At 33.5% G+C, this 66,468-nt stretch overlaps 4 protein-coding genes and 2 long non-coding RNA genes across 7 annotated transcripts in view; 2 read left to right on the plus strand and 4 right to left on the minus strand.

Moving 5' to 3' along the window:
- Positions 1-311: 311 nt before the first annotated feature.
- LOC141481223 (uncharacterized) lies at positions 312-5,525 on the plus strand. The gene is made up of 3 exons (XM_074172426.1): positions 312-2,687; positions 2,820-3,897; positions 5,341-5,525. Exons 1-3 carry the CDS (start codon positions 312-314, stop codon positions 5,523-5,525), a joined length of 3,639 nt encoding a protein of 1,212 aa, XP_074028527.1.
- A 5,912-nt stretch (positions 5,526-11,437) lies between these two features.
- LOC111511816 (FUS RNA binding protein cabeza) lies at positions 11,438-28,465 on the minus strand. The gene is made up of 9 exons (XM_023167833.2): positions 28,305-28,465; positions 27,963-28,151; positions 23,183-23,305; positions 21,916-21,973; positions 20,222-20,259; positions 15,108-15,220; positions 14,596-14,893; positions 13,512-13,821; positions 11,438-11,702 (listed from the first exon to the last, which is right to left on the minus strand). The coding sequence occupies exons 1-9, from the start codon at positions 28,312-28,314 to the stop codon at positions 11,642-11,644; spliced, it is 1,200 nt and encodes a 399-aa protein (XP_023023601.2). The 5' UTR covers positions 28,315-28,465; the 3' UTR covers positions 11,438-11,641.
- Positions 28,466-38,220: 9,755 nt separating this feature from the next.
- BI-1 (Bax Inhibitor-1) lies at positions 38,221-41,053 on the minus strand. Of its 2 annotated transcripts, none has more exons than XM_074172374.1 (3): positions 40,764-41,053; positions 40,064-40,708; positions 38,221-38,463 (listed from the first exon to the last, which is right to left on the minus strand). In XM_074172374.1, the coding sequence occupies exons 1-3, from the start codon at positions 40,811-40,813 to the stop codon at positions 38,421-38,423; spliced, it is 738 nt and encodes a 245-aa protein (XP_074028475.1). In that variant the 5' UTR covers positions 40,814-41,053; the 3' UTR covers positions 38,221-38,420. The 2 variants fall into 2 exon arrangements, with proteins under 2 accessions (XP_074028475.1, XP_023023598.1); XM_023167830.2 differs by having other exon boundaries at positions 40,078-40,708; positions 40,764-41,047.
- Positions 41,054-44,897: 3,844 nt separating this feature from the next.
- Positions 44,898-46,542, minus strand: LOC141481189 (uncharacterized). The gene is made up of 2 exons (XR_012464797.1): positions 45,999-46,542; positions 44,898-45,847 (listed from the first exon to the last, which is right to left on the minus strand). It is a non-coding gene; the product is annotated as an uncharacterized lncRNA (long non-coding RNA).
- Positions 46,543-57,818: 11,276 nt separating this feature from the next.
- Positions 57,819-58,664, minus strand: LOC111511817 (uncharacterized). The gene is made up of 2 exons (XR_002722987.2): positions 58,181-58,664; positions 57,819-57,995 (listed from the first exon to the last, which is right to left on the minus strand). It is a non-coding gene; the product is annotated as an uncharacterized lncRNA (long non-coding RNA).
- Positions 58,665-60,123: 1,459 nt separating this feature from the next.
- Positions 60,124-66,468, plus strand: part of LOC111511818 (pre-rRNA 2'-O-ribose RNA methyltransferase FTSJ3) — a 14,303-nt gene continuing 7,958 nt past the window's right edge. The window contains exons 1-3 of the mRNA XM_023167834.2: positions 60,124-60,511; positions 60,563-61,320; positions 65,653-66,295. Coding sequence (XP_023023602.2) covers positions 60,445-60,511; positions 60,563-61,320; positions 65,653-66,295 — 1,468 coding nt within the window. The 5' untranslated portion in view covers positions 60,124-60,444. The remainder of the gene's footprint in view (positions 60,512-60,562; positions 61,321-65,652; positions 66,296-66,468) is intronic.

Raw genomic sequence — 66,468 nt, forward strand, 5'->3', positions numbered from 1 at the left:
AGTTTCTCAACATTTAGATTTGTAGTTTCAAACTTTGCAATAATATAAATTTTGAATGCAACCTAAATTTTTCTCGCGAAATAGCTAGATATATTTGATTTATTATTGTTTGCAACTTTGCATTTCTTCATAAACATTTATCTTTTTTTTTGCTTTCCAACCTCACAGTTCAGAAAACCATCGTTTCTGAGAGTTGGCTGACGTTTTTTCGCGCATTTTTTTGTACTGGTGTTTTGGTTCAGATCCTTGTTATTTCAAGGTCCGGCATTGAATTATTTGTTTTGAAATCAGATTCATTTGATTTAACTATAATGAATTCAAATGATAAGCTTGCTCGTACACGAGCATTGCGTTCTATTGCTCTTAGTCATTTTAAATTGATTGAAGAATCGTCAAAAAATGTTGATGACGAGGAACATAAAAATAAGTTCAAAGTCAGCTTCCGGAAGTTGAAAAAGGTAACCAAAGATTTTGAGAAACATCATAATATGCTTATTACTTTGATTGCCAATGAAGCGGATGAGTTGATTACGGAAAATAAAATATTCGACGATTTCACTAGGAGATGTGATGAGGTGGAAACTATTTATTTTGAATTGTTTGAACTCCCTACCGAAGAACAATCTGAGACAACGCTTCCTTCTGCCTCAAATAGTACTCTGATGCATTCTAATGACGTTTGTTGTTTGCCAAAATTGAAGTTGAAAACATTTTCCGGTGACATGACAGAATTTCCTGCGTTTCATCAAATGTTTATGTCCTCTGTTCATGTCAATCGTTCAATTTCTAACGTAGAAAAATTCAATTACTTGATATCTGTTTTGAGTGGTGCGGCACTGGAATTGATTGACGACATTCCAGTTACATCGGCTAATTATCAATCAGCTTATAATCTTCTCCTAGAACGATACAACAATAAACGGGAACAAGCTTTTACTCACTGGAGTAGAATAGAAGCCTGTCAAGCTTTGCGTACTGAAGATGCAACTTCTTTACGAAACTTAATTTTCACTTTCAAAAAAAATATTTCTGTTTTGAGAATTATGGGTTTAGAAACAGATAAATGGGATTTCATTTTATCGTATATGTTGCTAAATCGTTTAGATTCACATACTCGTAAATGTTTTGAACAAAAACATGCCTCGAATGCTATTCCCAAATATGATGATATTCAATCATTTTTGGAAAAACAGTGTATTGCTTTGGAATCTGCAGCTGAAACTTCTAGTAAGCTGTTGAATTTACCAAAAAATAATAATAAATGCATTACTTCTAGTTCATCCTGCAAAAGAAACAGTTTCAATTCAGCTCAAAATAAATCAGCTTTCCTTGTTCAATCTCACAAACAGTATAAGTGTTTTTTGTGCTCAGATGATCATATTATTTTTCATTGTCCAATTTTCAAATCGAAAGGTCCTAAACAGAGATTTGATATCGCTAAACAAAATAAAGCATGCATAAATCGTTTGGCCACTTCTCACAACACTTTGCAGTGTTCCTCTACTGGACGATGTAAAGTTTGTAAAAAATCACATCACACCTTATTGCATTTTGAAAATAAATTAAATACAGATTTGAATCAGAATTCGAATTCTCCTGATCCGTCAGGTTCTCGTGCAAACAATGAGGAAATTCCTCAACTTTCTCGAGTTGGGATGTTACTCAACTCTAATTATGAGGTACTATTATCTACAGCGATGCTCAAAATTAAAGATAATTTCGATCAGTGGCTAACTGTTCGTGCCGTGCTTGATTGTGGAGCGCAATCTTCATTTATTAGTAGATCTTTAGCCAATAAATTGGGTTTAAAAAAGTCTAAAATATCCATGTCATTACAGGGGTTGGGAGAAATGTATTCATCTTCTCAGTCGGGGGTCAGTTGTACCATTTCATCATTGACGCAACCTGAGTATTGTTGTACTTTGGAATTTATAATTATAGACAAAATTGGTGATGAACTTCCTTCGACTTCATTTTCAAAATATGAGATGCCATTCACAGATCATCTTAAATTAGCTGATCCTGATTTCAATAAAAAATCTCGGATAGATTTATTATTAGGTAATGACATTTTTCCTTATATTTTGAAAGAAGGAAAAGTTTCATTGGGGGAAAATAAACCGGTTTATCTGAATACAGTTTTTGGATGGATTGTTATGGGTAAAGTACCTCAAATATCTGCTAAATGTGATACTATCAAAGTTAATTCATTTTTTACTAAAGTATCAAATCCAACATTGGACAATATATTACAGAAATTTTGGACTTTAGAGGAGGTTCCCGATATTAAGGTCATTTCGTCTGAAGATAGATTTTGTGAAAATTATTTTATCAAAACTACTACTCGCTACCCTGACGGTAAGTATGTAGTTTCCCTGCCCTTCAAATCAACAAATCTGGATTTTGGAAATACCCGAGAGATTGCTTTACGGCGTTTTCTTTCTTTGGAAAAACGTCTATCTCAGGATAAAAAATTATGTCTTTCGTATTCAAATGTTTTGAGTGATTATTTACAAAAAGGTCATCTCATCAAAGTACCACCTCCTCCGGTAACTGAATTGACTGATTATTTTTACATCCCTCATCACGCTGTCATAAAACATGAATCTTCGACCACTCCTCTTAGAGTTGTTTTCGATGCATCTAGTCATTCCGCGAATAAACCATCGTTAAATGATACTTTATATGTGGGTCCAAAGTTACAAAATGACTTGGTCAAATTACTTCTACGTTTTCGGTTACATTTGTATGTATTCACATGTGATATCGAAAAAATGTACTGAATGATTTGGTTAGCAGAAAAACATCGTAAATTTCAGAGAATACTGTGGCGATTTTCACCTTCTGAGCCTATTGCAGATTACCAACTCAATACCGTTACATTTGGAGTTGCTTCTTCACCGTACTTGGCAATACGTACCCTACATCAGCTTGCCAATGACTATTTAGAATATCCTCTGGCTTCAGAAGTTTTAAAGCATTCAATATATATTGATGATATTCTGGATGGTCATAATTCATTAAAAATCTGCAGTACGATGAAAAATGAAATAATTGAATTGTTGCGTAAAGGGGGTTTCGAAGCTCGTAAATGGGCTAGTAATTCTCCAGAACTATTGCATGATTTACCTGAGTCATATAAACAAAATATAGATGTTTGTTTGGATTTGGAAAATAATATAACCAAAATTTTAGGATTACGTTGGAATCCCATCAAAGACTTATTTTTTTATTCTATTACAGCTGATCAAGATAAAATATGTACAAAGCGTAACATTTTATCCGAACTAGCCCGTATATTTGATCCCCTGAGTTTTTTGACTCCAGTAACATTCTTTGCGAAATTGATTATACAACGTCTTTGGTCGATGGGTCTCGGTTGGGATGATCGACCCCCTATTGATGTATCGAACAAGTGGGAAATGTTTAAGGCCGAACTACCTAAACTCCGGGAAATCCAAATACCAAGACAAATTATTACATTTGGTGGGAAAGCATACGAATTAGTCGGATTTTGTGACTCATCTCTTAAGGGATACTGTGGAGTCGTTTACGTTAGAACAACTTTTACCAATCCTGAAGCTAAAACTTATCTCGTGTGTTCAAAGTCCAAGGTTGCACCTTTAAAACCGGTCACAATACCTCGATTGGAACTTTGTGCCGCAGTTCTTTTAGCAAAACTAATGGAGTTTCTTCTAGATACTTTCAAAGACAAGATTCGTTTTGAAAATATTTTTGCCTTTACCGATAGCTCGGTTGCTCTTCAGTGGATCAAAGGTTCACCCCATTGTTGGCAAACATTTGTAAGCAATCGGGTATCTTTTATCCAGGAGCGACTTGCACCTAGTTTATGGTACATTTCTTCGGAATTGAACCCCGCTGATGGTGGTTCACGCGGTATATTTCCAAGTGAAATGATTAATAATACTTTATGGTGGAATGGGCCCCCCTTTCTGGAAAATCCCATTCACACTTGGCCATTGGATAAATTTGTATCCGTGAAATCGGCAGATATTAATAAGGAGAAACGAAACATTGTTTTGAATATTATCGTGGAGAAACATTTCATTGATAATCTTATAGAGAAATTCAACTCATTTTTTAAAATTAAAAGAGTAACTGCACTCGTTTTGCGAGCTATTCATAATTTCAAGAATTACAAATCTCGAAACACTGATTACCTCACCTCTCTTGAGCTATACCATGCGGTTGTTTGCTTAATTCGACATATTCAGTCTATATGCTTTGTTAAAGAGATAGGTTCAATAAGGAATGGTGTCCCACTTTGCAAATCTATTAGGTCATTGAGTCCGTTTATTGACGATAAAGGCTTGCTACGGGTGGGTGGAAGGATTTCTCATTCCGCCGCTTCCTATGATAAAAAATACCCCTTTCTTCTGCCAAATAATTCTAAATTCACCAACTTGCTAATAAATGAGGTTCATATTAATTATTTACATTGTGGCATACAATCCACTCATTTTTTCTTGTCACAAAATTTTTGGATAATTTCTGCAAAAAAGGTTATTCGAAAGGTACTGAGTAAATGTTACATTTGTTGGAAAACTCAACCCAAACCTTTACAGCCTCCAATGGGTAATTTGCCCAAATTCAGAATTTGTCAAGCCAAGACATTTTCCAATGTTGGAATTGATTTCTGTGGTCCCTTTTCTATAAGAGCCTCTCGTTTGCGAGGAGCCAAAATACTAAAATCCTATGTCTGTTTATTCATTTGTTGTGCGACTAAAGCTGTTCATCTTGAACTTGTATCAGATATGTCCTCCGAGGCCTTTCTGGCTGCTTTACGTAGGTTTATTGCCCGAAGAGGCACCTGCTTGAACATATACTCAGATTGTGGTTCTAATTTTATAGGAAGTGAGTCATATTTACGTCAGATATTTGCAAAATCCGCTAGATCTGAGTCCATCTCATGGCATTTCAATCCCCCTTATTCTCCTCATATGGGCGGAATTTGGGAGGCTAACATCAAATCTTTCAAAACTCATCTCAAACGTATCGTTGGCAATCAAATTCTCACATATGAGGAATTCAACACCGTAATCATTCAGATAGAGTCAGTGATTAATTCCAGACCATTGTGTTCTATTAGTACAGACCCTAATGATCTGGCAGTGCTTACACCTGCTCATTTTCTTACATTAGAGCCTCTTTCAGCTTTACCGGATCCTGATGTATCTCATTTGACGATCAATCGTTTAAATAGATGGCAATTATTACAAAGACTTCATCGTGACTTCTGGAAACGATGGCGCCTTGAATACTTACATACTCTACAATAAAGATATAAATGGACTAAACCACTTGAAACTATTACTCCAGGAACCATGGTTGCTATTAAAAATGATAATGCTAATCCTTTAGATTGGCTAATGGGCCGAGTAACTGAATTAACTTTAGGTACTGACGGGGTCCCTCGTGTTGCTATTGTAAAAACTACAAAAGGTCTTATTAAAAGACCTTTAGTTAAATTATGTCCTCTTCCTGATTACGATGACTACTTCTGAAAATACGCTAAGTATTTTCAGGGGGGTGGGAAATGGTTCATTACCAAACATTAAATTTTTATTTCTTTTTTTTTCTTTCATTATTTTTGTTTCACACTTGTAAATATGGTTTAGGGTGCATTTACAATTTATGCGGGCAAATAATTTAAATTGTTGTTTTTCAAGAACCTTACTTTGATGAAATCCTACTACTTATTCCTACTATTCAAATCTACTCATGCCGATCCTGTCCTCTTTTTTTTGTTTTCCTCGAATTTGTCGTTCCGAAATATATTCAAGGAGAGGAGCAGAGAGACGAAAAACCTTCGTCGTCGTCATTGGGTGTAAAAACTGCAATACAATTACGTCGTGGTGCGACGTAATTGTATTGCGACGAAAGTTACATGTGCGATTTTTCCTTGTCTAATAAGGAACTTCCACTCCTACCATACATCCTTCTGCCATACTACATCAAACAAGGTGAGTCAACTTATTCATCTTGCAATTGATTTTGTTATTCGTACTTTTACGCAAAGTTTGAGATCAAAACAAATCTCAGTGGTGAATCTGCGTCCCTATTTCATACACCGCTTAAAAAACGTTCAACGCCCGTATTTTGAAAACTGATGCTGTGCCCACTCTGAACCTCTTATTTAAGAGAAAGCAGAAAGCAGAGCAACAATTGGAAAATTATGAAGGTAGTGTTTCCACATCACTACAATTAAATACTGAAGAGATAGAACAACCTGAACAAACAAACGTAGATAGCACTTGCAGTACTTCAGTTCAGTCGAATGCACAACAAAAAACAGAAAAAGAGAGGTTAGGTTCTTTTATCAATCGAACTTATCGTCACTGTGAATATTGCCTCCAATCGATTTTTTTTCTTTATGCATGGAAATACATTATCCAGAGAAAAAGGTATCTTCAAAACTTTAACGCAAAGAACCATAGAAAATAGAAACCCAATACCATACGATGCATTACATTCTTTGTGCAGAACAAGGACCTATATAAGATTGCGGAAGATTAACAAACAAATAAGTTTCCATAATTTGAAAAACAGGATGGGAAAAAAATAAGTTCATAAATCAACGAAAGAAAACTCGATGAATTACCAAAATAGCTTCTATCTCATTTTGTAGCTCGTTGTCATATGTCTTGTTACTTCAAATAATTAGAATATGGAAAATTTGACCCATGTGCAATTTATCTTTTTTGAAAACAAAAGTACTTCAAAAATATGTATTTTATTACCTAGCCGATTGAATTTGTCAAAAATATTGTCAAAAGTCGGAAATATCATCACAGTATGTATCACCCTCGGTTTCATCATGGGTGAGAAAATGACTCATAATTTCAGTATTGAGTAGACTCAGGAAACAAATATACCTACTTCTGAAAAAATCAACATGTATGTATTTATGCATCAAGACTAATAATTCCATTTTCATGCGAAAATGCCTGGAGATATTCGACCGAATCTCATTCTCCTTCTAATGAATTGTGCGTTGTCCGGCTCCGTGCTTCGCAGTGACGTCACAAGTCAGGACAGAGATGCGCGTCGGCATACCGTTGAGTGTATGGTGCTATTTTCAACGTCAAATTAAAATTATAAATAATGGAGATGGAGTTTCGGGAGTCGGGACTTTTTCATCGGAAATTTCCTCCTCTTTAACGTGTTTTTTACAAAATTGCTTAAATATTAATATTTTTTGAGTTATTAACGAAAAACGAAATACATTTTTTTTTAAATCTTATTTTGTTAATAACAATTGCAATTTTTAACCTGCATCAAAATCCTTCAAAAACATTTTTCTAGAGGTGATTCCGATCGAATGAGCTATCGCTCATATTTTTAGGACCTTTATCTCTATTTTCCATGTTTTTGAACTTGTTGATTAGGACTATTCATTCTGGGATTTTCACTTAACACACAATAGTTTCTTCAGGTATGCCTGTACCATCACACCAAATGTTCGAGCTTTTAACATAGAATGACATATTTTCCATATTAGGATTAAGTACTTTTAAAAACTTTAGTATGTATGAAAAGGTAAATTTTTTCTTGTTTCAAGCTGTGGCTTCTTGAAAAGCTGTTTTCCAAAATATGGGGTTTCAAAAATATATCAATTTCAACAAAATATTGAAAACTAAATTTCAGAATGAAATAAATTTGAGGCAAATTAATATACAGGGTGTCCCTGGACTTCCTCTTTTCCTCTCGGGAATGTATAGATGGGGTCAAAATATCACCAGTACTTCATATAACTTTTTTTCCTAAAAGTCTTCGTAACCAAGTTACGGGCCCTCGAAGTTACAAAATGAAAAATGTTTTTCTTTGATAACTTTTCAAGTGAATATTCAAAATCATCCAAATTTTGGTAATTGACTAAACAAATGAATTCCGTCGATGAGCTTTCATGCAGGAGTCAGTTGTTTTGCTACAAAGTCAGGAACGGACTACCCCCGATGGTCCACACCCCAAAACTTTGAAATGACAGATATTTTTCAATATTTTTCAACAAAATAAGGTTACTTGGACAATTTTATGAATAAAAGTACTCCTGTGGAAAGTCGATCGGAGCAACGAGTCTTGATAAAAATGTAGTTGTACTCGACGACATCAAACCCGCTCGTCTACCATTATTTGAAACCATTATTCTTCACAGCTAAACTGTTGAGGAGTTTCACTGATAATTATAATTTTATGGGAGAAATTCTTTAACACGAATCTAAATTTAGCTGAAAAAACGCACATCGGAAAAAATATTTACTATACTAATAAAAAGCAAACGAATGAACTACAAAAACGGTTGCACATGATCAGGTGAAAAATATCCAGGGAATAATTATGTTCCATTTCTTTCACAGATGTTGACAAAAAAACCTTTTAGAAAGTTTTGATAAAAAATGAGAAACTGGAATGCGATTTTGTTTTGTTGAGTGGTGCGTTGTCATATGACTATCATTGTATTGTCAATATTCTATAGGATATTTTGATTTTTTTTGATATGGCCGAACAGTTTACATTCAATGAATATGCAGATATGCATGTATTTTATCGACGAGCATTTTGTAATGCTGCAGAAGCTCGTCTGTATTCCGAGCATTTTCCCAATCGAACGGTACCGTCAAGAGAAACATTCGAGCGTGTCGATCGCAGCTTGAGGGAGACAGGTATGTAATAATTGATAATTAATTTGAGCACGTTGTTTTATTTCGATATTATTATAGATAGTTTTGCCAAAACGAGGTGGTGAGGGCGCTCCTAGGACTGTACGTACCGTTGTATTGAAGGAAAATATTTTGGAAGCCGTCGCTGATGATCCTTCAATGAGCATCAGAAATCTATCAGAACAGTTCCATACATCCAAGTCCACTATTCATAGAATAATTAGGGAACAACTGCTCCACCCATTTCACATCCAGAAGGTACATGCTATGACACCTCAACATTTTCCAGCACGACTGGAATATGCCAATTGGTTCATGGATAGGCAAAGAGAGGATATGACTTTTATTAATAGAGTTTTATTCACTGATGAAGCAGGTTTCAGTAGAGATGGAGTTATCAACTCTCATAATCTCCATATATGGGCCGAAGAAAATCCCCATGAGATATTGCAAACCAAACACCAACAGAAATTCAACGTGAATGTTTGGGCTGGTATCATAGGAAACCATCTTATAGGACCATTCGTTCTACAGGACCGATTGGATGGAGAACGTTATTTGGAGTTCATTCAGAACGATTTGAATGGACTTTTGGAACATGTTCCATTGCAAACCAGAAGAGATATGTGGTTTATGCATGATGGCGCTTCTCCTCATTTTAGTTTGATTGTGCGTAACCATCTGAACCATATTTTCCACAATAGATGGATTGGTAGAGGTGGGCCATATTCATGGCCATCGCGGTCTCCGGATTTAAATCCATTGGATTTCTTTCTGTGGGGGCATCTAAAAAGCCTTGTTTACGCTGCACCTATTCACACAAGAGATGCATTGTTGAATAGAATAACATTACATTGTGAAGCCATACGAAACGACCCTGGGATGCTATTTCAAGTACAGAGAGGGTGTCTTCGCAGACTAAGAAAATGTATAGAGAGAGAAGGTGGTCATATCGAACAGTTTCTGTAGCGGATTTTTCATTTCTGTTTGCTCTTAAGTTTCGTTAGTTAAACGTGTTTGCATTATAAAAATTCGTTATGAACATTTTACCTATCATTTCCATTTTCCTTAAAAACTAATATTTTCGAATATTGGTAGACATCTCAGGATAAATGTTGTTGAATTAACGTTATCATTATTATTTCTGCTTTGATAATTATTCATTTCAAATAATGGTGGACGAGCGGGTTTGATGTCGTCGAGTGAAACTACATTTTTATCAAGACTCGTTGCTCCGATCGACTTTCCACACGAGTACTTTTATTCATAAAATTGTCCAAGTAACCTTAATTTGTTGAAAAATATCTGTCATTTCAAAGTTTTGGGGTGTGGACCATCAGGGGTAGTCCGTTCCTGACTTTGTAGCAAAACAACTGACTCCTGCATAAAAGCTCATCGAAGGAATTCATTTGTTTAGTCAATTACCAAAATTTGGATGATTTTGAATATTCACTTGAAAAGTTATCAAAGAAAAACATTTTTCATTTTGTAACTTCGAGGGCCCGTTACTTGGTAACGAAGGATTTTAGGAAAAAAAGTTATATGAAGTACTGGTGATATTTTGACCCCATCTATACATTCCCGAGAGGAAAAGAGGAAGTCCAGGGACACCCTGTATATCTTCAAAGTAGCCTTTTCGGGAATACTAACAGTTTGTTCAAGAAGACTCGATATTGACGACGTGATGAATACAAAAAGCCATGAAAGATTTTAAAATTATCACAGCAAATTAATATATAAGAGTCGTCAACTAGATGTATTTGTAATCAACAGTATAGAAAAATGTCGAGTCCAGATTTTCTATAATTTAAAAAATGAGAATTTCTATATATGCCATATTTCTACTGGGTACCCTGTATATTTTCAAAAACACCAATACATTTACATAAAATATTTTTGGAACATCAGAAACTTGTAAAGGAAGTTTGATGACACACTGTTTATAGTACAGGGATGTTTTCAAACAAAGAAAGATCATGTCGATGAAAATTTCACAAATATGTGAATCAGCTACCTTATCACTTGAGCACAAGTAACGGAATGCAAATGGTATACATTTTTGCACAAATTGAGGGGCTGAACTTGTAACCGCCGTGGTCATTCTGTACAACATTGTCTCTCCAGACAGGATACACCTGAAAGCTAAATATTAGCTAGTGTGTGTTTTAATAGAGATGATAATCTTCTCCCATCATATAAATCAAAAGAAACTAATAATTAGGTTCCTCCGAGAGCGGATGGGAGTATAACAAAAAATAAATGCATTTTCTGAAACAGTAATAACACCTAAAGACAAGTTGTATATCAAAAAAATTCCCTATTTACACTGATATCAAACTTTCACACAAAACACTGACACATTGTATGGAGTGTAGGAAGTTTTCAAACGAAAAAATATGTCAATGAAAATTCCACAAAGATGTGTAATCAGGCACAGATTTGTGCCTGATTACACACCTGATCTCACATCACAATGTGAATCGCTACTTTCACATAGGCACCGCTCTCAAAGTGCTGAGGATTTTTCTGTAGTGCTTGTGTTTCATCCTTAATCAACGAACCACCACAAATATAAAGCTGAATATCAATCACATGCATTTAAAAAACTTGTTGCCCTTCAAATTGATTTACCACCCGATCTCCTTTCTAATTCCACTGTCTTGTCCAACTTTACCTCTCTGCATTTCTTGACACATGGCAAATCAATCAAACTGACTGTTAAGTTTCATTGGTCCAAATAAAATTAAACTATAATATAACTTAAGACACTATTTTATTACACATTTATAGAAATTTGATAATGAAATCAACTAATAATAAATTTCAGAAGAAAATTTGCATCTCTGAACTTATATTTTATTCCTGTCTTGAGTAATTACAAACTAAATACAAAAAATAAAAGTCATTCACAAGTTTTAAATAATACAAAAATTGAAAAAAAAACTAAAACGGACGTTTGCCTAATAAGGTCGGGACCTGCCACCACTGTCTCTACCACCGTCTCGACCGCCGCCACCGCCCCTGAAAATGCAAAATATTATAGCATGAAAAAATTCTCAATTCAATCATTGAAACACTTCAAGATACTGAATTCCTAAAGATGTTTCATGAAATCACAGAACACAGAATGAGATATGGCTGAGAGAGATTGGCATACCGCACAAAGGGTATGTTTTATAGTTTACTTTCAAGCTCCATTACTACCTAAATAAAGCAAGTTTGAATATAGTTTTCACTTAAGCACAAGTAATGGAACATAATAAAGGGGTCTCCTAATTGGTATGAATTTTTTGCGCAATTAGGGAGGCGGTACTTATGACAGGCCGTGGTTCATTCTGTGTACTGTAAAACATTGTCTCTCCAGACAGGATACACCTGAAAGCTAAAAGTTAGCTAGTAGTGTGTTTTAATAGAGATGATAATATTCTCCCACCATGTAAATCAAAAGAAACTAATAATTAGGTTTCTCCGAGAGCGGATGGGAGGAATACAAAAATAAAAGCATTTTCTAATATATATGACTCCCACCCCGCAGTATGTAATTGTGGAGTTGCTTTGGGACTTTGTCGGGCAGAGTTTATGACTATAAAATGATGATTTTCAATTGAAGGTAATTCATATACAAATTGAACTGAGCGCTAACGGCAACAATGTTAAATGTTAGAACTAAATTCTTATCGGGGTCATTTTTATTGTCTATGACCCTGGTAAGAATTTAGTTTTAACATTCAACATTGTTGCCGTTAGCTCTCTCAGGTATGCCTGGTATGCTTTAGATGTTTACAAAATTGAACATTTTGTGGTAGGTAAAACAAATTCGTCTATCTAAGAGGAAACTAAGGACATGTTTATTTCGAAAATAAACTTTAAACAGAAAATTATAAACACAGTAATAAATCATTTTGCTGTGAATATAAATATTTTCAAACCTGGACATGTTATAATTCAGGAATTTGTAGGTGAAGAATGTCATGATATCTAGATCATTCGGAATGTTACTGCCATATATTTAAAGAGCCGAATGTATCACCACAGTAAATTGTTTAATTTACAATTGAATGGAAAAAGTGCCACAGTTAGCCAAAAAATACGAAACTTATTTTGTTTAGTAACTGTTAGACTAAGTCGAAATAGCTATGTTTTGTAATATTAAATAAAACATTTCTAATTTTATTTACCAACCCCGTGGAAAAACAGTTAAATTTTCATTTGAATGTTGTACTATTTCTATTATTACTTCCTTCTTGAGCAACTGTTCAGAACCAATATACTTTTACGACAAAATTAACGTGAAAAATTTAAATATATTCAAAATTGTAAACACTATACCTTAAAATAACTTTTCAAAACAAAACGGCGAGTTTCTATCAAAATATATATTCACCAAATTAATTGAACAGCACTAACAATCTCTGTTCGCAACAACGATCTGCATATGACTAACTAACGGCAACAATGTTAAATGTTAGAACTAAATCCTTATCGGGGTCATTTTTATTGTCTATGACCCTGGTAAGAATTTAGTTTTAACATTCAACATTGTTGCCGTTAGCTCTCAGTTCAATTTGCATATTCAGACTATAGTGCACAGGTGTTTGATGGTTTTACTTCAACTTTCTGTGTGAAAATTTCTATATTGCTCACGAGGTATCTGCCACACATACCTACAAATAGGATTTCCTTCTCTACAAAGCATCGCAGAGTCTACTACAGAAAATTCAATAACGAATTCTTGAATGAAAAAATATGAAATGATCAATGTTTATGCTATGCTACTTACAGTTATAGCATTTTATTTGAAAATGTATTATTGAGAATTAGAATACTAACCTTCCACCACGACCACCACCAAATCCACCTCGGTCTCCTCCCCGACCGCCACGACCACCAAAGCCACCGCCTCCACGCCCTCTGAATCCACCGCCACCGCCACGTCTTTCTCTGCTACCATCTCGGTCTCCGCGGCTACCGCCTCCACGTCTATCATCGCTGCCTCCTGCTCCTTCAGGTTTGTCCTCATTGCATCTGTTGCATTGATTTCTCCAGGCAAAGTTTGTGTTGCTACAATCAGGATTGGGACATTTCCAGTCTCCTTCTCGACCCTCCCGATCTCTTCCTCCACCACCACCGCCTCCTCGGCCTGAAATCACAGAAAAAAATAATTATAACTCAATCATCAGTTGTTCCTAAAGTATTACAAAGATGAAATTCAACTGAAACACAAATACTTCAAAGTTGACTTGTAATACCTGTATCAACTTTGTGAAACTTGTTAATACAGTTAAATTTCAGCTGAACAGAATACATGTTATAATTATGGCATCACATTATATGGTGTTTTATGGTTCAATATTATCATAAACTAGTAAATTTTCTATTATACATTAATCCCTTAACAAATTCCAAATTTTCTAATAGGGAATCATGTAATCTTTCATGGTACTACTTTTTTCTTTCGTCAACAAGTTTTGTATAGATTCCTCAAATAATTTCAGCAAATTCCATCACTCCATAATACATTCAGGGTGGACAAAGTCCCCCCCTCTTCTTTCAAACGGCTAGAACAAACTCACAGAAAAAAATTAATACTAAAACTCATAAAAAATCCATTTCCAAATTCATCTGGTCATTTCACTTTTCAAAGTTTCTTAAAGTCTGAATTGACAGAATTTCCTCTTTATTTGCAACAGTCAAATGTCAGTTCAGCTTATGAATTGGGTTCATTTTCCAACTGCTAATAAAGAAATCTGCAGAAAATAACCTCATGAAAAAGACTAGAATTTAGAAACTTTACGAGTTCTCAACAGAAATAAACCTGAATCATTAAAAATGATTTATATATTTTTGGTTAACTACACTGTTACCTTGTAAGAGAAATCTAATGCTCTTTCACATATCTAAAGCAATTTCTCACCTCCGCCATCTCTACCTCTACCCCCACCAAATCCGCCGCCGCCAGCACCACGGCCTCCATCACTTCCACGACCCCCGCGAGGACCACCGCGACCTCCACCGCCACCACTCCAGTTGTCTCTCTTGGTCGCCAGTTGAACTTTGACGGTAGAGCCCCGAAAATCTTTACCATCAAACCAAGAAATCGCCGATTGCGCAGCATCAGCATCGTCATAAGTTACAGTAGCTTCTCCTTTACTTTCACCTGTAGCTTTATCTTTGTACAACCAAACTTTACGCTTTTGTGTCCTTTTGTCCATCTACAATAAATAATTTCGTTTATATACAGAAAATATATAGAAAGACAATTATGAACATTGTCACAGATGGAATAAATTCTATTGTCTTGATTGAACAAAAGAATGAATATATTTCTGTATTTATTTAGCGAAATATCAAAATTGTTTCTTGAATATTGATCAATTCAAGCACAGAGTGCAATTCGCCCGATTTCAAAAGTTTATAAAGACATACCTTGATAATGCCAATTGAGCCAAAATGTTGTGCAATGTCTTCTTCATCGAGATCAGGATTCATTCCAGATACAAAAATTGTATCAACTTGAACAACTAAATTGCCATCTCCTCCTGAAATATAATGGCTACATCAGTATGGAAATTTATGTTGAAGTATACACTAAGATATTGTTGGTCCAGTCTAAATGCAAGACTTTTCAAGTATACATTTATATTTTTGGAATTGAGACACTAGACATAATTATTGAAAAATTGTCAACTTTTTCAAAACTATATTTCCTCAATAATTTTTTCCACTTTTCAATTTAACTTCTGAAATGATCTCACTGAAACAATATTCTCACTTCCAATCAGTACAACCACCTTATAATTTCAACAGCCTTCTTGTTACTTCGGTTTATCTTAGCACATGAAAAAACCTAAGAACACCACTTTTTTTTCTTGTTTTCAATCACTCGATATATATGCACCCAACACGAGTAATTTTTCATTCCAAAAATCGTGTTACTGTTATGTTATTAGTATAATTAATTTTCCAATACGGGGAACTTTGAATTTGGAGAAATCAATATTTGGAAGTATAGATGGAATGGTCAAAATGTTAAATTTGACATACAATTTGAAGTTCCAAGCAAGCTAAAATGTATGTTCAGTAGTGTATATGAATGTATCTGTAGTACAAACATTATTGCAGTATGTCAATTGATCTTTACACATGCATCATCAATTTGTGCACCCGAAAAAAGTTGATAATGTAACGAAAACGAAACGGCTTGGCAACTGCTACAAATCTTTCAAAATAATTGCTTGTATTAATGAAATTCACTTAAAAACAACCAATTTTTTGGTAAATTTTATCAAATTCCTCAACAATGTATCCATCATTTTGCATAATCATTAATTTCATCAGTTAAATAGTCTAGTGATCTAAATGACTTAAATTTGTTAAGGTTTATTTTTGAATTCAATTCAATATGTTAGTCTGAGATAATTTAATCTTGTTACCCAACAAACATTTTTAATTATATTTTATATTCCAACTACGATATCTGGCACTAACTATATGGGGAAACTATAAGTTTCTTAGGGTTCAGTGTTGGGACCGCTATTGTTAGTTCTCTTCGTTAATGATCTACGTGCATAATGGTGTATGCAGAAGATTCCATTATCAAGAGTTATGAGGCAATGATAGATGAGTAATGGCCAGAGTTAATAGGGTTATATTAATAAGGTCGTGATGTGAGTTTTATCTCTCAATTCTTTCTGAACACTTCCACATCAGTATCGATGTCACAAAAAGTTAAATTCATGAACACATCACATCACATGCACATTTTAATTTTAGGTAAAACTGAAAGTTCTTTGGCGATGCGATAGTTTGTCTAACAAATCATTTTTCTATAGAATTGCTTATCAGACCATTTTATCCAATAAAATATGACTCAAATTTAGAAATTGAAAAAAATGGTACATTTAGCCTACACCATGACACCGTGGCGAGTTAAGCAATAACTATACTCTTTCAACCACAACAGAAACTCGAACCAAAGATAGTCAACAACCTCAAACGGCAACACAATTGGGTATCATTACCAATATTTATGTAAATGGAAAGGAATTTGAGATTTGTTAGTTTTCTTGTACAAAATAAAAAGGGTGGACTTTTAAAACACTGGACCCCCGTCCCCGTGCGGAATGAACACAAACCTGAACTTCCAAATTGTATTGCGTACTTTAAAACTTGAGGTATGTTAGATGCACCTCCTTTTGGCGCGCTTTTTAACCAAATTAGCATGATGACGATTCAACTAAAACCTTTATAAATATGAAGACTCGAAAATATGGTTTTCTATATAAACCAAAATACACCAATCATAATTAGACAATTTCTATACATTGTAACGGGTAGTATTAGTAGGGATCGAGATACAAAAACCAACAAAATAGTTAAGTACTAAGAATTCAATCGATGACGCCCATTACCAAAGTGAAGGTTTGTCCCGATCAATACAAGACGCTGTAATTCAGTTGTAATTAGTTTCAGTCATCTCCTGAATGAAAGGCATACGCTGATAGAAAGTTGTCTGGCCCTGGTCAATGGAAAACATTTTATTTAATACTCTTTAGTTGTCTCTAACCACTACATTGCTGAATATTGGAAAGAATGAGACCTAATACCCATTTCTCACCTACAATATTTTTGTATGTCTTTGAAAATGGTATATGTCAACAAGATATTATTGATGGTTTTATCCTCGCAAACATAATTCATTAGTGAGTCAATAACTTCCAATATAACTTCAACACTGAATAATGTTGCGTCTTATATTAAAATATGCTTGGTTTCACACATTTTTCTTGGAATACCACCCAATCTTGACTTTTTATTTGTTCTACACTGAATCGCTACTTCGCAGTTATATTTGATTTTTTCAACTGGAAAATTTTCCGGTTCTATTGCGAAACATACTCTACTTCAACAAAGTAACTCATACTTTCAGGAACTCCCATACTCAGCATTCTTGAAAGTGACGATTGTATTAGCCCATTATTTTAAAATCGCTTTATATGTATGCTTACATTAGAAAATTTGCAACATACCATTATAATTCTACATACTCAACCAGTATTTCTTGTTTATCACTACCGTGTAACTCAGTTTCATCTTTCTCTTGATCGAAACACGTGTCGAGGTGTTAAAAATAACAATATGGTGTTGGGATAAAACTCCAGTTACATTGTATAACTCCATGTTATTGTTTACAATGTTGATTGTCCAAACATTAATTTAAGTAGTCTTCAATTGTGAATCCCTCAATATACATTATTAAACTAGATAATTTATTTATGCTCTACATATAACAATCGGCATGTTATTACCTCCAACCTGTAGAACAGAGTACTGTTAGTGTCATTGCTTTTCGAGTTTGAAAGCCGTGGATTTTTGGAATTTCTTCCTGACGTTTCGCTGGCGCGAGTGGCTAGCTTCTTCAGAGATTTAACCATCATGGCTTGCTATCCGATAAACCATTTTGTCAGAGTACTGTTAATTATTATATAGAGTAGATGTTGAACTTAGCGTTTGTTCAGAATTCGCATTTCTATAGCTATTAATAGATGAAATGTTTTGAAAAATGTTAGTTTCAAATTCAAGAGTATTTTTCATATTGCACACATTCTTTCCAGCAAGTTTCAAGAAAATGTGATAGGATGAATTTCTTTTTTATACTTAGTGATTTTTTCATCTTTTGAATAGGTTTGGACGTGAGTCAGATAGATTAATGAACTTTAAATTAAAAGGTAATATTTTTTGGGAAACATCATTATTATGGGCGAGAAATGCGTGATTATGACTGAAAACTTCGAGAAATTCAACACGATAGATTTCTGTTTAAATCAATACTCTCTTATATTACATTGTGTAACATTCCTGTGGATATCTGTTAGAATTCCGTAACAAATGATTGGATTAAAAACTGAGTAGGAGTTTTTTTCGGTTTCTATCTGGAAGAAACTTCTGTGCATCATCTGCACATCTTTGTAAGTAGTTAATTTTAAACTTACACTTTCATCCTTTCTTTGGAAGTTTCTATAAAGTTGGACGAGTAGTAATGAAGTAATTATTATTCTAGCCTCATGAATTTTTCGACAGGATAAGTGTCTACTAGTTAATGATAAAGTTACCTTTTTTAGTAAAAAATGGTAGTTCAACAAGTATGGCTCAACCAAAGATAATGTGGTATTATTCCAGAAACAAGTTATAATAGTAATATTGACTTGTGATCGCAGCATTGTGGACGAAGAACACATGGGACAAACAATAAATATTTAAAAACTAAATTAGTAGACAAAATTATTATCAATAAGAGCGAGTTTGGAATGATCAATTCCAAAATATTATCAACTACTCATCACCAAAGTTATGAATTAAAAGATCCAGATTGAAGAATTGCTCGTCTAAATAGTTCAATTTCCAGTCAACACCACTTAAAAATGTCAGTTTATTTATTCACACAATTACAGCAAACTACAGTAACTTGGTCTCACGTCCGCTTGCTCCAACTATTATTTGTACTCTATAAACTTGTGAAAAATCAATCCACTCCAAATTTAAACTCTTGCCTGCAGAATGTCATTTAATAAAAATAAAATATTACCAAAACCACCTTAAAGTTAATCTGGTTTTCGCATTTTAACAATAAGGCATCCAATTTTCTAAATTTCCATTGAAAATTTGCCGACGACTTGCCTTTCGATAAAATTGCAACTCCAAAAAATTGGCATCTGGCAGTTTTTAGACAATTGAAGAATTATACCAAGACTACAGAAAGTTTGGATACATTGTCCTCGGCTTCATTCATATGCTAAAAATATACACTATTTTGCACAATTTCAGAATTCATTTTGGTAAACCTTTCTAAACACTAGAATATGATATATTGAACCTTAAAACCTCAATGTGTGATACCAGAAATGGAATGAAATGTATTCAACCCCAAATATTGTTTGAAATCTTATTGCCTCCATATATTTTAACACCAAAACCATAGGAGGCAAGACAATAAAGGTCTGGGGAAAACACATCCAACCTGAGAATAATCAACTCGTATGTTCGATTCAAGGCTGTTGTAATTTGATGAGATTTACACCTGTTAAGAAATTTTTTTGGTTGTCTACAAGACAATTTTGGTTGTCAACAAGACATATTTTTATTGTCCCACCTCATATTTTTTCACATTCCTTTCATCTGTATGTTACAAATTCACAAAATCCTACTATCGAAAATGTGTAAGAAAGAGCTGTTTTGTCATGGAAACTTTCATTTTACTGAATGAACACCAATTATTATAATTATATAAACTAATTTTTCAATTTGGACAAGATTTTAAATAATTTCAATTATTTGGTTTTTGCTCATATCGCGGATCTAAACAAATAACAAAATATACACCAACTGCAATCCAAAAAATTGAAATATTTATCAGACCTATTAATTAATCAGAAGCAAATTATTGTGTATCTACAAATCCAGCTCTTTCTAACAAAAATAATAACCATAATTAAAAAGATGTACAAAAATGCACCATTGTCTATAAGACTGGGTGCTTTTACCTTTATTATAACCACCACCACCACCCCTGCCTCCGCCTCTAAAACAGAAATTCATCATCAGTAGCAGTTCGAAATGGGTGGGTGGAACGGATAAACGCTGTTCAACCAACAAGTCCGAAGATTTGATAACCTGTGTCAAAAACATCTCTTCTCCTAGGAAGTCAGTTCACTTGTATAGTGGTTAACTCTACTATGGTCCAGTTCTACTGTAGATTGTCAATTTGTTAAAGAAGACAGGGAATTGGTTCTTCCCTATTACCTTTTTTAAGTTTTGATATCAATATACCTACTAGCAGAAAATCATTAGAATCAGTTACTGGAAAAACAGTATGTGAAAGCCATCAAAATAAACATCAACCAAAAACTATGGCACAATAATGAATGTAAAAAGTAAACCCCATCAAATATATCCTGATGTCCCTAGTTCTTAGAGTTTCACTAATGTTAGAGAAGTCAGAATTTTTACATAAAATTTTTATCAACAGATATGATACACTACAAAAATGTCTTTATTCCAATTAATGACACAATCATCTACACATTATGAAATCAGTTATGTAAGAAAATGCTGATTTATCAGATCGTAATTTTTTGTTAACGTAAAGCCCAAAAATACAGTGATTATTGATTTCACTATAGTTTTATTGGAAGAACATTCCTTTCGTTTATTTAAATGTAAAATCAAGTAAATATCTGTCAACTACATAGCTAAAGTGCCACTTTAAGTGAAGATGGTTAAGAGGGTGGCAATGTTATTATCCAACCTCTGTTCATTCAAAATGAATCAGATTTTGCATTAAAGGATCATTGTGTATTGTTATGTATTGAATGAGAACCCTAATTTTGATTTTCTGTAGACATACTTTTCTCTTTCAGTGCTTGAGAAAGATAAATGTCCAAAATGAATAAAATATGTTATTTAGGTAATTGTCAATTAAAATGTATTATTCCAATGTGTTTTCTGATTCTGTATACCCTTTCTAAAAAAAACAGTACCTTGCCAACTTAAGACTGTGAAATGTATTTCAAATTATAATTATTTTTTTCCTCAGTTACACTCAAGATAACGTTTGTGATAAGAGTCATTACCACTTAAAAATATATACCTTAGAGGGCATCAACAGAAATTTTACGTAATTAGGTACTTCACCAATATAAACCCAGTTCATGTGAAACCTTAGGCAGATGCAATATTACAAATTTCGTTTTTTCACTCAATCACGTTGTAAAGAACCCACTCCTAACTTGCCTCAGGGATTTCATCTCAAGTCCTTTTATATGGAACCTACTAGTCCTGTACAAAACCTTTTCAAACGACAATGTTTGTGATGTACAACCAAGGTATTCAAATTAAAAACCACCAAAGTAACACCCTTTGTACATCAACTCTGATTTAGTGAATTCAAACCTTTAATAAAACCTCATTTTGGAATTTCATTTCCCATATTATTCACACACCTTATGAAAATTTAACCCAACAGAATAAAAATACATAAATGTCTTAGAATGTGATATACCACCATTTATGCAAGAAATTTGCAAATTCACAACTAGATATTTAAACCAATACCTTCTTTTAAACAATGTGAAAAGGATGTTTCTTAGACCATCTTGTTGAAATCACAATAGTATTCACAAGCCTGACTCAGCACCTCTTGTAACATTTTTTGAGAATAATAATCGAATTAACTCACCCATAACTATCTCTGCGATCTAATTCCCTTCCACCGCCACTGCCCCTATCACGGCCACCTGAAAGAAATAGCTATATAGTGCAAAAAATAGTTACATCATAATTCATTATCGATATCCCATTATTGTATGATCTCATATTAATGAATATTATAGCACCACAAGTGGATAAAGTTGGTACACACGTTTATTTGTATGTCGAACACCTAGACACAGGAAAATGGACGTAACATGAACCGTTTCTCAATTTATGTAATTATTCAGTTCCTTTTGTACACCAGCGGATCCAATAACAGGAAAATTATGCCACTTGGCCATCAGCTGTGCAAAATGTCATGCGGCAGTTAAAAACGAAAAAGAGAAACATTTAATCATTGTCACATCATTGCCCAGCTCAAATTTTAGACATAAAGCTATATTAGATACGGCAATGCTGTTTGTGAATGACAACCCCTATGTGAGGTGTGATGATATAAGTTTAATTATGCATTAATTATCGCGAATGTATGCATCAGTGGTGGTTGATATATCAAGACTTGGAAAATGGAAGTTCAAATACCCTATCAGACATCTGTACTACTATAGACACAAAGATGTGGATGTAGAAACAAAACCTGTAGAATGTACTTAGTGTACCTCCTTTTCAAAGTGTTTAGTTACCCACAAATAAAGCTACTACCTGAAGCAAATATATCAAATGAAAAAAATTAGTTCAAGATGAGAATAAAAAATTGAAAATGTAATTTGAACGCAAAAAAGAAATAATGAAGCAAAAAATTAGGAAAGCAAAATATTAAATAATTTTGTTAAACAAGATGGTAAATGAATTTGTGGTGTACAATAAAAATTATGTATTTACTCTCTAGAGAGTTGAGAGAGTTTATAGTTTAGTTTTTAGTTTAAATTGCAAGGACGTAAAGTTGTAGAATAACAAGTTGACAGCTTTTTTTTTTAATTATCAAATATTTTCAATTAACAGTTATGTCCTAATGCATCATTGATTGAGGGTGGGATATAATGAGTTCATGATTGTGTTCACATTTATTTAAGTTTGTGTTTATATATTTATATGTATGTTGTTTATTTTTATATATCTATTACTAATTTCTTGAATGTTTTGTACATGTTATATAATTTATTTTCACTTTTGATATTTTTTACACTTAGCGAAGTATATAGTAGAGTGTATTCCATTTGAGCTTTCATCAATTTGTTTTTTTGTGATACACACAAACCTGATTAACTTCAATATTATAGTTATATAAATACCTCCATATCCACCGCCGCCGCCACTTCCATAACCACCAGAGTTACCACCATAGCCTCCCCCATTTCCATAGCCTCCACCACCTCCTCCACCACCATATCCACTACCTCCAGATTGGTAGCCACCTGAAAAAAAAAAAAAATACTTAAATCAGATGAGCTGACGGAAATTAACAAATATTATAGAACACAGTTGAGCTGGTGTTGATGGCTAGTTAGCAACATATATGTTATAGAACTAATGAAATGTTCAGCAGAAGTTCTACCCTTTCACTTATTGAAAAAATGGAAGGACTATCATTCGCTGCATTATTATACGACATAGAAGGAGGAGATAAACCACAAAAATAGTTTACATCCATGCCTATGTCGGATCCTGATAACAATTTGAATTTCACTGAAACACTATTTTCAGGCAATTCTGAATGAACAGTTGCCCTTTAACCTGTTCAGATATTATAAGTGTTAATATAAGTTTCATCCGCCCCTCTTATAATTTGTACTCCACTAATATGTACCCACCTACAACCCCTACAAAACAATGATATTTAGAACTGACGTGAATTAGTGCATTAGTGGATTTGAGCAGAATTCCCAATGGTTTTTTGTGTGTATGATAAACAAGAAAAGTGTACAATTTCTGGTAGTAAAGATATTGAAAGGGCATCCTTTTTTGCCAGAATGTAATGAAATACACACTGAAATACATAGTTAAAAAAAATATTCGTAAGTAAATGAATTTATCTCCCAAGTATTCAGTTAACCAATCACGGCAAAGGCTTTAAGAAATGTTCTCTACAGAGAGTAAGTAGTTCATCTTTACATATATCCACCTCCCAAATATATTGGCTTCTCCAAATCTAGTGTACAATATTAGCAACTTGTTATTATTGATGGATGTAGAGAAAAGAGAATTGAAACTTTCATGTTTTTTACCACTTTTATTTGTAACTGACGTTACTGCAGTTTCGTCCTATAAGGACATTTTCAAACTTATACATTGTTAAATGTTCAAGTTTGAAAATGTCCTTACAGGAAGAAACTGCATAGTTACAAATAAAAGTGGTTAAACATGTAAAGTTTCAATTCTCTTCTTCATTGTTATTATTGCCAAAATTTATTCAATACACAAATTACATGTATGTTTGAAAATATATGAATCAAAGAGTGTATATATGAGGTTTTTATGCCTTGAGTTCAAGGAAGTTATATAGGCTATAACATTAAAAATAATTCAGAAAATACAAATAAAAAGAGACAAAAACTCTATATCACAGCATCAATCTCATAGGATTGTTAATACTATGCTATTTGTGAAAGAAACCACTGAATATTGAATTCTTCAATCTCTTTTCGAAAGGCAGGACTCCAAAAAATCTTAGATTATCAGGTAATTAGGTTGTAGAATTTGACGTTTTCATGTGTTATACATAACTGGCTGTTATTTATGTGAGTACATATTTGAATTATGTACATCATAAGTGTTATGTGCATGAGAAATAATTGTAATTCATCCATCATGTTCGTAATTAAGTGAACTGTTGGGTATTGCTATTCTTCCTAAAACCATGTTGACCATGCTACCAAAAACTCTGGATTCAAAAAGTGAAAATGATAGTAATTCATTTAGTTTGTTTTTTATCGTTTTATTTACTGTATATAGATGTTTTCTATTTGTCTTAGACAATAGGACAGAATAATACTAACAAAAGAATGTTGGCAAAATATTTGTTTAGGTTTGAAATATTTTCCATTTACTGAAACCAATCGAATGCTTGTCGATCTTCCGACAGGGGCCAAACCGTACGATTATTTCAGACTTTTGTTGATATCATAGATAGATAGATACTTTATTGGTGTTAATATACTTACAATATTCACACAAGTCAAACAAAGATACAACATAAAATAAGCTTATTAACATTATATTAAAATTACACACTAAAACAATCTTAAATAATTTCACGAAACTGCATTTAAAGGTGAATACAATATAATATAAGGTCATCCTGTAAAAATTCATCTATATTGTAGTAAGCTTTAGATACTAAAAACTCTTTTATTTTACGTTTGAATTCGCTAGTAGTTAATTTTTTTGTTTCCTCGTGAAGTTTATTATAAAATTTCACAGCCCAGTACTTCAGTCCATTTTGGCCTTTTTTAAGGCGACATGTATTAAAGATAATATCTTTTTTATTTCTAGTGTCGTACCTATTCGTGTTTATTTTCAAATGATTCATATCGAGGTATATACGATTTTATATAGAGTAAATTTTCTAATATGTATAATGATGGGAATGTTAAAATACTCAGTGTTATAAAAGATGTTCTACAATCATCTTTATAATGAACTCCATCTATAATTCTAATTGCCTTTCTTTGTAACCTGAAAATTCTATGCCTGATCTGTAGATCAGGGAGCATAAGTGTAAGCCCACAGCACTTAGGCCACATGTGACCCATTGTACATTGTACCCAAGGAGTTGTCCTCCTAGGTCATCGTCCATCCTGTCCTTTCTAGGAAGGTGGACAGGTCACTGGGTGTGACCTCCTTTGTATCGGCAGGTGTAGGCCAAGACTCGCCGAACACACTCTCTTATTGACAATAACTCCGGGCACTCGCTCAGGACATGCCTGACAGTCTCTTCCTCTTCACACATCCTGCTAGTGTGTCCACTAGCCCCATATTGTGGATGTGTTTCCTTAGTTGACAGTGGCCAGTCAGAAATCCTTCTGTTAAGCCTAGATTTTTCCTGGTCATTGCCAGATATTTCTTGAGCACCAGCTTTCCAGGATCGCCCAAGGTGATCCTGGCAAGATTACATCCTTTGATTCCATCCCATCTCCTTAAGGATTGAGCATGGGTGTAACATTTGACTAGTTCAGCAATTTTCGAAGTCATCAGGCCGTAGGTGCCACTGGGTCCTAAAATTCTTAGTCCAGCTGCTTCCTTGGCTAAAGAGTCAGCAATGCAATTACCTTTACTCTTGTCGTGCCCTTTAACCAACCTCAGGATAATTTTATTATCTACCGAGGCTTTGGCTAAATCTTGGTGACACTCTAGTACCAGCCCTGAGGTTGTATGTTGTCTGTTCAAGGCTAATAGGGCTTGTCTACTGTCAGTGCAAATTGTTATATTTTCGCCAGAAATTCCTTTCCTGGTTATTTCTTTTGTGGCGATTGAGATACCAGCCAGTTCTGTTTGGACCACCCTAGTATTTCTTCCCATTCCCCACTTAATTCTTAGGCTTAGTGATCTGGAGTACACTTCACACCCTGAGCCTTCTTACTTTTGTTGATAACTGGTTTTTCGAAAATATAAAAAAACGAATAAATATGCAAAAAACTTGTTTTTGTCAAGAAACAGTAATAAAAGGTCAAGGATAACTAAATGGAAAGATCTAAAACTTCAAGACTACTGGAGGACCAGTCGGCTATTCAATTTCAAATGTTTTGAGGTTTACATGGGCCGGAATAAACTTTTTTTTTTGGAATCCAGAACCAAAACTAGGCCCAGTTATTATTTCAGTAATAAAATGTAGAAACTTCATTATCCTGAAAAGAACCACTCTCTCTAAATGAATCTACGGTTTTGGGGCGAAGTAGACTGTACATCACAAATAAGCAACATATATAATAATATGGGCGGAATAGATCGCCAGGACAAGATGCTGTCCTACTACCGATCTTGAAGAAAAACATTATTGTGGTAATAAAAACTTGCTGTTCATATCCTGACGTTTCCTTTGTTCAATTCTTATATTTTGTAAGTACTCTGGCATAAAAATGACATTCTATGATGGCAGTTCATATAACATGTAGGATAGTATATTGTCTGATATCTGTTTTAAAAATCTGTTTTTTAAAATCTGTTTTTCTGTTAATCAGCTGCCGCCCCCACACGAACGACAACCATGTAGAATAGTATAAGTAAAATGGAAGCGGTTGATGCCACAAAGAGCACACCAAGTAAAAAATGTCGTTTTTGTTTCCTGAAATAAATCCGGAAAACTGTGGTAAGACTTGTCCAGATAAACCAAGATATATGCAGATGACGCCACACGCCTTCATTGGCATATATCCTTGAAAATGCTAATATGCGTAGGACGCCATTAGGCGTCAAGAATCTGATTTTCGCATAACTGATTGTTAGTTTTCACAAAAAACATTAAAAAACACATACATCCCCAAGAACCTCATGTCCCGCGCAGAGGTGAAGGCCTTCATTATTTTACGTAGCGAATGTGTTAAGCATTGAAAATAAGTGGAATGAACAGGTGATATTTTAAGAACCAGTGTTCAATCATACATAATGAGATGTGAGATTTCAACCACTTCATATTTAATAAATAATGATGATGTAGCTTTTCGAAAGAGATAATATTGAAGAAATTAAAAGTTTAGTAGCGAAAAGATGAAATGGAAAGTGAATAGAGGTCCGCAGTACGCGATAGAGAAAAGAATTTTAGAATTTTGCATTAACAGGTTTACTTTCTGAAATAGAATTCTCAAGAAAAAACTTTTTGACTTTAGATTGATAGGTAGGTATATAATCCTCGAGGAAATGATTAAACATTTTTTTGTAAAGATATGGAAAGTTTTTTGTTTTCTTCATCATTTCCTACTTTCCATGTCATTGTTTGAAAATATTTTCACAATTTTTGGCAGGTTAAACTAAATATAAGCGACCCGGCATTTTGAAAATAATTCGACGCTCAGCGAGGGAGCCATTTTCTTTTTCCTTATTTCATTTCGAAAGTTACAAATGATCTTCAAAGCTTACCTCCACCTCCGTAACCGCCACCTTGGTTTCCTCTATTTTGGCCCCAAGAGCCTCCACTTGAACTACCTCCCTGGGGAGCTCCGCCAGTTTGATACCCCCCAGCACCTTGGGAACCGTAGCTTGGGTAAGAAGTAGCCGGTGGAGGCTGAGAATAATCCGCCCCACCAGAGTAGCCCCCGGAACCGTAGCCTAAAACGAAAAGAAAATTAACATTTCAGGATGAATAAATGATTGTTCTAATATATCTATTAAAAAAGATCAAGAACGGACTCCAATAAACCAAAATAAAATTGGAATTTTAAAAAAATTATTCAGATGTCAAATATAATTCAAGATACTTACCATCCGCCATTGTTACAAAAGTATTTCACAAGCACTACGGACAACGAACAATACCTACTCACAGCTCAACGGTAAGTGGAAGAAATAAAACAGGAAATGAACTGCGACTTCCAACGAACGAATTTTATTGATGTGTTGGTTGCCTCGTAACAGTCGTAACGCCGTAGACGCAATGCTGCCAAATCAAAAATGTTGAAAGGAGTAGTAGATTACAGAAGAATACGGAACACGCACTTTTATTCTTTCAAATGAAATACGAAAATAGCCTCGATGAAGAAATAAACTCGATTTGATGTTGAATTAGAATAACTTCCTAAATACTAGAGCTACTCGTGGTTATCATCTGAACATTCATACTACAACCTTATTCACGAATAATAATAAAAAGTACTTGAAATTTCTACCTTTTGATCAACAAAAGTAATAAAAACAATCCTTGGTCAATTATCCCTGATTCATTCACGAAATTCTTTATCTTCTACACAAGGAAAGTTGACACATTGTAAATGAATCAAACTTGAAAGTGTGGTATATGAACGCTCCTATATATTGATTTAAAGGTAAATGTAAAAGATTGAGTTATGATTCATTACTCTTTTGTGTTAGTCTCACTGAAAAAATTGTATATATTCGAAAATAATATGATAGATTTGAAAATAACACTGTAGTTTTTTTTGTTGAAATTCAAGGAAAATTATGAACTTTTTATGACAATTTTGGTGTATAAAAAATTGTAAAATCAACCTTATCATTCATCAGATTGTATATTGAATACTAACAATAGTACTTTCTCAAAACGAACTTTTAGACAAATCAAAGTTTTAACAAAAAAATGAAAGAAAACGTTCATGTAAGGTCACCTATTTCTCCAATTAATCATAAAAAGTTTACTTTCACATTTGTGTAAACGAATACTGATAAATAATCTATTATATCAGTTTAATGTTTTCAACTACGATTTCTCAAGGCAATAATAAATGTTTCCCTAAGTTCAAACGTCGATTTCAACAATAGATTTAAATGTCCGTAGTCCTCTCGAATAGTTGGGAATCAATATCCAACTTCGAGCATTCATTCTTACAATGTATTTGTCAAGTTGTGGGAATTAAGTTTTAGCGCTAGAAATCATGTTCAAATTGTTAGAGTAATAATCTCAAAACGGTAAATTTACGGCGAAACCGGTACATTTGCAGCACTGCGTTGGACGATCGTTAATAAAAACCGCTCCAAACTACAAATTTATTACTTTTCAGGCCCCCACCTCTCTATCCATTGGATTTGGCGGTTATTCGAAATGTCGTCATATCCGAGATTCGTAGCTTCTATTCGGCGCCAAATTTGAAATAATCCACGAAATGTAGCAAATACATTATTTATAATTTCTAGGTTTGGTAGCTCATGAATCCATTCTCTATGTTAAAAACTTGCTTTTGGAACACAAGTATTCATTAAATATCGAACTTATTTTTTATATATAGTCAAAATTAAAGGAAAATTGCTGGTGAATAGGATAGGTTCCGGTGTTATGTCTAACGTTGTATTATAGGGGTGATCTACACTACTCTAAAAAGTAAAAAGACGCCAAAATGGATGGATGGATGCGTTTTTTATTTATATATACTTGTTCTTTGAAATCAAAATGGGAAAATGGTAATGTTATTGAAGTAAAAATTCTATACGCGCGCTTGACTTGGGTAGTAATAAGCTGGTGAATGCGTAATGCGAGAGCGTTACGAAAAGTGTAATCGGGCGTGGCAAACGGAAGTTGAGGAGGTATAAGGTTTGGTGGCTTATGAATCCATTCTCTATGTTAAAAACTTGCTTTTGGAACACAAGTATTCATTAAATATCCAACTTATTTTTTATATATAGTCAAAATTAAAGGAAAATTGCTGGTGAATGGGATAGGTAATCTACACTACTCTAAAAAGTAAAAAGACGCCAAAAATGGATGGATGGCTGCGTTTTCTATTAATATATACTTGTTCTTTGAAATCAAAATGCGAAAATGGTAATGTTATTGAAGTGAAACTTCTATATGCACGCTTGACTTAGGTAGTAGGCTGGTGAATGCGTGACGAGAGCGTTACGAAAAGTGTAATCGGGCGTGGCAAACGGAAGTTGAGAAGGAGGTATAAGTTAGTAAAGATGGAAAGAGAGAGAGAGTTACGTTTCGTATATTACTGTAGGTGCGAGCACACATTTTCAGTTGAGTACGCTGTGAAGAATTAGGAGAAAACTATCATACGTTGCCACCAATTTTAGCAGGATGCAACAATTACATATGTATCTTATACAATCAACCACAGTAATAACTGTTGTATAAGATAAAGAACACACATCGGAAAAGTCTAGGGATATTTTTATAACATACTAAATATCATAAAAATAAATGCATGAGGTCGTTTAATTTCGATTAAATTGGTACACTCGACCACCCTGTAGGGCTTCTTCAAGGTGGCATGCGACAAAATGATGTAGCTCTTGGTTTGGGGGTCTCCCAAAGTGTTATCAGTCGATTGTGGCAGCGTTTCCGTGAAACTGGCAGTCCAGCCGAACAACATCCAGGGCGAGGACGCGCTACAACTGCAGTTCAAGACCGATTTTTGGTCTTAACCGCAAGAATTGGGAATTCTTGTTGTGGAATTGGCCGCGTTGGTAGTGCGCCCGACTCACGATCGGAAGATCGTGAGTTCGATTCCCGCCTCGACCAGATATTTTTCTCGAGAGAATTTATCTGGTTGAAGTTGGAATGATTCTGCAACCGTGTTAGAAATCACACGTTAAAAGGTAAGACCTCGTTAGTCCTTAGCTCGCACAAGTTCTCAACTTTTGAGAGTTGTCGTTCGTATGGGGGCGACAGCTGATTAACGGAAAAACAGATTTGAAACAGAAGACAACCGACAATCACAGCACCTGAGTTGGTTAATGTGTTGCAGCAGATGCACCAGGTAACCGTTGGTCGTGATACTGTCAGAAATCGACTGCATGAAGCAGATCTCCACAACAGAAGGCCACTTAGATGTCCACCTTTGTCGAGAGGCAATCGCGGTAGAAGATTAGAGTGGTGTCAAGAACATCAAAACTGGGATGCAAATGATTGGGCCACAGTTTTGTTTACAGACGAATCCAGATTTGGATTTCATCCAGATTCTCGTCGAGTAAGACTGTGGAGATGACCTGGAAATAATGAACGTTTGAGACACATCCAGGAAGTCCACACATACAGAGGTGGTACAGTAATGCTATGGGGCGGAATCATGATCGGCGGCAGAACCGATCTCGTTTTTCCAAATCGCTCCCTCACAGCTCGACAGTACCTCGACACCATTCTTCTACCTATCGTCCGTCCGTTTGCTGGTGCTGTTGGTGAAAACTTCCACCTAATGCACGATAATGCTCGTCCACATGTCGCGCGTCTAGTGACTGACTGGCTCACCAACGAAGTAGTTGATGTATTGCCATGGCCAGCACAATCACCGGATCTGAATCCCATCGAGCATGTGTGGGACATGCTTCAACGAAGAATTACTCCGCATATGGGGAACATTCACACAACGTTTCAATTGAGAGAGCTTTTAATCGCTGAATGGGCAAATGTACCTCAACAAGACATTGACAATCTCATTTTGTCGATGCACGATAGATGTAGGGCCGTAATAAACCAGCGTGGAGGCCATACTTTGTACTGATTCCAATTTTTTTTGTATTATTATTTTTTTTCGGGGTGCCAAAGAAGAGCCATATTTTTTTTAGTTTTGCTTATTTGCGCACTCAGTATTTTTGACCATTTAATAAATTTTGTTGTAAGTTACATTCGTTTAATAATCACCCGTCAACTTTTTTTCCCTAAAGCGCTCTAAAAAAAATTATATATATATATATATATATATATATATATATATATATATATATATATATATATATATATATATATATATATATATATATATATATATATATATAATTTTTTTTTAATGACGCAACTAGTTTTCCTTTATTTTCAGTATTTTAATATTAATGTAAGTCACAAAAAGGATTTGAAGCTTTATAACTTCTATTTAATTATATGCGAGCGCTTTCGACAGCTGATCGTGCTATCATCATCTAGGCTCTACTAAAAGTAGTTTGAGACGATGATAGCACGACCAGCTTCGAAAGCGCTCGCATATAATTAAATAGAAGTTATAAAACTTCAAATCCTTTTTGTGTGATATATATACAGGGCTACTCAAATTCGTTTCTGTACATGGGGATCTCGTTAACGATAAAAGATAGTGTCGGTTAATTTATGGCCAAGTTGAGTATTTTAGACCTATTCAATGATGTAAAAAAATCGAATATAGCTCTTTTGATTCTGGAGATATACAGGAGAAACCAAAAAATCCCAAATTATTTTTTTGCCTATCTTCTTTATTCGCAGACATATTGAAAATCTGTCCACATTTTGCTATTGGCACTTGATGTGGACTCTCAGAATATATCCATGAATCTTTTATCCAGGGTGTCATCTGACTTGGGCCACCCCCATCTTTGAATTTTAAAATACGGACCTGTATTTTTTGTTGTAGTTTTTGGATCGTAGACGTTCACTTCATACTGAGAAATTAAATTAAATTTTATATTTCGGGATGTTTCGGTAATATTCGATTATAATTGTGTGAATTATTCCCTTTTAAATTACGGCCCTGGAAAATTGGTTGTACCGAAGAGTTTTTTTTCATTTTTAGGTACCTATTCATATTTTCTCATATTTGCATTGCTCTGAGCGTTTTCTACAATGAACTTCGAATAAAAAAACCTTTTATGATTTTCTGAAACATATCTACAACAAAAATATATTATATGTGTTTTGATGAGCATAAAAAGAAATGGTAGCAATAATAACATCTGAAACGAACACTATAATTATATTGAAAATTGAAATGAAGTAAGTAATTTATATACACAAAAAAATTAATTGTGCAATAAATGTTTGAATTGGAGTTCTTCCATTTCGAGACAAATAATGGGACAATAAGTCTGCAAGATCACCAGATCTTACTATTTTGGACTATTTTCTATGGGGGACATTGAAAAATAGGATTTACGCTGGCAGAGAAATAGAAAATGTGGAAGACTCGAGATTGAGGATTTTGAATGATTTCGCAACACTGATGAAAAACCGAGTTTAAAAATGTCTCGAAATGGAAGGACTCCAATTCGAACATTTATTGCGCCAATAATTTTTTTGGGTACCTATATAAATTACTTCATTTTAATTTTCATTACAATTATATAGTGTTCGTTTCGGATGTTATTATTGCTATCATTTTTTTTCTGCTTATTACTGCACATATGCACACATAATATATTTTTGATGTAGATATGTTTCAAATAATCATAAAAGGTTTTCTTATTCGAAGTTCATTGTAGAAAACGCTCAGAGCAATGGAAAAAATATGAATAGGTACCTAAAAAAAACTCTCGAAAAACTCTAAGATACATAGGGAGACGTGAAAGTTGCAATTATGCTTTTATTCAACTCAGACAACCAATTTCCAGGGCCGTAATTTAAAAGGGAATAATTCACACAATTATAATCGAATATTACCGAAACATCCCGAAATATAAAATTTAATTTAATTTTTCAGTATGAAGTGAACGTCTACGATCCAAAAACTACAACAAAAAATACAGGTCCGTATTTAAAAATTCAAAGATGGGGGTGGCCCAAGTCAGATGACACCCTGTATAAAAGATTCATGGATATATTCTGAGAGCCCACATCAAGTGCCAATAGCAAAATGTGGACAGATTTTCAATATGTCTGCGAATAAAGAAGATAGGCAAAAAAATATTTTGGGATTTTTTGGTTTTTTCTGTATATCTCCAGAATCAAAAGAGCTATATTCGATTTCTTTACATCATTGAATAGGTCTCTAAAATACACAACTGTGCCACAATTCTTATCGTTTACGAGATCCCCATGTACAGAAACGAATTTGAATAGCCCTGTATATATATATATATATATATATATATATATATATATATATATATATATATCCATGTGGTTGCATGTGCACAGAGAGAATCTCTCTGTGGTCGAAACTTGTGCAAGCTAAGGATTAACAAGGTCTTGCCTTTTAACGTGTGATTCCCAACACAAACTGACCAAATAAATAAACAAATAATGAACTTTGAAATAATATTTGGTTTGAAGTGGGATTAAAATAGACTTTTCATTCAAGCAGTTGTCGCCTCCTACGAATGGCAATCCGCAAAGTTTGAGGATTGAACATATTGTGCGACCCACTTAAAGCGTGTCTTACAAATCATGCATCATGTGCATAATACGGATCGAACGCACATTCAAAATAACGGTTGTTTCATAAGTGTAACTCAATATCCAACTAGCTATCAACTGAACCAATCCAGTTACATTCATTTATAGAACAAAGTGGAAAACAAGAAAAGAAAAAGTAATTCAGCATAATCAATATTTCCCATTGTAATATTGAATATAATGTCCTATTTGCAGATATTGTTGTTTAATGATAAAGTTAATTTAGTAGGTAGTAGGTAAATTTTCAGCCATACAAATTTTTGAATATATACACCTACCATATATTTCCCCCTTCAGACGTGAAGTTTTTTTTGTTGACTCGATCATCAGGAATAACATATCTCAATCTTGTAGGTGTAAACATTCAATTTTCGGTGATATGATTTTAAAAAGTTTTCACCCCACTTCCACCCCTTCAGACGGCCTGGATAACTATAAAGTGAAGTTCATTTTGTCGAAACGGTCATCAGGAATAACACGTCTCCATTTTTTAGTTATACAGATTCGAATTTTGATACAATTTTTAAAGAATCCACCCCATTTCTACCACCCCAGACGGCCTGGACGTGACGTTTTTCATGTTATGATTTTTTAAATGTTTTCACCTCTTCAGAGGGCTTACAAGTTGTGACTTTTTTTCACTGTAGGTCAACAAGAGTATAAAAGTGAAAAATGGTAGGTGTTCAAAGTCATTAAGTGAAAAAATAATAATTCAATATTTTTCATTAGTATACTTCATAAATAACTTCGCACTCATACATGAAACTCAAGATATTGCAAAAGCTGTGGTTCAATTAACTGAAAAGGAGCTTCACTGGCCACTAATATTGAAGGATTATTGCTTCTCCTCTGCCTCTATTCACTCGATCTGAGATAGATTCTATTGAAACGATATCCAACATGTGTGCTTTTCTCAATCTTTTTCAATCCAACGAAATATTCAACGATAGAGGAGTTACTCTTGATCTAATCTTATCACCAGTAGATCTTACGGTACTGAAGGCTGTCGACATCTTAATTCCTGAAGACTCGTATCATCTTCCACTTGAATGTTATTTGCCACTCAAAATCTCAAACGAATATTCATCTGGTGAAGAATATTACTATGACTTCCTTCTCGCTGACAATACATCGATAAATTCGACCCTTGAAGCAATCGATTGGGATGGTGCATTACATGGAAAGGAGCTTTCTGATATGATTTCAATATTTTACGACATTCTTTATTCTATCATTAAGCTCTTCGTTCCTCAAAAAAATCTGTTAAAGGAGATTTCCATGCTGGCACTCCCCTGAGCTGAAGAAACTACTTTATGAAAAGAAATTATCTCACAAGATCTACAAGAGCACAAGGTGTCCAGAAAGCTACGCAGCATTTAGCGATTTAAGATCAAGATGTAAATCCTTATCCAGGCAACGTTATACAGATTACATCCAACGCACTGAACATTCTATAATTAATAATGTTAAATCTTTTTGGAAATTTGCAAGCAGCAAAAGAGAAAATAACACTATACCTAATACAATGACTTCTGGTAATCGTACTGCTACCAATGGGATCGATATTGCCAACCTTTTTGCTAATCAATTTTCTTCCGTCTATACAAGTCAATCTTTACATCCTTATGATACAAATATTACATCCATGGTCAATGTGTCCAATTATCATATTGAAATCTCTAAAATTTAAGAAAAACTCTCCGAACTTAATATCAACAAAGGCCCCGGTCCTGATGGAATTCCTCCAACTTTTCCTAAATCATTTAGCTTTATTTTAGCTCGACCACTTTTCTATATATTTATTAATTTCCTATCATCTGGCAAATTCCCGGACTATTGGAAAACCTCATATGTCACCCCAATATATAAATCAGGTCGAAAATCCGACGTGTGTAATTATCGTACAATTTCTATTCTTAGCGCAATCCCTAAAGCTTTTGAGAGCATCACTTTTGATTATCTTACTCATGACTGCTCCCCAATTATAGGGACCGAACAATTCGGATTTACATCCAAAAAGTCAGCTGAACTGGGTCTAATTACCTACGTTGATTTTCTGTCTGACGCTCTGTCTAAGGGTTTGCAAGTTGACTCTGTGTACACTGATTTCTCCGAAGCTTTTGACAAAGTTCATCGTGAGCTATTGATCCATAAACTTTGTTTATATGGTGTTGATGGGCAAATATTGCAGTGGCTCAAGAGCTATCTTACGGAAAGAACACAAATTGTTAGAATTAATCATTATTTGGGAAAGAAATCATTATTATTCTCATACCATCGCAGTTACATCGGCTGTTCCACAAGGTTCACATTTGAGACCACTGTTGTTTAACCTTTTTATCAACGATCTAATCAGCTGTTTCCATGAAAGCGAAGCTTTGTTATTTGCCGACGATTTAAAATAATTAAAAGTGAAGCTGATACATTGTGTCTACAAAACGATATAGATTGCTTATCCAACTGGTGTTCGCAAAATGGTATGTGTTTGAATGCATCCAAATGCCAAATTCTTCGCTTTCACCGAACACATCACCCAATCATTTTTGAATATAGTGTAAATAATCGGACCTTGCATTCTGCTACTGAAACCAAAGATCTAGGTGTGATCCTAGACTCCACACTTAGCTATAAATCACACATTTCCACTGTAATTAAAAAATCTATGAAAATGCTTGGCTTTATAAAGAGAACCACTCGTGATTTCATCAACATCACTGCTATTAAATCTCTTTATTTTTCCCTGGTTAGATCTCATCTCAATTATTGCTCCACAGTTTGGTCTCCTCACTACGTTACACAAAAAAAGAAACTCGAGGCCGTACAGCATAATTTCCTGCGATATATTGCCTTCAAGAAACATGTATACTATGACTATACTGCATTGGAATGCATTTTGAACATACCTTCTCTTGAGACTCGCAGAAAACATGGAGATGTAATACTACTATTCAAAATTATCAAAGGACTGAATATCAGTCCCGAGCTTTTCTCCAAAATATCTTTACATGTCCCCAGTCGTTAAACTAGACAGGTGCAAACGTTTTACGTTTCTTTTCACAGATTCAATTATTCATATAACGGCTTTATTCCCAGAACTCTTAGATTGGCTAACTCTTTAAACAACCTTAAAATCTTTAATATATCAGTATCCCGCTTTAAAAACCATATTCTTCACTTAACCATCTAATACTCTCTGCTTATGTTGTTGTATTTGTCTAGTGTTACTTGCCTGTAAGAATTATATTAGTTCATTTTGTTATACATTTTAATTTTTTCTTAATAATTTATTTGCTATCTTACTTCGGAATTATATTATTGTTATAACTTACTTTTAATCCACTGTATTGTATCAAGTACTACATAGCACTGTACTACTTATATCCGAATTGGGCTTGCCCGTGTATATATAAATAAATAAATCTTCAATATAAAAACGTTCATATTTCATTATCCTCTTTTGCATGAATTTTTAGAAATCTACACTGGTGAGAAAAAAATATTAGAATAAAAAAAAAAACAGCTAATTTTGATGAAATTGTGTACCTCTACACAATATGTGTGTAGTCAACTACATTTGGTAAAAACACATTTAACAAAAATAAGTATTTATTTTAAATAACTAGAACACATTCTAAATTTATACAGTCTACAGAATATTGAAGTAATAAAAAAAAATTAAAATCACATAATCATTTATTAGCACTCTATATAGAGGAAAATATTTATTCTGAATCACTTCACCAAAAAAACTCATTCACCCTTCCCAAATTCCTTTTTACCCCCGATGTTCAGTCATTCTCAGTCTCTGCGTTTCTTGCGCGAGTCCTGTTCCTAAAAAAATCCAGAATATATATCATCAGATCCCTACAGGTTCACAAAATACTATATGAATATATAAAGAACAGTACCTTACACTAGAAAAACGATGTGTTTTATAGTGTGCACTGCAAGTTATCACTGAATGAAAAATAGTTATCAACAAACTAAAGATATTATTTTTTGTCTTTCCCAGAATCAAGTATAAAAAACCACAACTAGAGATTCAAATGAATCAATCCTTGCTTCAAAATGGATTTTGATTATTCTTATATATTCTCACAGACTATGAAAAAGCATAATTTTTTTCTTTCTGTTTTATCAAATTATTTTTTTGATATCGTTTGCATAACCCACTACAGCAAGTTTTTGACTACTTTAAAAATATTTTCCAAACAATCCATAAGTAACTAATTCATACCTTGTTTTCGATGGGATAAACAAATAAAATGGTTTAATTATCAGAAAATGACAAATTTGTTAATATTAATGTTAACTTGATATGTGCGATTGATGACTTGTTTACTTTATGGTAATTCATGATCACTTAAATGAAATTAATAAAAAAAACCTTTTGTCTAAATAACACTGTAAATTTTATTTATACGACCGGTTTCGGGTTTGACTCCATTATCAAGTATAAATCTGAAATATCGATTTTATTAGAATTTTCAGGGATGCTGCAAGGACAGGTATTTGAGAGACAGGATGCCAACTTAAAATACCACTCTAAGAATCCTGGGCGTTGTTACACTCATAAATTCAAAAGAGGAGACCTACATAAATCAAGTTGCTCGTTTAGGGGTATATGTTTCTGGTTTTTAATTGATTTGTTAATTTCCATGGCCTCCAACGCAGTCTTATTTCAAAATTTTTACTGGTTTGGCTTGTATATACTGCAGTGAACATGTCTGTTTGGACAAAAAATCTGCAATGAACGAACATCTTCAAGAATCAAACCACAAGATAAATGAAGGTAACCTCAAAATCCTACATATATGTAAAAAAGGGAGAAAAATGAATATGTTGGAGGCCATGGAAATTAATAAATCAATTAAAAACCAGAAACATATACCCCTAAACGGGCAACTTGATTTATGTAAATCTCCTATCTTGAATTTATGAGTTTAACAAAGCCTAGGATTTTTAGAGTGGTATTTTAAGTTGGCATTCTGTCTCTCAAATACCTGTCCTTGTAGCATACCTGAAAATTCTAATAAAATCGATATTTCAAAATTCAGATTTATATTAGATAATTGGGTCAAAACCGAAACCGGTCGTATAAATAAAATTTACCAGTGGTATTTAGACAAAAGTTTTTTTTTTTATTAATTTCATTTAAATGTTAATTTGACATCTTGCCCATTTCTAGTGAAATAATGAAGAAAAAGCTCCATGCAAATTCTGCCTTAAAAATAATTTCAATTAGATAATTAACCCACGAAACATTATGAGTCAATTGTCTGGATTATATATACTTCCTATTTGTTTATAGTCATCGAGTCAAAGTTTGATTTTAAAAACTTTGCCCATATTTCTTTATATCTATGGAATTTTCGGGAAACGGCTAAAAAGGAAAAAAGGAACTTTGGATAAAAAAAGGTTGAAAATATACCTATCTTGAATTACCTTCTGGGTCAAAATGATCAACAGTCTTCTGAAAATTCCAATGAAATCCACAAACAGATCTAAAGAATGTGCTACGAAGTCTCTACTTCCTGCTCTACGTTTCTCAATAATCATTTGTGTGTCAAACAAGACGAATCCACACATGGCCAGAAGTCCCAGATATAACTGTGTCTGGTAAATCCAAACAGCACCAAAAAATAGGTTTGCAAATGAAAGGACCATCAAAGCTGTCAGCATGGACATCAGAGTACCGCCGAGGTACAACCATTTTCCTCTTTCCGATAACATTGCACATATAGAAAAACAGACGAATACTGCAGATGTTGCAAAGAAAGCTGTAACAATTATTGTGGGATTCACAAGTATGACGTGTTCTAGAAGTGGCCCCATGCCGACACCAGTGAGTCCGCTGAATCCTAAGAGATATCCTACTCTTTTGGTCATTGCTTTGCCATTATCATCAGGTGTACTCATCAAAAGGTAGAAACAAACCAAAGCTCCTATTGCGGATATGAATCCAGCTTGCAGTATGTTAGTGAAAAGGTGAACTGATGCTCCAACAGCAGCAGCCATTGTAGACATTGCCAAACACGCATATACATTTTTAAGGTGAGCTCTTACAGGTTGTTCTCTGTAAAATGAAAAATAATATTTAAATTTACTCATGGGAGATTTTTATTTCTTACAGTTTTGCATCAAAAGAATTTAGAAATGTCTGCACAGATGCAGCTGCCATTATGAACTATTTATTTTGATATTCAACTTTTTCACGTTTGGAGACACTTCAATGATATTTCTTCTTTTTCGAATAAAAATTAGCGTTACACTTTTCGTAAAATCGTAACTATCGCCTTCACTTTATTACTGACACTAAAATATACGTGGCATGAAATATGCGTATTAACAAAGGTATTAAGTTAGCTTTGGACCAAGGATAATGAAACACGTCATCCTTTTCAAACGGTGTACAAAAATACTTCTAGATCTTTCTACTGTCGTATCTTTCCCTGATTGGTTGACCATTTGACAAACTTCAAACTTCTTATATAGCTGCATTCGAGTTGACGTTTGGAACGCACTGGGTGTGACCAAAATGATTTTTCTACAACTGTCATTAAAAGTGACATTTTTAATGGTTGTCAAGAGCAAAGAGTAGACAAAAGTATTAAAAGATGTTTACAAAGTAGCGTGTTAAAATACTTTTATCACTAGTGTTAAAATTATTTTTAACACGATTTTTTTCGACCAAATAGCAGTAAACAAAACATAATTATTCAATTTTCAAGGAAGTTTTATTATAAACAATTAAATTATGTTACAAATTATTATGTACATTAAACACCAGCAAGCACTTTAAATGTGATTTTAAATAAAATGCGTGAGCTGTAAACAATACACTCGCATCATAAATAGCTATTTGTTTGAAGGTGGTTGACAATGTTTCGTGGTGTATTTCATCTGTTCGGACTTCCATTGTCTAATACATATAATATAAATTGATTTGATAACCCTAAAAAAAAATCAAAAAGATCAACCAAAAATAACAATTTTATTAAACAAAAAACTGAAATTACAAAGAAATAACATACAACAACAACCAAACGAATAAAAATTGAAATATTAATAACAGTCGAAAAAATTAAAAATAGTATTAACAAAAAATGAAAAAATAAAAATTGAAAGATTTCAAACCAAGTTTTGTCACAACGTTTCGATTGTTAGTATCCACAGTTGTCTTCGGGTCATAACTGATAACCAGTTATCACCCAAACCAAGTTATGTCACAACGTTTCGATTGTTAGTATCCGCAGTCGTCTTCGGGTGATAACTGGTTATCAGTTATCACCCGAAGACAACTGTGGATACTAACAATCGAAACGTTGTGACATAACTTGGTTTTAAATCTTTTAATTTCTTCGTTTTTTATTAATAATAATTTAAATTTTTTTAATTTTTTCAGCTTTTATTATTATTTCAATTTTTATTTGTTTGGTTGTTGTTGTATGTTATTTCTTTGTAATTTCAGTTTTTTGTTTATTAAAATTGTTATTTTCGGTTAATCTTTTTGATTTTTTTCAGGGTTATCAAATCAATTTATATTATATTATAAAAATAGCTATCATAGCATTCCTTTTGTAATTGTGGATGAAAACTGGGCATAGAACGATCGATCGAGCGAGAAGGCTGGGGTTTTGATGACACTTAAATCAATTCAACCAATATCTTGTCCGAGTTACAAAAGAAATGCTTTAATGTCGTTCTGAGTAATCCCCCGAGTGATTCCGTAGTCAAAACAAGTACGGCCAACGACCACAGAAATACTATTTATTTTTGATTTGTGTTGTTGTGATCTCAAAGCCAGGTTATGATGATGTTAGAGTTTTCGGAATTATTCAGAGTTACCTCCAATTTAAGTGCGAAATTCAAATGTATTCTCATTATTGTATATTCGACTATATCAATGTATGTCAAAAAATATAGAGACTTTGAAATTCAGAGAGGTAAAAAAAATCTATGGGGCAAATGAAAAAGTGCATTTGGTATATATTTCCGAAAAGGCAAAAAAAGTCAAACCATCATAGACTTATCACTCGGAGTCGAAATCGACTATGAAGGTAAACGAAAATTGTAATATTCCAGAAAAGGGGGTATGTTCAACTTATGGGGATTAATACTATTTATCGGGGTCCTAAAAAAAATCGCAGATGTTGTGAAACTGCCAGCGGAGCGTGCGTGCTGATTGTGACAGATAAAATATCGAAGCCAAGATGCATATAAACTCATTTTGGTTTTTGTTTCGTCAAAAACTCTTCGACACGAGAAATTAGATTAACCCAACTTTGTACATACCTGTTGCAGCTCGTATTTTGGTTTGAAATATCCAACGTTTCACACATTATATACAGTTATATTTGAAAAGTTAGATATTTCTATTATTATGTTCAAATGTTTTAATAAAAAAACAATTTACATCAGTTCCATTTATTGACATCCTTTTCCCTTGAATAATACCTTGAAAATATTTCAATAATTTAAAAAAAATGTATTCATTAATATTAATTTTCAATTTGTGAAACTCAGATTACTTCGATCTGACGTTTTGGGTCTGATTGACCTAAAATTATTACTGAAAGCTGATAAAGGTTCCCTTTTTCTACGAAAACCCATCTGTTTTGGAAGTCAATATTTAACGAAAAATAATATATCTAACTTATTACAGTAGCAAATAACGGCTGAAGTTGAATATTGTAATCCGAGGCACAGCCGAGGATTATAACAACCAAATCCGTTATTTGCGTATCGGCCGCTGAAAGATTGAATTTCGATTCCGAGGAAATAACAATCCCAACATCGAGTTGTCATGGAACAGAACAATATCACAACAATTTTATGAACAACGTCAAGAAATTATTACCAATGGAATGCGCTTTCTTCTGTATATCTATGAAGCCCTTAAAAAACTTCCTGCTTGGATAAATAAAAAACAAGTGCAATCAGCTTGTCTTCATGCAACTTTAGCGATTGCTCATTAACATCTTTTACGGGTATATTACCAAGTTCAAGTGTGGTTTGGTTATCAGCTGGACCCAAAGGGTTGGAAATTGGTCGACAATACATTAGAACCAGTTCGGACTTTACTCCCACCTGCGCCGGAAAAACTACTGAACACAATTTTTGGCAACTCTAAAAGAGATGTAATGTGGTTGGACTGTCTCAAGGATGTCCAAATTGTCAAGGCCGGTCGTGCTCCAATACTCCAATGTTGAATCACCAACAGTTGAGGATTTGTTTGATATCAACGAGGGGACATGCGATGTATCACTATTAGCAATTTACTTGCACTTAGGATGAAGAAGAAGAACTTGGAGAAGAAGAAGAACATGGAGAAGAAGAACAACAGAACAAGAAGAGGAAAAAAGTATCTAAAAGTTTTTATAGACCATATTAGTTAGGTTAGGGTTTTTCGAGCGCGAAATTCGAATTCAGGTCCATCACGGAAACCTGTCATTTAATTTGACATGTAAATCTTATGGGACAAAAAATTCTTCGACTTTGTCGCCTTTTTTCAGGTATTCAGTCTTATTCCTTAGAACTGATTTTACATAAAAAAGATGAAATGGAGTTTCCTTTACCTGTTTGATACAAAATAATTGAAAAATATGGATAATTTGTCAATATAAAAATGCATTGCGAAATTCATGGAACGCATGTCTTAGATTGAAGAATGGTATATTACTGGCGGGGCAACAAAGTTAGCGGAATATTTAAAATTCACGTGTTAATACCGAAAAAGTTGAGCTGGAAAAATGTTATTTCGAAAATCTGAAAATGGTGCATTGTTTTGTTCCTGGGTGTACCATGGGTATCCAAGCAATTGCAACATGTTTGCAATTCCAAGGAACGAAAAAGAAGCAAAAATATGGATAAAAAATTTATCATGGTTTGTGTTGAAAATTTTATGCAATTACTGATAGATATATCCTCTGCAATGACTCTATTTGTTCATGATTTTTTCCAGTCGGAATGATAGAAAATCTACGGACACAAGCCGTGACTGTAATTGCCATTTCAAGGATGGGTTAAAGATAAATGGTCCTACAATCTTCACTCACAACAGAGAGAAGAGATTTGAAAGTACTGAAAGAGTTCGAAGGGCAGAAAGTGAGGATATGAGAAAAAATGAACCCATTTCACTTACACACACAGATAGTCCCTGAAATAACACATGAAAGGAAAGAAAATGAAGACCATATTGAAACTTCTGCAATGCCTTCTGTGGCAGGGCAAATCTTTTCATACAAACATATTCAAAACTCAGATCTTGCCACTCGATTTAATTGCAGCCCAACAGCCATTACAAATATTTTTTTTCTACTTGGGTTCTTTATACATAAAACACTTCACAGTGAGTTCATGATGAAACTCCCATCGAGATGTAAAATTAAAACATGTCTCCCTAATTCTTTCTCATCATTCACCAACTGCAAGCTTATAATTGACTGTACAGAGGTAAAAATTACAAATCCAAAGGATATGAACATGAAGAAACAAACTTACAGAAATTATAAGCATGCAAATACTTATGAAGTACTAGTGGGAGTTACCTCAAATGGCTTTATAGCATTTGTAAGTAACATGTTTCCTGGTTCAACGTCAGACAAGTAAATATTTTTGATGAGTAAATTGAATAATCATTTAGAACCAGGATGTTTTAAAGCCTGGAGTGACCATTAATGTGTCTCCATTTCTAATGAGCAGTCAGTTCACTGAAAGTGAATCCATGAGGACATTAGAGATAGTAAGAGCCAGAATTCACGTAGAGCGGGCAAATGCTAGGATCAAAAATTTTGAATCTAATTCCTGGTTCAATGAAGACATTTTCGTCTGCAATATTTCAAGTTATATGTTCTCTTGTTAACTTACAAAACCCTTTAGTTGAAAATATTGTAGAGGAAAATGAATGAATTTTCATTTTACTTTTTTTAAAGAAACCATTTAATGTTTAGTTTATACTTTTCCAGAGTTTTTAGTTTTTAATAGAATAACTTTTTTTTATAGATTTATTTTTTATTATCAGAAAGTTGTTTTTTGATTTGTGCAGATTCTACTTTTTTCAGAGTTTTCTTTCTCTAGTCCTACACAATATAGTTTGAATAATTCATATTTGTTATGTGTATTGAAATGAAAGGTGATTTTGGGTTTTTCATATAACTATTTTTCAACTGGCGTCCCCATTGAATTTGTTCCACCCTTTCCAAGTCATAGCTTCCTGAAAATAAAATTCTGTAAGTTTGCTAATCAATATATGGAAAAAAATGTCAATTTTTTTTCCAAAATACTTTCATTGAAATGAATCATTTTATGTACAATATGTGTAGAAGATAGGAATTACAATACTTCTATGAAAAAAATATACTCACTTTTCCCTTAATGATTTTCAATCCTGCATCAAAATTGCACTTCTAAATGTCCAGATGAAAGACTCTGTTCACCTCTCTGTATGTATTTCAAATTGTCACGAAAATAATCATTGATTTCAGATAATTTTATATTTGCCATTGTTACTTCAGATTACAAAGTGATTATTACCACTGGAATAGAAGCTTGTTTGAGTTTAGTTTGGAATATGAAGATTCCTTAAGATTACTATGAATTTATATTTTAATTATTATCTCAGGCAACTGAATTGAATGGATGAACAGTGATTAAGTTTTAGGTTAGTAGTGGAGTGGGAGCGGAATTTGTTGACAGCTGTGACGTTACGTTTACCTGAATTGATCTACGACAATAGAAAATTTCTTGAACATCACTAGTTTCATTTCATTATGAAAAAAATTATAAAAGGGAATTTCAATGATGTTCTGATATTGATACATTAAGAAATCATGAAGGTATCTAGCTCAAGATGTTTAAGAGCTAACATTCATTATGTACTTGTACAATACAATACAATACAATACTTTATTTTTTCTGAGACTTTTTACAAGCATGGAAATCGTCATATACACAGTAAAGATTGGAGATGAAAAATATCAAGTGATAAAATATGGAACATACATAAAAAAAAATTAAATCAATAGTAGATGTAGGAGATAATTATATAAAACAATTGAAAAAATACATAGTACAAACAGTAGAATATTAACAATCAAACAATCGTGATGTCAAGCAGCCAGATCAGTTTGAGAATATTTATCAAGTGAATAAAAGGCATTTTTGTAGAGAATATTTTTAACGCTATTTTTGAAATTAATAGGATTTGAAATTTTCTTAATGAATGTAGGAAGTTTATTAAATATTTTTATAGACATAACATGAGGTCCGTTTGATACAGATGTTAATTTGTGTACAGGAACTATCATATTATAATTTTGCCTGAGAGTATAACCAGCAGCTATGCGGATGGTATCCCTTTGCTGAAACTCATGGTAATGATTCTGTGTTTAGTTCCATATTGCAGTTCAATATTGAATTCAAATCTCCATAAGGTCCCAATGTAAAAATTTTTGAAGTTGAACCTCGCGCCAAAAGTGAAACCCTTACCTAACTAATATGGTCTATAGATAATTTTCTAATATACAATTTTTGAACTAATTTTGTGATAAAACTGAGTGTTTTGCTGAAAATCGCGAAAAACCCATTTTTGTGAGCTTTGACCCCAAGTACATTTTTTCCAATGATCGGATTGTTGAGGCTTTTGAAGATTACATTTATGATAGTGTTTTGAATAATCCAACCAATTTTGATCTGGGTGCGAATTTTTGTACCTTTACTTCTATTTTTTTGGTCTAATTTGACTAGATAAATAGATGAATACGGGAATTACCAACAGTATAGATTGTCCACAAATTATGAAATGACATCCATTGCCCGATAAACTCAGCATTACTTGAAACTTACAGCGGTAATGAAATTTAAAATCTATCTGAATACACACGTACGCGCACTCACGCACGCTTGCAATAGCACACGCCCACAAGTACGTGCATATGCACACACACGTTCGCACACACACGCTCGCACACACACACGCACGCGCGCACACACACACATACACACACACTGCTTTTGTTATGTTGCGAGGACTGTATCATTCACTATGAAGTTTCGATGACCTCATGAAGGAAACACGTTAGACCAATGATTTTTATAGCATGAAAGAAGACATTTTTAAAAGAATGTTTAATACTGGAGTACACTCAAGAATATCTCAAGAGAAAATATTTTGTTTCCCTTAAGAGGCTTCGTAGTGCCCATAGGTTGTGAGGACTGTTTCTCTCTTTTTTGTCATTGTGTGGTGGTTGACATTTTTTGTCTTCGGATGTGAAGAAGCAATGTGGGTGACAAAGTGAAGACGTCAGTAATTTACTGACGAATTTATGAATAAGATTTGCATTTGGTAGTAGTGGAGATAGTATTTTGGAGGTTATCACTTTGTGTATGCATCCCAGGACATTTGGGTAGAGTTATTCGAGGAAAATAATGTACACTCTTCGTATTTTCTCCTGTTTATTCATCTACGTGTTTTTTGGTTTTCTATTTATTGCATGTTAAAAGCCTGTTTCAAAAAATGTTTTTTTTTGCTATCTGCCATAGGTATTAATGCTATGAACTCACTACGAATTATAGAGCTGCCCTCCAAAAGCAACAATGGGCTTGTTTCGCTGTATTGGAAATAGCATTGTTTTAATACCAGGCTGATTGATTTTCTTCTATAGTAAACCTTTAGCTCTAGCGCCTTCGGAGGCTGGAAAAATATAACTTGAATCGAATAGGTATACCCCGTCTGCCTGCTAACCGAAAAAGAAGTAAATCATAGCGGTATTTAGATGTATTAGCTTTCATACCGGTTTTCGGTTTGCTCGTTATTTGAGTAGTATGTAATATCATGTCAGGCATAGAGTGTATATTTTGTATAACTCTCTCAGTAAGCATATATTACCGGGAACATGCACACTCCTTATTACGTAGATTCTCGCAGTTAGTTCTGTAAATTAAAACATTTGGCAATACTGAAATTTTTTCGTCCTCCTTGTGATTAATCAAATTGAAAATTTCATTACAAATAACAATGAATTTGCACTTTCTTTGTAACGCCTCACGTAATCGAATTTTCTATAGGTAAGGTCTTTGTTAAAAAATATTTATATTTCATTTTATAATGATATCAGTGCTTACTTGAAAATACTAGAAAATATTTTTTCAAGTAACATTTCACTGAAGAAATCACCTTTTTTTGTGTACTTTTGTGTGTATTTGAAAGACGAGTAAAATTATTTTCCAAAAGTAAACGGAAAATATTACAAAGAGAGAGTTGAAATTTTTTCAGATGCTCTTACTTGCGAAATATATCTCAAGTCATAATAAATTAATAAAATTCACACTTTGGACTGCTAATTCAAGAGTTTGTGAAATATTGGATAAACTCTTGCATACAATATGAATTTTCAAGAATGCGTAGGGGACCCTGGGGCTGGTTTTAACAGGGGTAAATACTAACAGCGTAATTACATGGAACCTATTCGACTTACCATGTTAGTTCCAACGCACTTTGGGCTTACGAATACGCGCGAACGTGTCTCGACCTGTCAGTTGCCGGCCGAGCGTCACGGGAGCAGGTTGTGTCAGACGCCTCCAATTTCACAGGTAAATGAACTTTTTAACGTGTTTAATTTTTTGCATTACTTTTTAAATATGTATCGTAAAAAATTGGTTTTGGTATTGCATAAATCTGTATTTATTGTATTTTTCATTAATGTTAAAGTTTTAATCGAGAATATAACCGGTAAAAGAAAAACTATAACTTTGTGCAAAATGGGGTCGTGGGGTTGGTTTTAACAAAATGCACGGGGTAGGTTCTAACGCGTTAATATTTGCCCCGCACACCGGGCAGGTTTTAACAGTTGAAAAAATTTAAACGTAGGTAATATTGTTCTTACTGTACTGTACTGCAGTGACGTCTCGTCCAAGAGATTCACCAATATTCTTTAGTCCCGAAGCTGTACGGCCATTGCCAAAAGCGGCCCCCCGCTCTAAGTCTAATCGAGGTCGCAAGCGAAAATGTGCAATCTTAACCGACACTCCGGAAAAAAGTGCTTTAGAAGAAGAAGCTAAGCTAAAGAATAACAAAAAGAAATCTACTGCGAAAGTAAAAGTCAATAAGGAAAAGCAAAGAGTTAAGAAACGTAAAGTGGAAAAAAAAGAGAAGAAGTCCAGTAAACAGCCTAGGGATAGAGTGAAAAAGAAAGTATTACAAGAGAGTTCAGAAGACGACGATGATGAGGATGAAACCATTTGCTTAGGCTGTGGCTCATCATATTCTGAAGATATATCTGGTGTGGACTGGGTTGAATGTATATCCTGTAAACAATGGTCGCATATAACTTGCATAAAAGACGATGCAGTTGCTTATGTTTGCACAAACTGCAACTCAGATTCCGATTACGATGACTAATTTTTATCACTGGTTTGAAGACTGACTAATGAGTAGGTTGAGTAAGACTGATTAGAAAGTTTCACTGTTATAACCAAAGTTGTACCTATGTTGATTTATTAGAGGAGTAATGTTTTGTTATTTTATTTGATAAAGATAGATTTAGTAAGTTTCAAGTTTATTACACATGTTTAAACGGCAAGGAGCCGAATTTCATTTTATTTGGATTTTTAATGATTATTTGATGATCAAACATTATTTTTTGTTCTCTGATTTGAGTAATGCTGATTAAGTGAGTCAGTTTAACTATATAATTTAAGTTTTCTGTTTATTTTATGAACGGTAAGGAACCGCATTTAATTTTATTAGTGTTTCTAATAAACATTGAATATTATTTTGTTGTTTATCTTAACCAAAATCCCATTCCCAACTACATGTTATTTCTTACCCCCGCTGTTAAAACTTTCCCCAGCAGTGTTAAAACCAACCCCAAACCGGGGGTAAGATCTACCAAGTGACTTGTTTGCCAAAACTCGTTTTTTCTCAGATATGGTAATTATTATATACATTTTGTTGTACTTTACGTAAAGCTCATTAAATTTTGCATCATTTACCAAAAAACCATGTTTCTTGCTAAAGTAGTTTACAAAATATTACGCTTAATTCAAAATTTGTTAGAACCAGCCCCCGTCTCCCCTACATGGAATTTTCAAATAAAAATAATTTGAAAGCGACATCGACAGAAATGAAGAACATTTTTTCAGGGATGATTTATATTTGATTAATAAAGTGTTACATGTTTCTTATCCTTTTCTGCTCCAAATTTCGAGCCAACTGAAATAACTAGAAAAAGTTGTCGAAGACACATACAAACCTGAGAAGGGATTCGTTGAAATTAGCAATAGACTTTCTTTACAAGTTAAGGAACTTTGTTCCGGGAAGTAGGATGCTAATGACGATTCTGAACCTCCACCCACCACCCGACCATGAGCTTGAATGATGTCACACGATCTTGAGCCACATGCATGATATATGACTTTGAATACCCTAAACGACTTTGAGCTATGATCTCGTCATATGACCTTAAACACGGAGTTTACCTTGACCATCGACTCTGTCCTCGATACATTAATTTTAACTGGGCCACATCATATGAACTTGAATATATAGAAAATGTAACCTTGAATTCCTCCCTTCCTGATATTTCCTATATAAGTTCGAAGTTTCATGCTTTCACATACAGTTTCGATAACCTATAATATTGGAATAGATGTTGAGCATTTCTTCAGTTTCAAGATGGCAGCAACAAGTATCTAGCAATCCAAACAAAAAACGTTGTCCTCATCATCATCACAATTTTTTTTTGAATAATGGCTAATGTGGGAGAGATATAAAATGTACCTTTAAATGATGAATAATTGAAATATGTTGTATAAATAATATGTATTATAAATAAAATCATCTTGAAACCATATTTCCGTATATATATTTATTTTTATGTTTGAGTTGGGACTTCTCCTAGATCAAGAACAGTCTCATTTTCAGATATGAAAACATCGAAAAAAATATTGGAAATCGCTGCAGATTATAGCATAAAAATCAATTCCCTTACAGTAGTAGAAGTGCTGAGGCAGATTACAAACCAGGTGAAGTCATTAGAGCAAGTTCTAAAACAAGCCTATAAGCCAAAAACGAAAATGTGCGAGATCTGTAGCAGTTTGAGGTTTCATGTAGAAAAGCTGGAACACAGAACACCCTAGGTGTTCTGTGGCTGGAAACTCTGAGTCCTGGAGATTCGTTAGGCCTCTCATCCCCATCAGAAACTACTGATGGAAAACGAGAAACTACGCAAGCAGATCAAAACCATGGAGGAGAAATAGAAAATGGAAGCGGAATATATCCCTGACGCAAAATGCGAAAACTGTGAGAGAGCAAAAAGGGAGATCAGGGAGACAACAACTGAGAAAGGATGGGACATACGGGAACTTTTATGCTGTCCCTGAAGAAGACTGGAACACTAGCATATTAATACATTCATGCATCGAAAATTTGCTGTTCACCAGAAACATAGAGTCCAAAGATGGAAATATAAATGGAATCATAAGGAAGTTTGGAGGCATCACAAGAAGGGAGGTGTAATAGCTACGATGTGTCAGTCTCTGGAATTCCTTGATAATGATGATAATAATTGAGCAAGATACTGTAGTAAATAATAAGTTAGAAAATCTACTTTTCCATTCTCTAGCGAATCTGTTTAAAATCTGTTTTTCCGTTAACCAGATGTCGCACCCTTACGAACGACAACTGTCAAAAGTCGAAACTTGTACGAGCTAAGGACTAACGAGGTCTTCTCTTAACGTATGATTCCTAACACGGGTTGGACGATAGCAAGTTGGGCTTGAACCAGCAACCAACACGGCGGTCGATTTGAGTGAGTGAACAAAGCACCCACATCGAAACCAACCGGCTACTGTTCCCGGCTACCGGAAACACGCTCTTCCAGTACTTGGAGCTCAGAGAGAAGAAGTTGTAGGTGGAAAAAATCCACCACTACGTTATGACTGTAGTCTTTTGAAAAGTTTTCTCTCCTCTGACAAAAATAAGATAGATGGAATTTGTCGAAAACTTCGGTGGAAAAGAAGGAGTGCGTCGTCAGAAAATGAAAGAAAGCGAAACGGCCATAATGTGTCATTCTCTTGGATTTCCAGATTATGAAGGACATATATTCCACACCACCAAACAGATATAGTATCCTATAAAACATTAGCGGGCATCCATGAATGTCCAATGTGATGCATTTCGGTATCAGACTTTTGTAACAGTCAAAAGTCATGGCCATGAAACAGAATGTGAAGGAAGTTATAGTGATATTTGATAGAGAAGATATTCTGGGAGAGGTTATCACTCGCATGCTAATGTAGCTATATATCTGTATATAAATCAGATCAAGATAGAAGCGGCACAGAGATTGGAATAAGAGGAAGAATCAGAAGTACTAGAGACCAAAAAAAGTAAAAAACCGAGAAAAGATGCAATTGCAGATAAATTAAAAAGAACAGACACTATGAAGTAATTATCACTGTTCAAAATGGAGAGAATGAAGCATCTGTTTTGAAATAAGAACTATAAGAGAAGGTACCAGACGCTAGGATAGAGCTGCTCACGAATAAAATTATTATTCACGTTAAAGGCAAGGACGCAACAGTGACCGAGAAAGAGATTGTGCAAGCTGTCTCTGAAATAACGAAAAAAGAACCGGAATTATTTGTAGTAATGTCACTTCGACGAGCCTATGATAACAAATAGAACGCTACCCTCATCATGCATGAGGTGACGCAGAAAAGTTACTAGAAAAAAAAACGGTCGAAATTGGACACCGTGTAGATTTGTGAGAGATAAATTCCATGTTTCAAATGCCGGGAGAACGGACACCTCAAAGAGGACTGTACAGGACCAGACGGGGAACGGCCTATAATAACAAACAGAGGGCTTCCCTCATCATGCATAGTGGTGACGCATAAAAGTTACTAGAAAAAAATGGTCAAAACCGTGCAGATTTGTTGAGAGACAGAGATAAATTCCGTCTTTCAAATGCTGGGAGTACGGACACCTCAAAGATGACTGTACAGGACCAGACCGGAAACGGTACTGTCTGAGATACGCAGACGGTCATAGGGCAGTAGAATGCCATAAGAGGCCCTACTACATATACTGCAAGACGAAAGGACACCAATTGGGTTTCCAAAAATGTCGAATATACACGCGAGGCGGGAAAAAGCGGAGGTATCGAAAAGCGCTCAGCAAAAATGACAATAGTTCTTTAAATCAACATCAAGAAAAGTCGCCTAGCTCATGATCTGGCACTGGCCACTACCAGATAATTCCAAGCAGACATCATAGTCGTAAGCGATTAGGTTAATATTATTCGACACAGGCGAGATTGGATATAAGGAGAGGATTTTAGAACAGCGATAAAAGTAATGAGTACTAGTATGGGTATTAGGAACCATGTCCATGGTCCAGAACACACTTATGTACGAACTGATAGCTGTTATTAATCCGAATATGATGAAATTGAAGACTTAAAAGTCACTATGCAACACTGAATACTTAATGAATACAAACAACACTGAAGCTATCATCGCCGGTGACTTCAATGCTAAATCGCTAGAATAGGCCACGAACAGAAGTGACATAAGGATTCACAAAATGACCGAATGTATTGAGCGAGAAATCCAGAGGGTGCTCGAAAACGAGTCTCTAAGCGACCACGAATACATAATCTTCGATGGGTGTATTATGGATAAGAGAGGACCCAACACTTGAGGTACTCCACACTCAATTATTTCAAGGTTTGATATATTATTAGATTCTGAGGCAGACACATTGTTGTCCGTTTAACAAGTTGGATTCAAAGAGAGAGAGAAAAATACCCCTTATATCATATTTTCATACTTTTGAACCGAAATAGAATGCAACACAGTCATCCACCAAGTTTCACATGAAAAATTACATTTATACTTTATTAGCATATATCCATCAATAGATTTAAAGCCTTGGTCACTCCTGCCACATTTTTTCACTCATAATTCACATTTCGTTTATGCTTTAATATGTAATTTGCTTGATGATTTGATTATTTTTTTTACGATATTCAAGACAAGACTTTGGAAAATTTATAAAATAGTATGTGTTGGTTTTGAATGATTTGTATCGTGTATCATTTTACATACTCCATAACAACACCGTATTGTTGTTCTTTTTCGTACAGATAACATAATTATAATGGAGTATAAAAAATGTTTTTTGATTATTTTGACTTACTACTTTTTTTTCAATATTTTTACAGTTAATATACTTCAATTTACATTTTAATTTTTAAAACATGAGTTGCGGGCTCTTTAACATGGTTGTTTATAAAAAACCGTACGAAAAAGATGGCTGATACTGACGCATGCTCAAAAAAAATTGTGATCAGAAGACCTATTGTATAGCAATGGTCGCAAACACTGTCATAAGAATAATTGACAAGTGACAACTTCCCGCATGATACAAAGATGGATTGATCGATGTAGTAGAGCGATTTGCGCATGCGCAGCTGTTTCATTCTCTGTCTCGATTGAATCTAAGAATCTATCATATCATTTTTCCAGTATCTCACAACAATTACCAAGCACGTTTTCATGCTTATATCTGTAGTTTCATCGATGATAATTGTTCGACGATTAATTGGGTAGTTTTCTTTCTTTTCAATTTGATTTTTTTGGCAATTTCAGAATCAACATATGCACTGCATACAGTCCGGTTTTCCATTTTGAAATTAATAGCTAAAAAAGTGATTTTGGAAGGCTTGGATAATAAACTGATAATTTTACGAATATTGTGATGCCATATTTAAGTATTGTCATCTAATGGTTTTCTTTAAAACCATAAGAGGTACAGGTGCAGACAGAATCAAATTTTCAAGGCAATTTTCATTAAAATCATAATTAACATGAAGAAGTTTTTTAAAAAAATTTACTGTTATTAAAAAATCTCAAAAAAATTTAGCATATTTCAATAAATTAATCTTATAAAATTATTAATCTAAGAAAACGGGTCTATTACGTCAAGTTTCTTCATGATTTTTGTTACTTGAGTACAATGGGAATGTTCCTCCTGACGAAAATCAAGTAGTTTTCATAAAAGAGCTCTAAAACAACTCATTTTAAACTTATCATTCCAACCTTTTTCTTTAAAAAAATTATTTAAATACTTGAAAAAGAGGAATGAAATAATGCATTCAACATTTAAAGGGATTCGTTCCTATTTCACCATTTGGCTATAGCTAATGAAGGACAATGAATCTGTTACCTGTATGAGACAAACAAAGATGACATATTTCAGAGGCGTGCTGTTCTGTTTACTTACGTACTGAGTTCCGAGACATTCTGTGAAATATACAATTTTGTGCACCTAACCTATCTTTCTGTATATAAATAAATAACAAAACAACTGTTGTTTATGTGGCTTGTGGAGGTGATATCGAACTATAATTTATGTTTTGATTTATAAAGATACTTTTCCTTTTTTAAAGTAAAATATCTAGGTACATATAAATTATTTCGACTTGATATATTATATGCGCCTAGCATTCTAGACGCTGTTGACAATATGTGAATTAGAAACAAATCCCTTTAAAAATTAAAACCCAACCTTTGAAACATCATTTTGAATACTTTTTGAAGCGAATTTGAAAAATTCATGAAATAAACTCAACTTTATTTTGTTCAAACTTGCATTTGCTGTAATAACCCAAATTGAGGAACATTCCCCATTGGGACAGACCATCTTATATTTCTTCATAGCTGATTCTTCATTCTGAGGCCCCAACTTCATATAGGACGACTTGAAATCTCTTTTCGGACATATTCTGAAAATCAGTTTCTCATTTACCAAAAATGAAAATCTAGAAGGAACTCAGAAAGATAGGTTATTTATTTATTAGCAAATGTCAAATTGTCAAATGTCATTATTTTACCGCAGTTGGCAACCATGGGGTCGCATCACTTAATAAGGTTAATTGTATAGCAATTCGTACAATTGTATAGCCAGGAGTAGCCCTGGACGGTTAGTCTATATACAAAGCCTGGACGTAACATGAGAAAGGTGACGGTCGTGGCGGTGGCCCCATCAGTGTTGCCACTAGCTGAGGAAGAAATTATCGTGCAGAGCTGCCAAAATTATCGATTCCTTTTGAAAATTATGTTACAATTTTCTTTATTTTGTTGTTTTGGAAAAAAAAACGCCGCACTCGTGTTTATATGAGGTTATTGAACTTATCATATTCTCTGTAACATTTAAATTGTAACATTCGCCGTTTACGCTTTGAGAGGCCAATAATAGTGAATTTACATTATCACTGTACATTCGATTTCTCACATTTGTTTTTATTAAATTCACCTTCGAAAATATCCTCTCGCAGGCGGCATTCGAATGGAAAATTACTAGTAAATCCAATACAAAATTTCTCAATTCTTTAAACATAAACATATTAGATCCATCACAAATTAGGGAAATTTTGGACCGATATTTGTCAATAACTGTTTCATTATTGACATCTGCATTTAACTCCGACTGGCAATACAGTCGCCACTGATTATCGATTTCTTGCATAAGTTCGAGGTTATTTGGGTTTACAATTCTATGTAGTAAGTTCACATCGGTTTTGGCGTTTTATCTTTTTCGAATATCAACATTTTTAACAAAATATTATCATTAAAATCGAACCGTTTTCTTATTTCATTTGCGAGCGTAATTCTGTTTTTCCGTTAACCAGCTGTCGCACCCCTACGAACGACAACCCTCAGAAGTCGAAACTTGTGCGAGCTAAGGATTAACGAGGTCTTACCTTTTAACGTGTGATTCCTAACACGGGTTGGACGATAGCAAGTGAAGATTGATCGTTCAGACTAGGGCTTGAACCACCAACCAACACGGCAGTCAATTCGAGTGAGTGAACAAAGCACCCACGCCGAACCGCTTGGCTACCGACCGACACCGAATGTAAAAATTTTCTTGATCTTTTTGATTCAATTTATTGATGTTTTTCATGATGATATGTTTGTTTTGAATCAATAAACTGACGAGCAGTGAAAGGATCTATTTGAGATAATTCGGTTTTTGACAATATAATGGTCTTGAATAACTTGATGAAATGTCCTTTATAAGTGCTGCAAACTACATCATAAACGTGTGTTATTAAAACAGATTCACTCTGAAAATATTCATTCAATTTAACAAATTTGAATTAAAACCCATTGAAGTAAAAAGAAAAAAAGTTTAATTTCGGATGCTTGTAACCTATGCTCGGTCCATTCTCGTACAAAATATAGTTGAAGAGGGGATTCCATTGTTCAATAATCCTTTCGACCACCATTAGTAATGAGAGTCATCTAGTTTGTGATGGACGCAAAATTTTGTGGAACTTCACATTACAAAATGTCTGAAATTCAGTAAATTGAGTTTGCGCCGCTTAGAGCTATTTTTAAAATAGCCATATATATTTCTGGCCAGATTCTCACAGTGGCGAGGCAAAACTTTACAGGCCTCACTAGCACATAGATGTAATGAATGACAAATGCAATTTCGTACTATAATACCAGGGAAATTTACTTTCAACCTACTCACTATTGAATTTTTGTAACCAAATATAGAGTTACAACCATCATCAGAGCCAAAACCAATTATATTTTCAAATTATACTCTTGCAGACTCAAATAAACTTTCAATTCTGTTATAAATTACTTCTGCTGTTGCACCTGTTTCTGCTTCAGCTGGATTTTCATTTGAAAAACATTGGTCCAAATTGAAAAATTTCGTGGTTATTTCAATTTTTGTTACCAAAGTACCGTACACACACACAAATATTTTTCACTACACCTATGTCTGTGGATTCATCTATCAAAATGCTAAATTTTTCCACTTTCAGTTCTTCAACTAGTTTAACAAAATGTGAATTTGCCAAAACATGTTTGATAACTCCTGTCACCTTCGTTCTTTCCATCTGCATTCCTTGCGCAATTTTTGAATCCGGAAACGCGTCTTTCAATAAAGGAATCAAATGATCACAAAATGTCATCGGCAAGTTGTGTTCCGCTAATAGCGCAGCAATTTTTATTTCTGCCCTACATACCTGATCCTTAATTTCGTCTCTTTTAGATATCATGGCAGTAATTTTTGGTTGATTCTCTGCAATTTTCTTTACGTTTTTTAATGTTTCACTCCCTTGCTATGATTTTTCAAAACAGTTATATCTGCTTGAAATTCTGTATCACAAACAATACATTTTGCATGAGAAGATTTTTCTCAAAAATACGTAGGTATAATACACGAATATTTCAACAATAGAACAGATCTTACCTTCTCCAGATTTTAACCATCCTTTGAAATCAGGAATACTTTCCCATTCACCCCTATATTTTTGAGACCTATTCTCGTTTGACTCAATTTTGAGGAAAAAATATGTTACAATTCGATAATTATGTTACAAGTGGCAACACTGGGCACCATGAATAATGGTGCCCAGTGTTGATTTCGAAAATGAGTGAGAGTAACCAGGCTCAATTAAATGCAAGAAATACCTATCGGTTTTCTCCAAGAAGATGAATGTCTCCGAACCGGATATAAAAATGTCAGGACAGACAATTCCGATTTCTGCTCTGATAAGTTTGTTGGGGTTTATATACACTGATATGTCTTGGCAAAATCAGCAAAGGCTGCTTCTCAAAAGCTTGGAACACTTCCGAACAAGAAAACTGTATACACCTCAATAACTTTCGATGCTTCATAAAGCTCATATCAGACCTTCTTTGGAGTATTGTTTCTATGTATGAAGCTCCACTCCTAAGCATACCCTGAAGCTGCTGGATTCCATCCAGAAAAGAGCGTTTTGCATAAAACAAAAAAATTCAAAGAGGTATATTTTTAAGACAGAATAATTTTTGGGAAAGAAAGATTTTGAGTTTCTACTTCTCCATCATTATACAAAAAAAGTGGAAATCTTCCAAAGAAAAAAAGAATGCTACCAATTTCAAAACGAACTCTATACAAAGATGTGTACTTCATACAATTCAAAACAACTACTTTCATAAAAACATAGAATTACACCAAAGAAAAATATTTTTGAAACAACTACTTCAAAATGAACAGTGAATTACACATAAAAAACCTTTCTTTTGTTTTGTATGAAGCTGGAGAAGTAGAAAACCAGAAGTTATCTCCTACAACATCATAGATTCATTCGTCACATTTTTCATATGTCACCGTTTTGTTTAAATGAATGTAATTTCTTTATAAACCTAATTTTGGTGAGATACTTTCATTACCTATTCAATAATTTATTGTTTGCTTCCGTTTTTCAATTGTAGATATTCTAGAAAAAGGAATGAAACTTTCTTCAAAAACTCGAATAAATAGTGTTTCTTATAATATATCTATTCAAAATACCTTTGAATACTATACCCAAATAAATTCATCTGATGAATAAAGGAACACGAAATACCACCATATCTGTGAATATGAAAAATATTTTCTTCTGGTTACATTGGTACTTAGATCTGGCATCACTGCTAGGTTAGCCATAGAGAGGTTATGTTTTATATGTGTGTTGCAATTTGTGGTTATGTCGTTATATGTTGGTTTTTCTCAATTTTATAATTTGGCTTTGAAGTATTCATTTTCAACTGTATATAAGTGCAGTAATCTCTGAGTGCAGTTAAGTGTCCTTGGATTCTGTGTTAGACAAGTAAACCGAATGTAATTTAACATAAACTTATGTCCATGTTCATCATTTAATATATTTATATGGATTTACTAATCTTCACATGTTAGTATACTGGTATCGCGATAATTCAATAAAAGTATTTTGAATATAAAACGTAAGAAATAGAAAAATGGGTCAAAAAAAGAAAATTGGAAAACAGCGAAAAGATAAATACTACCAGCTCGCGAAAGAAACAGGTATGATTTAAAATTGGAGGTAATTTTTTTGTACTCATTTTAACATTTTAGGTTTAAGATCCCGTGCGGCCTTCAAACTAATTCAATTAAATCGCAAGTTCGAATTTTTGCAAAAATCGCAAGTATGCATCGACCTATGCGCTGCACCAGGTGGATGGATGCAAGTTGCCAAACAGAATATGCCAGTTTCAAGCATTGTAGTTGGCATAGATCTGTTTCCAATCAAACCCATTCCTGGTTGTATAAGTTTAACAGAAGACATAACGACTGAAAAATGCCGAGTAGCATTATCAAGAGAGTTGAAAACCTGGAAAGCAGATGTTGTACTTCATGATGGTGCTCCGAATGTTGGTAGAAATTGGTTACATGATGCCTACCAACAAGCTTGTTTAACACTTAGTTCTCTGAAGTTAGCTTCGCAGTTTCTCAGGAAAGGAGGATGGTTCATTACTAAAGTGTTCAGATCAAAAGATTATCATGCACTCATATGGGTTTTGAAACAACTTTTCAAAAAAGTACACGCAACAAAACCTCAGGCATCACGTACGGAATCTGCAGAAATTTTTGTAGTATGTCAATATTACATTGCTCCAGATAAAATAGATCCAAAATTCATGGATCCAAAGTATGTGTTTGAAGAATTAGAAATTGAACCCAAAAATAAGCTTAATGTTTTTCACCCTGAAAAGAAAAAGAAAGTGAAAGCTGATGGATATCCTGAAAACGATTACACTTTATATACCAAGTTGAAGGTATCAGACTTCATTAAACATGAAAATGGAATTGATATATTGCAAAATGCTTCTGAGGTACGTATTTTACATAATTTATATTGTTATGAGATGGAATTGGTCAATACTAAATGGAGATCCATAACCTATCGAATAACATTTTATTATGAGATTTTCATAGTTTTCAAAATCACAACAGGTGTTTCACAATACAATAGCCAGTTCACTCGTGTGAATAAGCCTGATGAAGGTATTGTATAGTGTTGCAGTTTTGTAAATTGTCAACTGAAAATCTCACAAAGTGTTACTTGAATAAGTCATGTTATTACGACTATTGCTGTCAATCATGTTACAACTAGGTATAGGTTGACAATAAAGAAGTGGTACACACATTAAAATTTAAAAAGTGTATATAATAATTCCAAATTACAATTGAACATTGTATATTAAACACACTTTATAATTATGTCACTTATTTCACTTGTTCACTATTATTCGTCATGCTTCTGAAAATCAGTCGTATCTGTATCTCAATGAGCCTTTTTCCTAAGAATAGTACAGTGAACTTGTCACGAGAGGCAGCACTAGCAGTAGGGACAAACATAAACTATTCACATGTAAAACAGTGTTATTTACGTAATAGTAGTTTATTATTTAAAAATATAAATCTGACATAAAAAATTATTTTGTGCTAGTATAATGCCAACAAAGCATTGCTGTTTTGAGAATTGTACGTTGGATAATCGATATCCGATATATCGATATATATATATATATATATATATATATATATATATATATATATATATATATATATATATTTATGTATAGTAAATTTTTCATAGTCAATTACCCTTGATTAGAATGAGAAATAACCTCAATCGTTCATTATATTATATTCATTTATTTCATTGCTCACCATCTATATTTGATTCATATTTCACTCGAAAATAAATCTGAAATTCATAATTATTTTAAATTTCTTTTATTACAGTTTGAATCTACCGCTACTCTTTTACTAGAGTCTGTATACTAACCTGTCTATTAATTCACTTTTTTCAATCAATCAATCAAATATACTTTATTGTCTGAAGAAGTACATCTTGTAGACAAAGTCGTAAATAACATGTAAGATACAAAAATCTACATAAAAAAAACATACACAATTTAAACAAAATACAATAAACATAAGCTAAAAATGTGAAATACACTGAGGTATTCAGGTGGAAATAACAGGACATAGAAATAAAAGTTAAGATTCAAGTGAATCATCAAGATACTCCTGAACTGAATAATAGGCCCTATCAACAAGTAGCATTTTAACTGCTTTTTTGAATTTGTTAAGCACTATAATTTCTTTAATTCGGGCTGGTAAGTGGTTAAACAGTTTGATCCCGTTGAATATAATTGAATCCCTAACAAGGGAGCTCACAGGAATAGGCAGATCTATGTTACTATTGTGGCTACGAGTATTATATGAGGACGGGGGAGATGCACAAGAATATTTTTTTTTTATCAAGCAAATTGATTCCAAGATAAACAGGGCAGCTACTGTTAAAATACCGTGAGCTATGAAAAGAGGCTTGCAGTTACTTTTAAATTACGGCATGCAAGTCAACGTTTTAATGTTACAACATTGTTATCCTTTACAGTTGCAAATTTTAGTTTTGCTCCAGGAACATTTTCTTCTGTTAAAAACATTATTTTTTAATTGTACTTTACCATATGTTTATATGAGGATTAGGCAGTGTTTGTCTTTACCGAACTACTAGCGCTGCTAGTCAAATTCTTCAAACCATGTCGCCGTAGTGACGATTAATAGGATTATAGAAAAATAATATACAGGATGTAACATAAGTACGTTAAAATATTCAAGTGACATATTCCTGAGACAATTTCAAGAAAAAAATGTCTATATGAACTTCTGTCCGGAAATAGTTCATTTCGGAGACACTGGGTGTTGAAATTGAATTTTTTTGTTCGATTTTCAATAATAACATTTGCAAAAAATCAGTTATTTGCACGAAATTTGGTTCCCAGGGTTTGTTTGACGTGGAAAACTGTAAACTTTTGATACTTTTCATGAAAAACCTAATTCCCACACCTTTTCCAAGTAAAAAAGGTACACTTCCCCAACAATGCTGGAGGTAATCGTTTTCGAGATATTTACAATTATAACTAAAATTTCAAAAAACTTATGACAAAAACCAACCGTGTTTTGAAAAATTTCAATATGTATCTTGAAATCGAATGATTTTTATAAGAAAAGTTGTTTATTTTGACGAGATCCACCACATAAACTTTCTCAAGCATAAACTGGCAGTTTATGCTTGAGAAAGCTATTGTATTGCGAAACACGTGTCGCGGTTTTTGTAAAACACTTTATAGTGAAAATCATACAATAAACTGTATTAATTAGTTTTTAATATGGATTTTCATCAAGTATCGGCCAGTTCTATTCAATTATGAAAAAATAAGTAGTAATTAACAGAATTTATGCCAAGCATCTTGTGTTTTGCATACATAATGAGTTTTTATCACTGTACTGTTATTAAAAATGAAACAGAATTTGTTTTATATCCTATCTAGGACATGTATTTCAGTATTATGTGTTTATATTTATGTTGACGATTTGTCCAAGAGTCGAAAATAGGTCAGTGTGAGAGCTCGATCAGAGTTGAGTTATGCATATCATTCATAACATGGGTGACCGGATTTTGAACAGACTTTCTATGCAATTAGTTTCTTAGTGTTAATGACGATAACTATTTTAAAAATCATCAGACATATTAGATATATATTGAAAAACAGCATTGCAACAACCAAATTTTCGAAAAACACCAACATAAAACGACATGAAACAAAAGAATGGCTTTTTCTGTGATCAAGCCAGATAAAGCCATTAATCTGTTTCATGTCGTTTTGTGTTGGTGTTGTCTCAAAAATGTGCTTGTTGCAATGTTTTTTATTTTATATCTAATATGTCTGATTGTTTTTAAAATAGTTGTGTTATTAACTTTTCGGGCCCTGAAGAAGAATGTAATTAAATTCGAAACGTTGACAAGGAAACAATTTTTTTTTTTAAGAAAAATTGATCCTCTTACCCAACCAACCTTTCTACAGAAAAATTATTGAATCACTAAACTAGGTAACTTTCTATGCAATGTTCTCTGAAAATACTTTTCCCAATCCGTCTCCTGACGCGCACTTCGCTAAACAAGTTAGCATAATCAGGAGACAACTAAACCTGAATTAAATTGAAGAACAACCAAGTAAGCATATTCAGGAGATGACTAAAACTCGGTTTATGCCGGAGGTTCCAATTCCACCTATCAAGAAGTTAGATTAATTTCATCAGTTTGGACTTCCATTGTCTAATATTATATAAAATGATTTTAATTCCCTGAAAAAACTAAAAAGAAGAATTAAACATGAATAGCTGAGAATAACAATTATATTGAGCAAAAAATCTGAAATGAATTAACAGTGAAATAAAATACAAGTAAAAATAGAGTAATTGAACAAAAAAATAAAAAATTAAGAGATTCTAAGCCAAGTTACTTCCCAACGTTTTGATTTTTAGTATATTAACAATCGAAACATTGTGAAGTAACTTGGCTTGGAATCTCTTCATTTTTTATTTTTTTGTTCAATTACTCTATTTTTACTTGTATTTTATTTCACTGTTGATTCATTTCAGATTTTTTGCTCAATATAATTGTTATTTTCAGATATTCTTTTTTAATTCTTCTTTTTAATTCTTTCAGGGAATTCAAATCATTTTATGTAATATCAGACACTGGAAGTCCAAACTAATGAAATTCATCATGAAACATTGTCAATCACACCTTCAAACAAGAAGTTAGACTCTTGTCTTCTCTTAGTTTACACAGATTTCTTGAAGACTTCTAAAGGTTGCGTGTAGGAGTAACTGGTTGTCAGTAAAAATGATTTATTTTGAATAATTCTTCAAATGACACCAACGTGTTATTATTTATTGATATTTGAGTTTGTGTGATTTTGAATAGATGTTTGCAATAAAATATTCATTATGATACATTCATAATTTTAGTGCATGTTTTTGTTTATGAGACAATTTTTTAGATAGTAAATTGATATTTATTTTGGATATTTCACAAAAGTTTCAATTATGTTTTGGTTATTCAATTTTCTTGAGTGTTGAATATTTACTAAGGACATTTTCATAGGAATTGATATTTATTTTGGATATTTCACAAAAGTTTCAATTATGTTTTGGTTATTCAATTTTCTTGAGTGTTGAATATTTACTAAGGACATTTTCATAGGAATACAATAAACATTAAAAAAAATTATTTCTCATTTTCATGATGATCTACCATGTAGTAACGGCTACATCCATCGATTTAATATTTATTTAATTTGTTATAGATTGTATTTGATGATACAGATATACTTAATAACGAAAAAACCACTCCTGAAATCAAGGAATGTGTAAAGGATATAAAAGTTCTTGGTAGAAAAGACCTTCGTAATCTGTTGACTTGGCGAAAGTTTTTCCATGATGAATATGTGAAACAGCAGACTGATTCAGAAGAAAAAAATGAAATTGATGGTGATCCAAAGGTGAAAAAGGATGACTCTGGAGATAGTAATGATGACGATAATGACTTAAAACAAGTGGATCAACAAATTACTGAATTACAAGAAGGTGAATATCGTGAACAGAAACGCAAAAAAAAGAAAGTTCAGAAAGAACGGAGGAAACTCAATGAACGTTTGAATCTAAAAATGATTTTGAAAAATGATGATGGACCAACAATGGTAGGTGATGATATGTTTTCATTAAAGCAAGTAAAGGATTCTACAAAGATGAAAAAAATCATCGATCAAACACCTGATACAGTGGCACAATCAGATGGAGAATCAGATGACGAAAGAAAAATTCCAAAATATACAAAATATGAAAAAGGACAAGGTCATTTGGATAGTTCAGGAACTTATTATAAGGATTCTGACTCTGAGCTTGAATATGAAACTGAGAATGAAGATGAAGAGATTAAAGAAGGACTAGGTAAACAATTTAAAAAAAAATTTAAAATATTTTTAGTCATTTAATATTAACTTTGTTTATACAAAGATGCAATATGCTGATTATCACTGTTAAATTTTCCTAAATGAATAGTTACTCCTGCATTTTCTTCGCTGGTTGAAAATACTTCTCCCACAATTACGGGACTGTAACAC

This window comes from Leptinotarsa decemlineata, unplaced genomic scaffold (genome assembly GCF_025532065.1).
Source record: "Leptinotarsa decemlineata unplaced genomic scaffold, Ldec_3_MD MMD2_tig00000090_RagTag_RagTag, whole genome shotgun sequence".
In the NCBI taxonomy this organism is placed as follows: domain Eukaryota; kingdom Metazoa; phylum Arthropoda; class Insecta; order Coleoptera; family Chrysomelidae; genus Leptinotarsa; species Leptinotarsa decemlineata.

Bases quoted from the DNA above. Each gene is read 5' to 3' on its own strand.
- LOC141481223 (XM_074172426.1), top strand. From the start codon at position 312: ATGAATTCAAATGATAAGCTTGCTCGTACACGAGCATTGCGTTCTATT. The intron at 2,688-2,819 runs GTGGGTCCAAAG...CGTAAATTTCAG, and splicing joins CGTTAAATGATACTTTATAT to AGAATACTGTGGCGATTTTC. The intron at 3,898-5,340 runs GTATATTTCCAA...CTATTACTCCAG, and splicing joins CGCTGATGGTGGTTCACGCG to GAACCATGGTTGCTATTAAA.
- LOC111511816 (XM_023167833.2), bottom strand. The intron at 14,894-15,107 runs GTATGTCTTTAT...TATTTATTGTAG, and splicing joins GCTCAATTGGCATTATCAAG to ATGGACAAAAGGACACAAAA. The intron at 11,703-13,511 runs GTTAGTATTCTA...TTGCATTTTCAG, and splicing joins GGTGGTGGTCGTGGTGGAAG to GGGCGGTGGCGGCGGTCGAG.
- BI-1 (XM_074172374.1), bottom strand. From the start codon at position 40,813: ATGGCAGCTGCATCTGTGCAGACATTTCTAAATTCTTTTGATGCAAAA. The intron at 40,709-40,763 runs GTAAGAAATAAA...TTCATTTTACAG, and splicing joins AATTCTTTTGATGCAAAACT to AGAACAACCTGTAAGAGCTC. The intron at 38,464-40,063 runs GTATATTTTCAA...GGATTTTTTTAG, and splicing joins CAGAAGGTAATTCAAGATAG to GAACAGGACTCGCGCAAGAA.